Consider the following 72,089-nt stretch of genomic DNA (forward strand, 5'->3'; position numbering starts at 1 on the left):
GCTATCTGAGCAAACTGACCTTTCTGCTCATTAGGTTGGTCTTCAAACACAAGCAGATCTGCCAACCTTGAAAGATTAGATGCCCCAAAGCTGTTGGACATTTATTCCTTATTGAGTTTGTTTCTGTCTGCAAAAAAGGTAAGATTTCCTAAAGAAGACATTCTACCTTAAGGGACATAATTGGGCTACTGAGAATTTACATTCGATTTCCTTCTGTAATAAACAATTACATACAAATTTTTTTTAAGTGCATAGAAAAAGAATAGTCTCCCTTTATCATAATCTCTTCCATACTCAGTGACTACCATCTCCAGTTCACAGTAAGTCTTAAAAAAAATAATACCCTTGTTTACTTGGAAACCCTGGTGGCGTAGTGGTTAAGTGCTACGGCTGCTAACCAAAAGGTTGGCAGTTCAAATCCACCAGGAGCTCCTTGGAAACTCTATGGGGCAGCTCTACTCTGTCCTATAGGGTCACTGTGAGTCGGAATCAACTTGACGGCAACGGGTTTTTGGCTTTCTTGTTTACTTCCACTCAACAAGTGGGAAGAAGAAGTAAAGGTATTTAGCCAGTGAGAAAGGTCCCTTTACCATTTTAAGCTCTAGGAAAAGAAAGCCTTCAATGGCTTTACCTTCGGCCTGGTTATTTTGGTAGTTCCTCTGCTAAAAAATTTTGATTACTAATAAAAATTAAAGCTAACAGTGATAGTGAGGTCAGTAAGTTGTATGGGCCTGGGATTTGCAGGGGACCCAGATAACCTTAGAAAGGTTATTCTATTCTTAAGTCACCATTCTGTAGGAAAAATATGTAAGATTTTTCTGGCCAAATTTTTCATTTTATAAATATTGAGGAGAATATCGGCTTTTTCTTATACTATGAGCATACTTTTATATGTATCATGTACCATTCAAAAACTATCCTTTGGTTGATTTTGAAGTCAGTCACATGTTCATTTTTTATCTCTGATGAAAATGTAGATTACCTTTTTTTTTTTCTCTTTGGGAAAACCCACCCTTTGGCAAGGGAAAATTGGCCTCAACTGCTTTGATACTTTGATCCCTGACAACCTCAGGGCATCTGCCTTTTCCTGTCATGACACTCACTTATCAGCAGCCAGGGGAGGTCTCAGCCCTGTCATACTCCTGTCAAAGCCCTGGCCCTCTGCTCAGATGTGTGGCCATGCTTTGATAACCCTTTCGCCTTTTTTATTCCATGTGTCCCACGCCAGAGATAATTATTTCCAGTCCCAGAATGTCAGGAAGAGGTGTGAGGTTGGCAAGACTTGCCTTGATGTACTGTGGGGCAGAATCACCACTGTCCAGGCAATCTGTTCCCCTGGGAACAAGGAGTTGATTTAATTGGAAATTTCTCACAAACAGAATCGGGTATAACTAAATAGCAGTCTGGGAACAACAGTGGTCAAATTTTCACATATTCGCCTCCATGCTAGTATTAATGGTAAGAATTTTATTTCGCAAGAGTACAGGACATTTCACAGTTGTTTATTTCTCTAATTCCAGTGAATTCTATTTCAACCTCCCATTCAGCAACATCGATCAGAGGACCAATACCAGCTGCTGTTACGTTGATTCTGACTCACGGTGACCCATGTGCATTGAAGTAGAACTGGGCTGCACAGAGTTTTCAATGGGTGATTTTTCAGAAGTAGATCACCAGGCCTTTCTTCTGAGGTGCCTCTGGGTGGACTCAAACCTCCAACCTTTTGGTTAGCAGCCAAGCGCATTAACCGATATACCACCCAGAGACTCCTCAGAGGACCAATATGAATCTTTTTTATTCAAAGATCTCTCCTTCTGAATTAGATTGTCGACAAACCACAAGAAAAAGAGTGCTGAGCCTAAGCCTGTTGAGGCTACTGCAGAAATCTGCATGCTCCATTCAGACATGGGTGGTCAAACAGGCCAACTGGTCACTCATTTTTACTAGGGCTTCCAAGGCCAGGGAGCTTAGTGCTTAATTACTTTCCAGAATCTTTAGAAATACAGTGCTGGTCTTTTTCCTGGGGTGGAGGAGGAAGATGTTTTCTGCATTCTCAGTGAGTCTACGGCAACAAATAAACAAAACCAAACAAGATTCCAATTATATTTCAATAAATCACATATATTCCCACTTTTTTTGTTGTTGTTGTTATCTTATCAGGATGACAGCTAATTGGCCATGTGGCAAGTGATCATTCACTTTCCCTGAGGACTTCAAACAACTGCCTTGGAGCCTCCTTGGACCCCTGCTGGGGCTGGAGAGACAAGGGACTGGGAAGTCTGTGGGTATCAAGAACCACAGGAAATACTTTTTTTTCTGGAGAAATTTCCAGAATGTATGTCTGTGAGCAGTTGCTATTTGGTAGACTTCATGATTCCAGTTGTATTAACATATTTGTCTGGACTGCAGGAAAGGTTATTCTTTCCATTCCCAACATACCTACCCATACCATATGATTATTTATGGTAATACTTAAAAATGATTTTTACTTGGCAGCTTGAGCTTTTTATTTTTTGTGTGAGCCACTGATGCATGGAAAATAACTTTACTGCTAAATAAATGCTCTTTAAAAATGACAAGTCACTAAAGTACTCAGAACAACAGAGCACTACAGCAGGAATGAGGACTGCTGTGATTATTACAGCATCTTATATTACACCTAATATTTCTTTTAACTTTCCAGTTGACAGCTCAGAAAAAGAGGGAAGAACGAATGATATGTTTTGGATCTCGGTCAGACATCGTACAGTCTCAAGATTGAAAATTGGCTCTAATGATGGTTGTACAGTACAACAGTCCCGTATCTCAGTTTCTCCCTCCTGGGAATGATTCAAGGCCTGGCATTTCGGAAATGGCATGTGGACAAGTTTGAAATACCTGGAGCCTCCTCCTCTTAATATGTCTTCTCCCACTTCCGTCTAGTTTCTGTTCCATAATCACCAAGTAAGGGCCCTAAAGGGATAAAGGATAAAGTTGGGGGAGGGGGGGACATTGTTTTCCCACCTTTCACACTCCCATTTCTTCTTTGCCCTTGCATTTTCTTCCATCTGCTAGTCTCACCTTCTCCGTTTCCTTTCTGTATCTCAAAATTACCCCACATATTTCATATCAGTATCACACAAACGTTCTTCTGATGGTCTCCTACTTTTTTCACTAGAAAGCTTCCAGTGGCCATTTTATTGTACTTTTATATAAGAGGGCTTGGAACATGGTAGTTTAAACAAGGATAGAGGAAGGCAACTGGCTTTTACTGGAATTTCCTCAGTGATGCAAACATTTAACATGTTCTGCTGCTAACTGAAAGGTTGGAGGTCCAAGTATACTCAGAGGTGGCTGGGAATAAAGGCCTGGTGATCTATTCCTAAAAAGTCAGCCATTGAAAATCTATGGATCACTCTTCTACTCTGACACACATGAAGTCATCGTGAGTCAAAGTTGACTCAAGGGCTTTTTTAGTAAGAATGTGTATCAGTTTCCTGTGGCTGCTATAACAAATTACCACAAACTGGATGGCTTAAAGTAACAGAAATGTATTTTCTTACTGTTTCAAAATCTAGAAGTCTGAAATCAAGGTGTCAGCACAATCGTGTTCCCTCAGAAGACTCTAGGGGAGAATCCTCCCTTGTGTCTTCTGGCTTCTGGTAGCTCCCAGTAAGCCTGGCCACATCACTCCAATCTCTGCCTCCGTCTTCACATGGTCTTCTCTCTCCCTCTCCTCTGTGTGTCTCCTATAATAACACTTGTCATTGGATTTAGGGCCCACCCAGAATCCAGGATGGACTCATCTCAAGACTCTTAGCTTATTCCATCTGCAAAGACCTTTTATTCAAATAAGATCACTTTTACAGTTTGTAGGATACAGATATATCTTTCTGAGGAACACCATTTAGCCCATGGCGGTGTGTATTTAACATTCACGAAACTTGGTAGGTACGTAATAGAAACTCCAATTTACAGATGAGAAAACTAAGGTCCAGAGCAGTTAAGCAAATCTGTTGGATGGTGGACCTAGAGTTCAAGTTTTGGTTAGCATGACATTAAACCCTTCCCTTTTGCCATTCAGAGGTAGACACAAAACCAGCTCAGTAAAAAGGAGGCATTAATATACCTAACAAATAAAAAAAATAAAAAAGCGTCTTCTAATCTAATACATTTTCCTTTAGCTTCTGGATTCTCAGATGCAGTTTAGTATATTAAAAGGAAAAGTCCAGGTTTTTAATTTACCAAAAAGTCCCTCTTAGAAGTAAAAATGGCATGAAGGTAAAAATTGAATTTATGACATAGAGCTAGGTAGGATTAGTTTTAGTTTTACTTAGGTTTTATATATATATATGATTTTTTTATGGTATTTTGTTCTAAAATTTGAATCCATGACCTCAAATGTATTCTCTACCAAATGGAATTTGGAAATCAAAGGACTCCAGGCAACCACCTCAGTTTTCTATATTAAAGGACACACTGACGGTTTTCTCAGCATATAACCCCGTATTTCCAATGACCTTCTGAACACTTCCACAGGGACATCCCAGCAGCACTTCAAATTCAACTCCAGTATCGTTTTCCTTCCAACATTGCTATTTCCACTTACTTTCAATGCCTGTCCTCATGCTTCCATTAACCAAGCTAAGACGGCTTTCACTCACAGAGTTCTGTTGCTATTTTCTTCACAGTGTGTCTCACAGGCATTTGTTTTTTCCCCAAGGGTTTTTTGAGTATTGCCTCTGGGCCAGCCACCACACAGGGCACTGGTGAAACACAGCACTACAAAGAAGACACAGAGGCAGAGCCAAGATGGCAGAATAGACAGTGCTTCTGGCGAGCCCTCTTTACAACAAAGACCCCAAAAAACAAGTGAAACAAGTATATTTATGACAAGCTAGGAGCCCTGAACATCAAAGGCAAGCCTAGAAAACGAACTGAGGGGCAGGGAGAGGAACAGACGGTTCAGAAGCAGAGAGGAGTTACTGGACCTGAATCACAGGGAGCCCTCAGGCGCCATTCCCAGAGCAGTGGTGGCGGGCTGATACTAGCCTTCAGCCACAGTTTCCTCAGGGAGAAGCAGCCAGCCGCAAGCCCACTCACACCTCCGGAACCTGAGAACAACAGCGCTCTCGGCAAAAGCTAAGTACTTCCATATATTTTACCACACCCCTCCCACCAAGCCAGCTTCAGCAGCTGAATTCCCTGGGCCTAAGATAGACCCTGTTGAGCACCTAGAGCCATCCTCCTGGCCTTGGAAAAGGAAAAAACTTGCAATTGGGGGAAAAGATAATTTGCCAGCTCCGCTAACGGGGGAGCTCAGGACAGAAGCGGCTCCTGTCCAGGCATAAACGGTCTGTGGACTTTGAGTACCTTTCCCTTCTGCATGGACCTGTGTGGGCCTATTTCAGGAGAATAGGCCATTGTTGGCAGACTACAGCCATTTCAGCTGTGCAGTTGAGAGGTGGGTGTTTGATGTTTGACATTGCTTTGCCTATTAAACAGGGTCCTCGCCTACCCACATCAGGGCCTAAGGACTGGTAGCTCCACTCAGGTCACCCAGTCACCCGCGACAGGGGTCCAAGGATAACTGCTACCTCCCAGTCCTTACAATCAAAAACACTGGGTACCCATGGTCCGTCTACAGAGCCCGCCCACCTGTACACTCTAGGGATCAAGGACAGCTTTCCTCAGAGACATGTGGGGGACAATTCTCAGCCCCCTGCCTTCTTCAGAGTGTGGCCCCTTGCTGCAACCAGATACCAGTACCTACACCAATCACCCCTGCCCCTCTAAGACTGTAGGGCAGAGCCTGTAGCACACACTTGATGATCAGCTACCTGGACACCTGAGCTGAATTCATACAAGAAAAGCGAATGGACTCCTGGACTGATATACCTGAAAACAGCTCTAGCCACCTGGGGACAGGACATCAGAGCTCCAAAGGCAAAAATAATCAAGCTACCTCACTCAAGCAACCCATCTGGGCAAATCAAAACAAAACAAAGCAAGAAGCTAGGACACAGTAAAAAAAAAAAAAAAAACAGTAAGCAAACATAAAATAAACCAATACAATAACTTCTAGATGGCTTGGAGACAACAGTCAATATCAAGTCACATAAAGAAACAGACCATGGATTAATCAGTAGATAAGAACTGCTTTGGGTGAAGGGAAAGACAACACTCAATACATGGAAGGTCAGCTCAATTGGACTGGACCAAAAGCAAAGAAGTTTCCAGGATAAAATGAATGTTTCAAAGGTCAGCGGAGCAGGGGCGGGGGTCTGGGGAACATGGTTTGAGGGGACTTCTAAGTCAATTGGCAAAATAATTCTATTATGAAAACATTCTGCATCCCACTTTGAAATGTGGCGTCTGGGGTCTTAAATGCTAACAAGCGGCCATCTAAGATGCATCAACTGGTCTCAACCCACCTGGAGCAAAGGAAAATGAAGAACACCAAGATCACACGACAACTAAGAGCCCAAGAGACAGAAAGGGCCACATGAACCAGAGACCTACATCATCCTGAGACCAGAAGAACTAGTTGGTGCCCGGCCACAATCGATGACTGCCCTGACAGGGAGCAAAACAGAGAACTCCTGAGGGAACAGGAGATCAGTGGGATGCAGACCCCAAATTCTCATAAAAAGACCATACTTAATGGTCTGACTGAGACTAGAGAAATCTCAGCGGCCATGCTCCCCAGACCTTCTGTCGGCACAGGACAGGAACCACCCCCGAAGACAACTCATCAGACATGAAAGGGACTGGTCAGCGGGTGGGAGAGAGATGCTGATGAAGAGTGAGCTAATTATATCAGGTGGACACTTGAGAGTGTGTTGGCAATTCTTGTCTCGAGGGGGGATGGGAGGATAGAGAGAGAGAGGGAAGCTGGCAAAATTGTCACGAAAGGAGAGACTGAAAGGGCTGACTCAATAGGGGAAGAGCAAGTGGGAGTGCAGAGAAAGATGTATGTAAACTTATATGTGACAGACTGATTGGATTTGTAAACGTCTACTTGAAGCTTAATAAAAGTTAATAAAAAAAAAAAAAAAAGAAACAGACCATGATCGCCTCAACAAGCTCTCAAAACAAAGAATCCAGGGATCTTCTAGATGAAAGTGCATTCCTGGAATTACCAGAGGCAGAATACAAAAGATTGATATACAGAGCCCTTCAAGACATCAGGAAGGAAACGAGGCAATACACAGAACAAGCCAAGGAACACACAGATAAATCAATTGAAGAAATTAAAAAGATTATTCAGGAACATAATGAAAAATTTAATAAGCTGGAAAAATCCATAGACAGACTGCAATCAGAAATTCAGAAGATTAACAATAAAATCACAGAAGTACACAACTCAATAGAAAGTCAGAGGAGCAGAATTGAGCAAGTGGAAGGCAGAATTTCTGAACCTGAAGATAAATCACTTGGCACTAATATATTTGAAGAAAAATCAGATACAAGAATTTAAAAAAAATGAAGAAACCTTAAAAATCATGTGGGACTCTATCAAGAGAAATAACCTACGAGTGATTGGACTACCAGAACAGGGAGGGATAACAGAAAATACAGAGATAATTGCTGAAGATTTGTTGGCAGAAAACTTCCCTGATATCATGAAAGATGAGAAGCTATCTATCAAAGATGCTCATCAAACTCCACGTAAGGTAGATGTTAAAAGAAAGTCACCAAGACATGTTATAATCAAACTTGCCAAAAGCAAATACAAAGAGAGAATTTTAAGAACAGCTAGGGATAAACGAAAAGTCACCTACAAAGGAAACACAACCACACCCTTTTGGAATGCTCATACTCTAGTAGGGAGCAGAGATGCCGAGCACATAATTACAAATGCTACTCTGACATGAAAGGGAAAGTGTGGGTTGCTATGAGTGTGCCACAGGAGGATAAATCCACCCCTTTCCTTCCACCCTCTCAGGGCTGCTTTGGTTACAGTTCTTATCCTACCGAGCTTCTCCAAGCAGCCTTTAGTCCCACCTGCTCTGATCCAACCTCTTGGCTACTGTCTGGTTAACCTTCCCATACGTCCACGTGTCATATGTCACTCCCCTTTCACGAGCTCTCAATAACACCTGGTGTTTACCCAACCAACTGGTTAACATCGAGTGGATTCTGACTCATGGGGACCCCATGTGTGTCAGAGTAGAACTGTAATCACCAATTCAACAGTTTCCACAGGCACAATTCAGTGATACTGATCACATGCTTCATGTTGCCCAACCCTTATCCCTGCCTTTTTCCTAATTATTCTATCACCATTAATGTAAATGCAGAGGCCTACAAGCATAAACTCCCCTTTCCCCTTCCTTCCCCCTCACCCCGTAACCACTAATAAGCTTTAGTTTCTATATATTTGCCTATTTCATATAAGCGAGGTCCTAACAGTATTTGTCCTTTTGTGACTGAATTATTTCACTCAGCACAATGTTTTCAAGGTCCATCCATGTTGTGGCATGTGGCATGTGTAGTACTTCATTTCTCTTTACGGCTGAATAGTATTCCATTGTGTGTATACACAACATTTTGTTTATCTGTTGATGGACATTTAGGTTGTTTCTAACTGTGATGATTAAGATTGTGTGTCAACACGACTGGGCCAGAATTTCTCAGTGTTTTAGCAGTCGTATAATGTTGTGATCACTCCTCTGTTGAGATTTGATTTGTGATCACCCCCCATGAGGGGATCTGCTGTGAGTAGCCAAACAGTTGAAAGGGAGTTTCCTTGGGGGTGTGGCCTGTGTTGAATATAAGTGGACATGCTGGCAAGGCTCGTGGGTTTTTGCATGCACTGGATCCTGCAGCTGACCCCTGTTTGTCTGACCTATGGTTCTTGGGACTTGAGCTACTAGCTTACCTGCGGTCTTGCTTGCCGATCTTGGGGTTCATCCATCTTCACAGCCTGTGAGGAAGAGCCCTATCCTCTGACTTGCTGATCTTAGGTTCACCAGCCCCTGCAGCTATATGAATCAGGAGACGCCTCTATTCTGACCCACAGACTTGGGACGTCCTAGTCTCTACAAGCGCATGAGCCATTTCCTTGACATAAATCCCTCTGTGCCTCTCTCTCTGTAAATGTATGGTTTACTGGTTTTGCTTCTCTAGAGAACTCAGTCTAAGACACTAATTTTAGGCCATTGTGAATTAGCTCTGCTTTTTGATGTGGCATTTTAAGGCTTTCCTTCATGTGAACCCAATCCATTCAATTCTGAATAGAGATCTTGGGGAAGCTGGCGGAGGAGGTTTGAGGCCTCTCTTAATGTTAGGAGCCTGGAGTTGCGGTATATCAACTCCTATTAGCCTCATGAAACTTTGGTAAAGGCCAACCTGCCCACTCATTATCTATCTTAAGATATCTGACTCATTCTAACCCCTGAACATTTGTTCAAACTGTTTTTCCACAGCATGCCCCTTTCCCTCTGTAGCTCTCAAAATGATCTCCCTGTCTCAAAAAACACCTCTCTGAAACCTCCTTGTCCCAAGGTCTTTCTAGCCTCTCCCTGAACATAGGCTGTTCTTTGGGTGAGGGAGTCTCACTGGCTTCTCTGTTGTTATTTACCTGTGTGCGTCTGTGCCTTGAGGGGAACACTGGTAGTTCAGTGGTAGAATTCTCACCTAAGTGGGAGATCCAGGTTCAATTCCCAGCAAATGTACCTCATGTGTAACCACCACCTGTCTGTCAGTGGAGGCTTGCATGTTGTTATGATGCTGAACAGGTTTTAGCAGATCTTCTAGACTAAGCAGACTAGGAAGAAAAGTGCAGTGATCTCCTTCTGATCATCAGCCAGTGAAACCCAAAGGATCACAACAGTCTGATCTGCAACCAACCACGGAGATGGTGCAGGGCTGGGCAGTCTTTCATTCCATTGTACATGGGGTCACTAAGAGTCAGGGGCCTACTGGATGACAGTTAACAATAACAAATATCTGTGCCTTATTTGCCAAAGGAGATCATAGACACCAACATCACAGTCAGTTGTTGTCTTGCACCTTCAGCTTAGTGGACAGCCAATATTTCACATAATTACAGAACTAAAGGTCTGAGTCCTGAGCATAATGAGGCCTAGAGAGGTAAAGTGCCCTACTCAAGGACACACAGCTAGTTAGTGACATGATTCAAATAAGAATCTAGGTCTCTTGTTATTGAATAATGTTTTGTTTTTTAACTTAGAAACAAATGAATGGACATAAAGAGATAGGAGCCCTGATAGTGTAGTGGTTAAGAGCTCAGCTGCTAACCAAAAGGTTGGCAGTTCAAATCCACTAGCTGATCCTTGGAAACCCTATGAGGCAGTTCTACTTTGTCCTATAGGGTCACTATGAGTTGGAATTGACTAGACGGCACCTAACAACAACAACATAGAGAGATAAGACAGCTTCATTCCTATTGAGTTGTCTCAGCCAGTGTTAAACCCTTTCCAGCAGAAGCTATTCTGTTGACCTGCAGATGCTGTGTGGTGTCTACAGACACACGGTTATAACCCTGTTGTTCAATTTGAACTCTCCTAATGGCCATCTTGACATCACCGCTGCAGCTGTTGACTCCTCCCACCTGCCTCCTCCCTCTCCTTCATACTCTGATTTATTCTTGTCTCTAATTAGGGGTGGACAGACTTTCAAAACTTGACTTCAAAGTTATCAGCTCAGTTTTACATACCTGAGATTTGTGGTGTAGCAAGTTGGGGAGACAAAAGCGCACTCTGTTTACATGTGTGGTAGGCTGCTGTGTGAGACGTGAAGGCAGCTTGAAGAGCACTCTGTGACATCGCTTGCATTGGAGACAGCTGGGGCTGGTTCCAACACTTTACCAGACTTCTGAGCTGTCAATCAGGAACCCAGAGGTGGGACAGGAGCACCCTAGGAAATCAAAGCAAACCCAATTATTATCTATCTGCTGACAATGACAAAACCATTTCTTTCCTCAGCTCTTCACAGAGTGGGGTGGGGATATGGGGGCTCTGAAGAAATTAAAAGTGTGAAAAATTTTAATGAGTGCAATTATTGACTCATCAGTCACACAGTACATCTGCTTCAGAGCATTCCAGTGACTAGAAAATTCTAAAACACTGCATTGCCTTTTTACATTCATGCAACCACATAAACATTCTTTAAGGAACAGCTAATGATATTCATACATCATGCCTATCCCGTCCATAACTCAGCATTCTCCTTTTGTCTGTTTCATTTTATTAGTCACTAATTTCGCATTCTGACACCAACTTGGTGGGGATTTGCTGGCAGCTGCATGGGTAAGGGGCAGCCCAGTGACATTAAATACTGAGTTGTGGAATATTCATTTGCAGAGATAAACTAATACAAAATTTATCTCAAAGGTCCTGTTTAGCCTGGAGTTTTGAGAGCAAAATCAACTCAGTGTCAGAGTGAAGGGAGAGAAGTAATTTTTAAAGACTTTTCCCAGCAATGATTCGTCTGCTCAGGAGAGAGATGGAGAAATGACATCTCATGCATGTCAGTGAGAAAATGGGCATTGCTGGGCTTGGCTCAAATGCCTTTGTAAATTGCAGAGATGGGGAGGGGAGGGAGGAAGATGGGATTCAGGGAAGATGGCTTAACCAAGGAATGACATGTGAGAGAACTGAATAACTGAGTGGTTCAGAAGTAAAAACATTTGATGTAATTTAGATGTCTACCTACTATGCAGTATTTACAAAGCACTTGCCTGTCTGTGGCAAATACTGGGCTCAGGACTGCAAAGCTGGTAAGGAGTCACGGTGCCTTAGCTTCTGCTCTAAAGCTGAAAGCTGATCAAGAACTGGTAGTACTGACACGACGGCAATGGGTTAGGATGGCTATTATCGGAAAAAGGAAGAACAAGTGTTGAGAAGGTTGTGGAGAAACTGGAAACCTCCTGCATCGCTGGTAGAAATGTAAATGGTGCAGCTGCTATGGAAAGCGGTTTGGTCATTCCTTAAAAAAAATTTAAACATTGAATTACCACATGACCCAGCAATTCCACTCTTAGGTATGTACCCAAAAGGCTTGAAAGCAGGGACCCAAACAGATGCTTGTGTACCAAGGTTGATTACAGCATTATTTACAGTAGGCAAAAGGTAGAAACAACTCAAGTGTCCGTCAACAGACGAATGGGTAAACAGAATGTGGTACGTACATACACTGGACTATCGTTTAGTTATGATGAGAAATGAAGTTCTGATACATGCTATAATATGAATGAATCTTGAAAATACTAAGTGGAATAAATCAGACTCAAAAGGACAAATACTCTGCGATTCGCCTTAATTGCAATATCTAAAAGAGGAACTGCATAGAGACAAAAGTTTATCAGTGGTTACCAGGGAACAGGGAGAGGAGGGAAATGGGGAGTTATTTCTTAAGGGGTACTGAGTATCTGTCTGGGATGATAAAAATTATTTCAGAAATGGATAACAGTGACAGCTGCACAGCATGGTGAACTGATTGATGTCGCTGAATTCTACACTTAAGACTGGTTAAAACGGCAAGTTTTTTTGTGTGATATATATTTTACCACATAAAAATATAAATATATATAGACATATAAACAAACCTACGCTAGATGAAAGGTTATGATTTGGAGAGGCAGACTCCTCACTCATCTGCTCCTCCATCCCTTCCTCATCCCCAATCTGGTATTCATTAAAGCATCTCTCAAAAGAATAGGGCTCCACTGGGAAAATTTAAGAAAAAGCAAAAAAGTCCTGTTCAACCAAACATACGTCCATTATACTTGCTTACCCGTAACCCGTCACCATCAAGTCTATTCTGACTCACAGCAACCCTACAGAACAGAAGAGAACTGTCCCACAGGGTTTCCAAGGAGCAGCTGGTAGATTTGAACCTTTTGGTTAGCAGCCATAGCTCTTAACCACTGTGTCACCAGGGTTCCATTATATTTGATTACGACCTAAAAATTTATACGGAATTTTTCAAATCCTCAACAACTCTTTAAACACTTGTTGCCTAAAAGAAATGATTCCCATTTACAGATGAGAACACCGGCATGGCTAAAGACTCATGGAAGGTAACAGAGCTAGCAAACGTGGGGGGAAAGACTCGAAGCTCGGCTTCCGGACTCCAGGTCCAGTTCTCTCTGCTACATCAGAATTGACGCTTGCTTGCACTGGGGGTCTGTTTGGATATCCAAATGGTCCCCAGTGTGCTCAGAAATGTGTGGATTTGTGTCAATCTTTGTTTCCTTGTTTGGCTTTAGTTCAATAGGCATTCAAAAAGCATTTATTTAGTGTCTATGGAGCCCTGGTGGTGCAGTTAAGAGCTCAGATGCTAACCAAAAAAGCAGTTCAAATCCACCAGGTGTTCCTTGGAAACCCTATGGGGCAGTTCTACTCTGTCCTATAGGGTCACTATGAATCCGAATCAACTCAATGGCAACAGATTCGTCTTGGTTTTATGTGCAAGATGGAATGGGATCCCTAGTGGGGCATGATACTCTCCGGGGTTATCAAGGCATCTGTAACTATAACCTGGACTATTGGGGTTTTCTTATACGTTAGTTTCTGAAATCTAGTCATGTCAGTTACTGGTGAAAAGCATTCCAATTTCAGCACTACATTTCAATTCCTCTGAGGGTGTTAGGGATTCCCATTTTTTCTATTAAATGATGGAACAATGGTGTTACCCGCTTCCCATCCTACCTGACCCATCTCCTAATCTTAAAACATAATGTGGGATAATTTAGGATAGATTTAGGGATAGATTAGGGATCATCTGTCTTTTTCAGATTGGTAGCTCAATAGACAGACAGGCAGACAGGTAGATAGATTAGATAGGTAGATAGATGATAGATAGATAGATGACAGGTAGATAAGTAGATAGATAGATAGACAGACAGACAGACAGACAGACAGACAGACAGATAGATAGATAGATAGATAGATAGATAGATAGATAGATAGATAGACAGAAAAAATCTTCCTATCCTTTCTGGATCATGGCCCAGACAAGCCTCTGTGCAGGCCATGGAGATCAGAGGATGAAGGTTCAGGATGAATCACAAATTCTTTTGTCTCTGCTCATAATGAGAACTGGCACTTAGTTACAATCTTTTGTTCACTGCTGAGATAATTATTTGTGACATTTTCAAATGCCCTAATTTTGTAAAAAGAACACACACCAGAAGCTCTGCCAAGACCATCAGTGTCCCACGTAAAAATATCTGGCTCCCAATTGGTGGTCAACGCTTACTTGGGCTTCCTTTTTGCCCCAGCACTTGTGGTGTTTTTCTCCCCCTGTGGCTGTGGCATCTGTAATGAGCTAACGCCCTCCAAACACCTGCAGGCTTTCATGAACACAATCTGAGGTCAGATTTCTGGATGGATAAGAATCCATCTGGGGCTCTTCTCTTTCCTCCCTGGCTTTGCAATGAGACTCTCAGGACGTGGCTCAGAGTAGGGAGGATTTGCGCATAAGTTCATTAAAAAGTTTTCTGGCTTTAAAAAGAACAGGAAAAAAAGACTAATAAATGTGGAGAAGAGAATGTGACAGTCCCCTGGGTCATGGATGGCAATAGTACCAGTGCTGCAAATGAGCCCTGAAATCTAAATTGGTTTAGAAATACTAGAAGAAACAGCAGTATTCAGAGCAATTTTACAATAAGTGCCACACTTAGTGCTCTAGTTTGGCTTTTTATGTATTTATGTGAGTACATTGGGTGTCCATCTGGATCTTTTAATCTACCCAGTTATATGCTTGGGCGTGTTCTCTGCATAATATCCTTCCTCCTTGGCCTCTGGAAATGCATGAACAAATACTGACTCCTGGAAAAAGAATTTCTGCTGATTAGAGAACAAAGCGAGAATGTTAAACCCAGCAGGGGTTCTCTTTTTGCCTGCTCTGGAAGGACTGAGCAGACACTTTTGCAAGATGTGGGCCCTACCTGGTGCTGGATGTTGCCTACTGAACTCCCACGAAAGGAATCACAAAGGCCTGGATGGCCAAGCACTCTCCATCAATTGGGAAGGCTTGCAATGCCTTAAAGACCAATGCCTTCAGATGTGGGTGTCACATTCTCACCTGGATCTGTGCAGGAATGCATCCAAAAATAAATGTTATCACTTAAGAAAATTTCAGGGAAATGTTATACAGAGAGAAGCAAAAGCAGCTTCCAACAATGGCTCCATTTTTAGTTCACCCAAGAAACTTCTAGGAATGAGTAACAGGAAGAGCACAGACTAGTTGAGAAAATGGGCTCTGAAGCTAGTCTGCTTGGATTCATATCCTGCCTCTGCTGCTAACTACGTATGAAATCTCTAGACTTCATGATGGTAAAACTATTTGAAAAAGGATATCAAAAAAGGTGGCCCAACTTGATGAATGTAACCAATGCCATTGAATGGTATATGTAGAAATTGTTGAATTGATGTACATTTTGCTGTATATATCTTCATCAAAAATAAAATCAAATAAACCTCTAGACAGAAGTGAGTCACTTAATCCCTCAGTGTCTTAATTTCTTCACCTATAAAACGGTCATGATAACAATGTATACTGTATATACAGTATAAAACGGTCATGATAACAATGTATACTGTATATAACTGTAGCAAATATTAAATAACATATGTGAAGCACATAGTAAACTCAATAAGTTTTAGGTACACTTATTATCTTTATGGAAGGAAGCATTTATGCCGAAAATTCTTGAGGATCCATTAGTGCCTCTTTTCTCTCCAATTAAAAGAAAAAGCGATGAAAAAATGTCTTCTGCTTTTTTCCCAGCATGCTAGATACACTGTAGACCTCACTTGTATTGGTGGAATCCACCTGGAAGTAAATAAAGCAATTACTTCATAGTAACAGCCTTTTCTTCATCATAAATACAGCCTATTCATGTAATGAAAGAAACAGCCAAGAACGACTATTTCATTCCCAAAGTCTAATTATGCTTTTTCTGATACTGGTATCTTCCACGACTTTTTTTCTTTTAATATACTGTATCCATGGAAAAATTTTACTACCTGCTGTGAAGGCAGGGATTCCATCTGTCTTACTCATCTCTCTGCCCTAAAAATGAGCACAGCATGTAGGAGCAACTTCATAAATATTTTTCATTAAATAAACAAATTGCTTCTGATTAAATTGTGTTCCTCCAAAATATGTGTTGGAATCTTAACCTCTATACTTGTGGATATAATCCTGTTTGGAATACGGTTGGGTGGGTTCTAAATCTAATCTCTTCCAAATTATAAAAAAAAGCAGAATAGATACAGAGATAGGAACACACAGGGGAAGACAGATGACATGTTAGGATCCTCTAAGAGCCAACAAACCAAGGAATGCCCAAGACTACCAACAAGGAAGCAATCAACATGGCCAAGACCTTGATTTGGACTTTTAGCCTCCAGAGCTGAGAAAATATTATATTTCTCTCCTTTAAAGCTACCCACTGGTGGTATTTGTATTACAATAGCACTAGCTAAGACAGTAATGAATATTTCTTTCAAGCCTTTCCCACTTAAAAAGTCTCACCCTATTCATTCATTCATACACTCACACTCACTACGTAAAAAAACCACACACCCCACATAACACATGCCCATACCTGGCTCCCCCTCTACCCTATGATCTCAGGTACAACGCTTATTTATGCCTCAAAGCTTAACTCAAAAATGTTGTGGTTGTTGTTAGGTACCACTGAGTCATTTCTGACTCATAGTGACCCAATGCACCACAGAATGCAACACTGCCCAGTCCTGCACCATCCTAACAATCATTGCTGTATGGACAGGTGCACAGGTTTCAGCAGAGCTTCCAGGCTAAGACAGACTAAGAAGAAGGACCTGGTGATCTACTTCTGAAAAAACTGGCCAGTAAAAACCTTATGAATAGCAGCAGAACCCACCAGGCATCTGTCAGTTTGTGGTAGCTTATGTGTCACTGTGATGCTGGAAGCTATGCCACCAGTATTTCAAATACCAGCAGGGTCAAAACTCAAAAATAGTTCTTCCAAAATGCCTTTCCTCATTTCCCCAACTAAATGTACTATATCCTTGAAATCCCTTATGCTTTTTCTGTGCCACCGACTTCACTTATAATTTCCCACCTTTAATACAATTATGAATGGAAAAAGACAAATCCCATAATGGGCCTGAGATAATATACTGCTTTCTTTCTTACACAGTAGCTACCACTCAAAATATATTTATTAAAAGACTAAGCAAATGAATGTGTTTATGTGTACCTTTGAGACCACTTCAAGCTACAATCTTAACTAAACAGGTTTATAGTTAAAATCGTAAAATTCAACCTGTCCCCAATACCCAGTTCTTCAATTTGGCCAACGGCAGAACTGACTCCATCTGAACTCACTCTGAAGAGTAAGTAGCTTGTTAAACTGCCAGCTTAAACGTTTAGTTTTCCAAGCCTTGTGAATACTTGGTTATTACTAAACTTAACAGTAGGAGTCGTTTGTTATATATTTTGAAAATACATTTCCTGAGGTGGGTCGGGCAGTTTTACTATGTATTGGTTATTGCCATTCTTCCAACTATTGTCCAACTATTGCTCCTGTTTTGAACTTATCCGTGTTGTAAGAACAGGTAGTCTTCCTCAGCAGAGTTGTGCTACCATATTCTCCAACAGCAAACAGCACACATGTTGGATGATGAAGCCGGAGAATCTAAGAATCCGCCCCTGAATTGTGTGGCCGCGCCTACCTGGCAGCAGCTTCTGTCTCTGCAGTGTTCCATCAGATAACAAACAGGCCTGCTGTGTCCATTTCCAGGATGGTGGTCCTGCTGGCAGCACTGCTGAAGAGTCTGACAAAGGTCCCTTCTGCAGGCATTAAATTTGATCAAGTCACCTCCAATTCTTGTTGGAAGTAGGCAGAGTATAAATTATAAATAAATTGATTAATGCAATCAGATTGGTTTAGCAAGTTACTGATTACAGTCATGCATTATTTTAAAGTCATTTAAGGCAACAACTAGATTTAATGGAAGGAGTCTATAACAGGTTTTCAAAAACTGATTGAGGCCTGACTCTGTTGCCAACTAGTTGAGTAACTTGGTCAAGTTATTTGCCTCTTTGACCTCAGACTCCTCATCTGTAAAATGTACATAGAATAACTCTCATTTAGAGCTGCCTACTGAATGGAAGACACCTTCAGAGTTGGTGGCTCATCTAATCCTCACAGGAAGGTCATTCTATCATCATTATCTTACTGATGAAGGAACTGCAGCTCAGAGAGGTTACATAGCATGTCCAACAGTACTCAGCTAAAAAGGAGTGGAAAAAATTTGAACCCAGATGTATTGACCCCAAAGCTCCATTGTACCTCTCACTGTTCCACAGTATATCAAACACTACCTATGTTGGTGGCGTAGAGCCATGAGGATGAAATGTAGTAGAAGAGAGAATACTTTGTACACTTCAATGCTTATTATTATGACTGAGGTCTGACAATCAGTTCTATTCAGAAATAATAAATTCCTTATCGGGACAAAAACCCAGTGGACAAGAATTAGATTTGTTTGTTAATCTCTCCATCATATTCCTGTCTTACATACCATGAAGTGGTGGTGGTTAGTCTGTAAGCAGGAGGCAAAGTCTCTGCACCCTGTATTAGTTTCCTATTGCTGCTGTAACAAATTGCCACTTGTTGTTGTTCTTGTTAGGTGCCAAAGAGTGGGCTCTGACTCGTAGCAACCGCATGAAGAACAGAACGAAATGCTCCTTGACCTGTGCCATCCTCACAATCTTTGCTATGTTTGAGCCCACTGTTGCAGCCATTGTGTTAATCCGTATTGTTGAGATTCTTCCTCATTTTTCTGGCCCTCTACCATACCCAGCATCATGTGCTTCTCCAAAGACTGCTCCCGCCTCATAACATGTCCAAAGTACATGCTTCTAAGGGACATTCTGGTTGTACTTCTAAGACAGATTTGTTCATTCTGTGGCAGTCCATGCTATATTCAATAATCTTCACTAACACCATAATTCAAAGGCGTACGTTCTCCTTCGGTCTTCCTCATTAATTGTCCAGATTTCACATGCATGAGAGAGGATTGAAAATACCATGGCTCGGGTGGGTGCACCTTAGTCATCAAAGTGACATCTTTGCTTTATACCACTTTAAAGAGGTTTTTGAAGCAGGCTTGCCCAGTGCAATACATTGCTTAATTCTTGACTGTTGCTTCCATGGGCATTGATTGTGGATCCAAGTAAAATGAAATCCTTGACAACTTCCATCTTTTCCCCATTTATCATGATGTTACTTATTGGTCCAGTTGTGAGAACTTCTGTTTTCTTTATGTTGAGGTGTAATCCATTCTGAAAGCTGTAGTCTTTTATCTTCATCAGTAAGTGCTTCAAGTCCTCTTCACTTTCAACAAGCAAGGTTCTGTTATCTGCATAACACAGGTTGTTAATGAGCCTTCCAATCCTGATGCTGCATTCGTCTTCATATAGACCAGTTTCTCAGATTATTTGCTCATGATACAGATTAAATGAGTATGATGAAAGGATACAACCCTGAGCATATTTATCCCGATTTTAAACCACACAGCAACCCCCTGTTGTGTTCGAACAACTGCCTCTTAGTCTATGCACAGGTTCTTCATGAGTACAATTAAATGTTCTGGAATTCCCATTCTTTGCAACGTTATCCATAATTTGTTATGATCCACACAGTCAAATGCCTTTGCATTGTCAATAATTAACACAGGTAAACATCTTTCTGGTATTCTCTGCTACCAACCGAAATCCACCTGACATCAGCAATTATATCCCTTGTTTCGTGTCCTCTTCTGAACCTGGCTTGAATTTCTGGTAGTTCCCTGTTGATGTGCTGATGCAAACATTTTCAAATTATCTTCATCAAAATTTTACTTGTATGTGATATTAATGGTATTATTTGATAATTTCTGCATTCTGTTGGATCAGTTTTCTTTGGAATGGGTAAAAATATGGATCTCTTCCAGCTGGTTGACCAAGCAGTTGTCTTTCAAATTTCTGGGCATAGATGAGTAAGTACCTCCAGTGCTGCAATAGCTTGTTGAAGCACCTCAATTGATATTACGTCAATTCCTGGAGGCTTGTTTTTCGCCAATGCCTTCAGTGTAGCTTGGACTTCTTACTTCAGTATCATCAGTTCTTGATCATATGCATCCTCCTGCAGTGGTTGAAAGTTGACCAGTTCTTTTTGGTATAGTGATTGTGTATTCTTTCCATCTTCTTTTGATGCTTCCTGTGTCATTCAATATTTTGCCCATAGAATCACTGAATATTGCAACTCAAGGCATGAATTCTTTCTTCGGCTCTTTCAGCTTCAGAAATGTTGAGCATGTTCTTCCCTTTTGGTGGTCTGACTCCAGGATTTCATTATAATACTTTACTTTGTCTTCTCAAACTGCCCTTTGAAATGTTCTGTTCAGCTGTCTTATTTCATCTTTCTTCTATTTTCTTTAGCTACTCTACTGCCAAGTGCAAGTCTCAGAGGCTCTTCCAACATCCATTTTGTTCTTTCCTGTCTTTTTAATGACTTTTTTTTTCTCCTTCATGTATGATGTCCTTAGTGTCATCCCACAACCTGTCTTGTCATTAGTGTTCAATGTGTCAAATCTATTCTTCAGATGGCCTCTAAATTCAGCTGGGATATACTCAAGGTCATACTTTAGCTCTCATGGACTTGTTTTAACTTTCTTCAGCTTCACCTTGAACTTGCAAATGAGCAATTGATGGTCTGTTCAACAGTCAGCCCCTGCCCTTGTTCTGACTGATGATATTGAGCTTCTCTAGTCTTTTTCCACAGATGCACTCAATTTGATTCCTGTGTATTCCATCTGGCAAGGTCCACATGTATAGTTGCCATTTATGTTGTTGAAAGAAGTATTTCCAATGAATACATCATTGGTCTTGCACAAATCTATCATGCAATCTCTGGCATCATTTCTATCACCAATGCCATGTTTTTCAACTACTAATCCTTCTTTGTTTCCAACTTTTACAATCCAATGACCAGTAATTATCAATGCATCTTGACTGCATTTCTGATCAATTTCAGACTGCAGAAGCTGGTGAAAATCTTTAATTTCTTCATCTTTGGCATTAGTGGTTGGTGCATAAATTTGAATAATAGTCATATTAACTAGTCTTCCTTGTAGGCATATGTATATTCTGCTATCACTGACAACATTGTACTTCAGGATAGATTTTGAAATATTATTTTTGACAATGAATGTGACATTGTTCCTCTTCTATTTTTCATTCTAGGCATAGTGGACCATATAATTGTCTGATTCAAAATGGCCAATACCAGTTACTTCGGTTCACTAATGCCTAGGGTATCCATCTTCAAGTGTTCCCTTTCATTCTTGACAATTTCCAATTTTCTTAGATTCATAGTTCATACACTCCACATTCTGATTATTAATAGATGTTTGCAGCTGTTTCTTCTCATTTTGAGTTGTGCTACATCACAAATGAAGGTACTGAAAGCTTTACTCCATCCACATCATTAAGGTCTAGTTTATTTTGAGGAGGCAGCTCTTCCCCAAGGGGTGCCTTCCAACCTGAGGGGTTCATCTTCCGGCAATATATCAAACAATGGTTCACCGCTATTCATAAGGTTTTCACTGGCCAATTTTTTCAGAAGTAGTCTGCTATGTCCTTCTTCCTAGTCTGTCTTAGTCTGGAAGCTCCTCTGAAACCTGTCCACCATGGGTGACCCTGCTGGTATTTGAAATACTGGTGGCATAACTTCCAGCATCACAGCAACATGCAAGCCACCACAGTATGACAAACTGCCACAACTTAGTGGCTTAAAAAAACACAAATTTATTATCCTACAGTTCTTGAGTAGGAAATAAGTCTTACTAGGCTAAAATCAAGATATCAACAGGGCTGTACTTGTTTCTGGAGTCTCTAAAGGAGAATACATTTTCTTACTTTTCCTAGCTTCTAGAGGCCACCCACACTCCTTAGCTTGTGGCCTCTTCTTCCATCTTGAAGGCTGGTATTGTCTATTTGAGTCCTTCTCCCTCTGATACTTACTCATCTATTTCCCTCATCCACATTTAAGGATCTTTGTTATTACACTGGTCCACTCTGCTAACACAGGATAATCTATTTTAAAGTCAGCTGATTAACAACTGTAATTCCTTCTTGGTATGTAATATAACATATTCATGGGTTCCAAGGATTAAAACATGGACATCTTGGGGGAAAACATCTCATTTTGCCTACCATATCTCTCTATGAGAAGAGCCTGAGTGTTAGGCTTTGTTGATCAACTCTAGGATTTTCTCCACATCACCGGATATTGAGATAGCATGGGAACTGCAGAACAGCATTCTGGTTAACAGGGTGGTTCCTACAGCCATATGCCTGGGTTCAAATCAAAGACCTGGTACTTATTTGCAATGTGACTTTTAGCTAATTACTTCTGTATGCCTCTGTTTCCTTATCTGTAAAGGATGACAGTAAGAGAAATAAGATCAAACACTTACATAGCATCTACTATGTTCTAAGTCTTTTTACATATATTTACTTATTTATTGCTCAAAACAACTCTCTGACGTAGGTTCTATTATTATCCACATTTTACAGATGTGGAAATCAAGAAACTGAGACACCCAGTGGTTTGTCCAAGGCCATATAGCTAACAAGAAACTCACCCAAGCAATATTGTTTCACAGTCTTAGTCATGACCACCACACTAAACGGCATTGTGGAATTGTTGTGAGGATTAAATAAGTTAATATTTATATTGTGTTTTGAATTGCACCTGGGATATTTGAAGAGCTTAATGTTAGTTATTATAGGCAGTATTCAATTTTTAAATACCTGTTGGCTTGATACGCTCAGTAAGAGAAATTCAGTGTTAGATCATCTTGTGTTCATCCCTTTACCATACTCACATCACTACACTCATGTCTGACTTTTCCACCTCAATCCTTGGCCAAGTCTCCAAGGCATTTCCTCACTGTCCGACTCTACCAACTCACAACTAATTTCATAAAATCTCCCCTAAGTCACAAAATTCTTCAGGATTCTACTAATGCTAACGAGCTATTTTCCCTATCTCTATCTTGGTGAGTCTTCAGCTCTACATGAATTCTCAGCTCCAAGCCAAGGTCCTCCTCATTCCACATAAGCCTGCTCACAAGCATAAACATTCCACACACTCCTAATGGCATCTTCATAATACAGACCCCTTCCCTGACCAGGTAGCCGTTACTTTCTTCTGACCTCATCTTGGTAAGAAACCTTGTCAAAACTCATAAATGGAGCATTGAACTCATAGTCCCAAGATCCTGGTTCAAGTTTTGGCAGAGCTATTGACTGGCTACAGATCTCAAATAATTTTAGCATTCTCATCTGTAAAATGGGGATAGAAATTCTTGATAAAGTATTTTTTAAGGATCAAATTAGACAATATACGTGAAACTAATTTGTAAAAGTCAAATGCTTTTAAAATGTGGAAGCATTTGTATCCTCTTCCCTTCTATACACACACACACAGTCAACAGATACCATGATTAGGCCTAAACAAGGTAAACTATAATTTTTGATATAATCTAAAAAAATATTACTGTATAAAACGGGCAACTATGCCTTTCTGATCACACTCTTCTCCCATGCTCCAGTATAGAGAGACAAAAATGGAGTCTAAATTGGGACCCAGGAATAAATCTCTTTGAGCTTCCTTTTTTGGCCCTGAACAATTATAACTTATAGAGTAGTAATGAGGATTAAGTGAGATAATATATATAAAAGTGGCCAGCTGCCAAGTCTAGAACTTATTTAAGTGCTAACAATGTCGACTGTCACAATCATTATTATTATCACCATCATCATTTGTATCATGAAGATGCAAGGATAAATGTTTCTTGGAATAGAGCCACATTCCATTGCACTTGCAAATCTCTTGTCATGGGCCACTCTCATTTTCAGGTCATCCTGGTTCTTCGTTTTTTATATTTTATTGGGGCTCTGAGCCTATGGATGAAACTAACAGAGACGAAATTTGCATTGTTTTCATGATTCAGAATTCTACATGTAAGAAAAAACTATTCAATATGTTTCCCCTAATTTGACTGCTTATTCAAACCTCAGCCAGTCTCCCCTTATCTTGAAGTCAACTTTTGTTCAGGAACAACTCTTTAAGATATGCGCGAGAGAGAATACAAGGAAATGAGAAGCTTAACAAATTAATGTTGAAAAGACCTTAGAGATCTCTACTGCTTAAGATATAAAGCAAAATTTATAATTGGACCCTGACTTCTTGAGTTTATTGTTTAGGGTTTCCATTCATTCATTCGTTTTTCTCTCATATGAATTTAGTTAGCGTTTGGCACTTAGTGAGGCCCCTGGGGGAAAAAACAAAAATATTTAGGACAGAGTCCCTGCCCACTAACAGCTCAGGGTCTAGTTGCTACATAATCTGGTTTTGATGCAACCAAACTGAACTGAGTAACACATGTATATTTATGGAATAGGATAGTATGTTAAGAAGATACAGCCCCATCAATGCTCTTTGTTCATTTCTCTACAACAGAATTCATTCGTCTATTTTTTCATTTGATAATTAAACAAATATTTATTGGACACCTACTATATGCTGGGACTGTACTTCTCATCTTTGGACATATAAGGTGGACCAAAACAGGCCAGGTTTCTCCTTGCTCTTATGGAGCAAACATTCTAATGGGAGGAGATCAATATTAACCAAATACTACAAAGCTACAACTGAGATGTGAAGGATGAATAAGAAGAGGGGAAGGGAGAGAATTAAAGACAGGGGGAATAGAATGTGCAAAAAAAAAAAAAAAAAGAATGTGCAAAGATATAAGATAAAGAGGGAGATATGAGGCTGTAGGGAAATGGAGGTGGAAGCCCATTCAGGGACCTGTTTGCCATATTAGGAGCTCTGTTTTTATCTTAAGAGCAATGGGACACACTGAAGGGTATAAAGCAGTGGGGAACCATGATTGGTTTGGGGTTTTGAAAACATCACGTCGACTGCAGTGTAGAGATGAAATTGGAGTAGGGCCAGATTGGAATCCAGGGACGGCTGAGAACTACTGGAGTAGTCTAGAAGAAGGATGGTGATAATTTGGACCAGTGGAGATGAAAATGAGTTGGTGGGGTTGAGAGATACCAGAGTGAAAGTCAATAGGATTTGGTGATGGGTTAGGTAGTGGGGATGAGGAAAGGTAAGTGGCAAGCAATTTTTACAGACCAGCTCAATTGAGACAGGGAACTAAGAAAAATCTGGAGAGAAAATATTTGTTTTCAGTGTCCTCAGTCATTTCTGTTCCTTGTTCCTTATCGCGGCACTTTTTTCTTTAGTGTTTCTAACTTCCAGAATTCTACAACCTCCCCAACCACACGCACATGCACGCACACACACAGACACACACAACACACTCAAATATTTTCTTAATATTTGATACTCTTTTATGTTCACTTGTAAAAGACTGATAAGTAATGCTTTGCTCCTCCAAAAGCTATTTGCCCTTCATAGAGGACCGACTCTGTTGATGTGAGTGCATATTATGAGGTACTCAAGGAAGTCTCATCCCCTAGATCAGTAGTTCTCAACCAGTACGTTCCCCCTCTCCTGCCAGGGAACATTTGGCAATATCTAGGGCATTGCTGACTGCCACAACCTGAGAGGGTAGAGGCTACTGGTACACCATGGATAAAGGCCAAAGATGCTGCAAAACATCATACAATGTACTAGATGGCTCCCTTCTCCCCAGTAAAGAATTATATAGCCCAAAACGTCAACAGTCGAGAGGTTTGGAAACCCTGCCCTAGATGTCAACTCCTCATAAAGCTGGCCAATGTATAAAAATACCGTGAGGGCTATCCTGACCACTTATATATTCTTAATGGATTTTAGAATAAAGAAAGAAGAAGAAAAAATCCAGAATAAGAAATTTGGCATGCCAAGATACTTTACTTTTCAAAGCTAATCAAAATGGAGAAAGGGTGGTGAGAGAAAGAGTCCGTAATTACAGCATTTCTGAATTGGAATTGAGAGCAAAATCAGCCAGGGAAGAGTGTAATTTAGTGCCTAATCAATTAGCTGAGTGGATTTTCCATGAGATTAGCTTGAAGGCCCAAATGGATTACAGGGGTGATCTTGGGCACAGGCTTGAGCAATCCTCAGTCATATATGAGGCTGGGGCTGAGGGATGTCAAATATTTAACAGCTTCTGTAATTAATGAATTATAACAATAGGGGGAAGGTATAGAACTCCTAACACAAGGGAACGCCAAAGAAAACCGGGCAGATAATTCCCATGTCATCCTGTTGGGCTTGTGGATGGCAGCACATATGGTCCTGCACCAGGGGTTGCAGAACAGTGAAAGATTCTAGCACCATATGGGTAGAAATCCTGTACCTTACAGTGAGTGAAGAAACAGGGAAAGCTTGTCCTTGAATCCTGGGCCTTTGTGGCCATTTCCTTCCTGGCTCCATATCAGATTTTGTCTGCTCCATATGGTATTTTTAACTTATTGTATTTTTGTCTTTAATGCAATTTTCTTGGGGATTTTAATTGCTTATTTCCAATACTAATTTCCATTCCTGTGAATACAGAGGAAGTAGGTTTGCTTTTCTTTCAATAATACAAAAAAGAAAACAATTATGAAAACTACTCAGCCTGAGCAGTATTTAGTTTTCCAATGAAAGGTCTGCACTGTGTCAAATATATGCACCTGTGTGCATATGCATATCTTTAAAATGCTATATTCAGACTGCTGGGGTTTGTTGGAAGAAAATCTACCATTTAAAGCTAAGCTACTGTTGTGATTTATCTACCAGTTTGAGATCTGTGAATTTGGAGGTAACCATTAGGGAAAGCCAATTATTCTGCCTTTTCACGTTAAGCTGAAGTAGTCAAGGATAGTGAAAGATTAAGAGGAACAGGTAGTGGAATTTTTAGTGGAAAAAGCTTAGAGATATTTTTAGACATTTGTGTATAACACCATTCAAAGGTAAAAAGGAAAGAGAACTGAAGAATTAAACTGTTTCCCTTCTAAAGTATTTCTACACCCAACGCTCTTAACTCTATTGGCCCTTCCCTTTTGGCCATATCAGCCCAGCCAGCTAAACATCGCACAACATTATTGATGCACTGTAGATTCATGGACTATAATCTGACTTGGGCCCCTTGGCAGTTTCTTCTCTCATTCCCTTTACTTGCCACTTGAAAACCTTCAGCATTTCCCTTAAACCACCAACTTCTTTCTCGTTTGCATTCTGATAATAATCTGAGCTCTTACTTTTTTGAAGAAGCTGAGGCCATCAACATAAACTTTTTCAGTATTTGCCTTCCCCATCTATATAGGCATTTATTTTTGAATCAATAACTATTTGCCAGGTAAATGTGATGGCTAAATTTATGTGTCAACTTGGCTAGGTCGTGATTCTCAGTGGTTTGGCAGATATTATGTCATCATCCTCCATTTTGTGATCTAATGTGAGCTGCCAATCATTTGGAAGGGGAGTTTCCTTAAGGGTGTGGCCTGCCTCCAATAGATATGGATGTTCTGGCTTCTCTCTCTCTCAATCCTACATCCGTCTTTTCATCCTCTGACCTCCTGTTCTTGGGATGTAAGCCAGCAGCCTGCCAACCTGACCTGCTGATTTTGAGATTTGCCAGCTTCCACAACAACATGAGTCAGGAGTAGCCTCCATCCTGATACCTGACCCACAGATTTGGAACTTTTCAGCCTCCACAACTGTGTGAGCCATTTCCTTGAAATAAATCTCTCTCTATTTTTTTATATATATATATATATATTATATATATTTAAATACATTTTTCACTGATTTTGCTCCTTTGAAGCAGAACTTAATGACTGGGTGTGTACGGAGGAAGGGGAGAATCTACATTGTCTTCCAGTACCTGAGTGGACCTAAACTTCATTATTCGAGATCAGCATACAGGAAGAGAAGCAAATTTGCTGAAGATTCAGGGTGAGGAGATTTGATGCACACGGTGAATTCAAGCTTGAATATGCTGAGTTTGAAGTGCTGATGGGACTTCAAGTGGAGATGTGCAACAGGCAATACGAGTCTAAGTAGTGTTATGCAAGAGCTTTATTCCTACAACCAACACCATAGTTTGCATCTAAATCATGGCTCTTGGGTACTAATCTAACAGCTCTACAAATGGTTTCTCTTCTCCCATTTTTCCCTCCATAAATCATTTTCCACACTATAGCCAAAATAATCTATGTAATAAGCAAATCTAACTAGGTGGTCTTCAGTGACTCCCTACTATGTGTAGAATGAAGTTTAAGCTTCTGAGCATGAGACACAAGACCCTGCATGACTTGGTCCCCATGGATCTCCTCAGAATTTCTTTCTCCCATTGGATTATAAGCTCCGTAAAGCCAGAACCTGTTCTGTCTTGTGGCTTGCTGTATTTCAGGACATTGAAAACATATTTTGAATGAATACACTAAGGGTTTATGTGTTCATAATTCTAGAAGGCTGGTGGGGAGGGATTATAAAGACACAATTCTTTCTATTGGACATCTTGCAACCTTCTTGGGGCGTTGTGGTTAACAATGATGAAATTGTCAAGAAATAAGGTTGTGTGATACTGCCCAGGGCTAGGGGTTTCATTGGAAAAGCAAGGTCTAAGAGGGTTAGAGTCATCAAGGCAGGTAGCAGGACCTTGTCTTGGCCTTGTTGAATGGGAAGAATTTAGATGAACATAAAAGAGAGTGAATGAAGACAGGGAGACTAACATGAAGGATAAATTAACACAAGACTGAAAAGCTAATAATCTTGACTATAGAGGTCAGTAGCAATCCAAAAAGCAGCAAGAAAATTAGCCTGACTAGGAAAGGTGAAGCAGGTGATGAAAGGCCAAATGTAATTTAGTAGCAAAGTGGGAGCCATTGGAGATTTTTGAGAAGAGAGACCTAATAAACCAAATTCAGTTCAAGAAAAATGAGTCCAATAGTGCTAGGCAGCATGGGTTAAATGGTTAGAACCCAAAGTAAGGAAGACTTAGTTTATCTCCCTTGTGATCTGTCCTTTCATTAGTCATTTGTTTTTACTGTCTTAGGCTGGGTTCTCTAGTAGAGCACAATCAGTGAAGTGTATAAATATATATATATCTATATATCTAAAAAAAAAGAGAGAGATTATTTCAAGGAAATGGCTCATGCAGTTGTGGAAGCTGGCAAATCTCAAATCCATGGGTCAGTCATCAGCCTGGAGGCTTCTCCTGACTCATGTGATTGTGGGGGCTGAAGAATCCAAAATTGGCAGGTCTGGCAAAAGGCTGCTGGCTCACTTCCCAAGAACTGGAGGTCAGACGATAACAAGCTGATGCAAGGTCAAGAGAGAGAGTGAGTGAGAGAGAGAGAGCTTTGCCTGAATATCCATATATATTAGGTGCAGATCACACTCCCAAGGAAACTCCCCTTTCAACTGACTTGCTGCTCACATCAGATCACAAAATGGAGGATGATTACATAATATCTGCCAAGCCACTGAGAATCACGGCCTGGCCAAGTTGACATATAACCTTAACCCTTACAGCTACCTACTTTCTCACCATCCAGGGCATTGCTGGGACCCTCCCCACAGTCCTCGTTTACCCATACAAGAAACTCAGTAATCCTGTCAGTTGAATGAAGTATGGCTGGGCAACTTCACTTCCTTTTTTTTTTTTTTTTGGTGTTTCTTTCTTCAGTCCAGTTATCAGGGGCCTCAGTTGAATTGGAGTCCAATCCCAAGTCTCTCACCACTTACTTGCTATACAATGTTCTAAGTATTAGGAATTGTTAAGCTTCCTATTGCCAAATCTGACATCAACTTACAATTAAGTTCACTTGACCTTAGCTCAGTGTTTTGTGTTGTTCCTCTTTCAGAGAACAAGCAATCCTTTATTTAGGTGATTTGGGGAATCCTATTAAAATAATCAATCAGTTTAGCCTAAAGTCAGGCTTTTTGCCAGAGTAACTGTGACTTTCAGGCCCAATTTTTGTAATCTGGTTTCTGCCTTCTTTCCCATGGTATCCTGTGTCTGGCAGCATGTATCTGTTCATAAGTAGCTTAAAATATTTAATATAATTAGAACCAGACTGCGCAATTTGAATTGGCAAGACATTATTGGACCTGTTATGAGCTATTTTGAAATGACTGGAGTACATATAGCATTCCAGGTAAAACTGAATAATCAAAATACTTAAGAATAATTTGAAATCAGAACTACCTTTCAATAGCATAATTAAGCTGTAATCCAAAGGAACTATCTAGAAATCTTTGCTCTAGTTAAAACAGGTTGACACTGGCCTGCTGACTTAAAATACTTTGCTCCAGCCAGTTTACAACTGATCATATTTGGCCTAGTTTGATTTAGTTGAACTCAGTTTGAATAGGAAGGAACTAGTCTAATCCAGTTAAAACTTCCCTGGGATATAAAATTACATTTTTTATAGACACATTTGAATCCTCAATATTTAATTCAGAGCCCCAAATGGAGTAAGAATTACATACATGTAGGTGAAACCATGGGGTCCCTGGGTGGTACAAACAGTTAACACACTCGGCTGCTAACAAAAAGGCTGGTAGTTCAAGTCCACCTAGAAGCACCTCAGAAGGAAGGCCTGGTGATCTACTTCTGAAAAACCAGTGACTGAAACCCCCATGGAGCACAGTTCTACTCCGACACACATGGAGTTGCCATGAGTTAGAATCTACTCAGCAGCAAATGGTTTAGTTAAAACCATGGATGACCAGAATGGACCCACTGAACATCAATCAGGTCACAAGGGTATAATGCACTCCACGACTGGGGCTAATGACAAGGATCCTTCCCACTGAAGGTACAAAACTGTTCTGCCCAATACAGTCGTCAAAAGTCACATGCGTGTCTATTAAGCACTTTAAACATGGCGGGTCTGAAGTAAAGATGTGCTGTAAGTATAAAATACAAACCAGATTTCAAAGATTTAGCAAAATCACGTAAATACCTCTATTTTTATATTGATTACACATTGAAATAATATTTTGGATATATTATTCAAATAAAATAATTATTAAAGTTGACTATTTTTCCTTCTTCTAAATATGACTGTTAGAAAATTTAAAATTATGTTTGTGACTCTCATTACACTGCTGTTGGGGCAGTATTGGTATAGAATCCAAGGCCAGATATTTGCAATGTCCTACCACTGCTTACTCATTAGAAGTGTCCATCACCATCTAATCAACACCTGTGCTCACAACAGGCCCAGGACATATTTCCATGAACATCAGGGATGTGTACTTGAGCAAATGCCATTCTTGGATCCAAGGACTATCTTACCTGTTCGTCTAAAAAACTCAACTCTCTGCATCTGTCAACATATTCTCATGCTCTTTCTTTATAAGTAGTTTCTGAATCTATTCTTTTTTCTTTCTTCCACTGGATTAACGCACTCTGCATCACCAAACTCTCCACTTCTAGTGTTTATTTATCTTAGACTTCCATATTATGAATATGCCCCTTAAAATGGAAGAATAAAAACATACTAAAGTTAAGATCACAGGTAATTTGTGAGCTTCTTGGAACCAAGTCCCTGCCTGGACATCAATTTTTTTTTCATATCTCATTTAACCAACATGGGTGATTACTACATGCCAGACACCATTCTAAACACTTTACTAGTATTAACTCATTCAGTTTTCATAGGTACCTTATAAGAATTGTTTTACTATGGTACACATTTCACTGATGGGAGAACTGAGCACAGAGAGGTGGCTACTTGTCCACCATCACATAGATAGTGGGTGGCAGAGCCAAGATTTGGAGCAGGAAATCTGGTTCCAGGGCCCACACATTTAATCACTTACTTTTATGATTCATTTGCCCTACACCTCATTGTGCCAGGGCCCTTCCTTTCCAAGATTCTGATAATCTAATGTAGAATAATCTAAACTATGGTACTAGTAATGCTTATACATAAGGTTGCTATGAGTTGGTGCTGACTTGACGGCAACTGAAAACAATGCTTAAAATTTGTAAAGAGTTTTCATTTTACCAAGTACTTGAAGGTACAATAATAAATTACTAATGTGTTAGTGGGAGAAAATACGTTCATTTTAACCATGATTTTTGGAGACACTGCCCCATCTCAAAGAAGTTTCTCTAATGGTGGGATTTCAGGTGCTGGAGTAGATCACTGAGTGAGTGAGTACTGGTATCACTGGGACATTCTTACTCTCCCTGCAGCGTTTTTATTCTGTTCTATATGCTTTCATTCATGCACACATATCCTGTTTTGTTCACAAAGGGATTTGAGGCAGCTTTCAAAGATGAATATAATCTAATGCGATTGGATAAATAGTGAGAAAATTGTGACAGTTATTCACGTCCCCTGTGGCAAGGATCCAAGTTCCTGTTCCAGCTGCCTAGCTCAGCCACGAGTGCCTGGGGAACGGATGCACAAGGGACATCCCAGCTGCACCAACCCAAAACCAAACCTGTTGCTGTCCAGTCGATTCGATTTCGACTCATAGTGACTCTACAGGACAGATTAGAACTGCCCTGTAGGGCTCCCAAGGCTGTAATCTTTATGGAAGCAGACTGCCACATCTTTCTCCCACAGAGCCACTGGTGGGTTCAAACTGCCAAACTTTCGGTTAGCAGCTGACCAACCACTTAACCACTGTGCCAGCAGGGCTCCTTCCCAGCCACACGTATACTTTTTATTTAGGGCTTTGCTCCAGCCAACCTGGTGACCAAAACTGGAGCCACGGTGGGTCCTTGATAACCCTGAGTCCTATTAAAGATGAGTCCAGGGACCAGCTCGTTCATGTTTCGTTTCCTCTGAACCCTATTCAGATTCCTACTTGGTCTTCCATGGCAGAGGCATCTCCTAAGCAGAAGGCATTTCCAGTCCTTGACTCATTACACTCATTTTTTTGAGACAAGACAGAGTAAAGAGAACACGAGGAAATAAAAATGATGAAGGAGAAATGTCTCCCATTCTGCTTTGTCTATAATTTGATTAGTCCTCTCACTGAAATCTCCACCCTCCTCCCCAATATGGTAGCCTAATTTAGTTAAGCTAGGGATTTCATTTTGACTTTAACTCTTGCCTTAGATTTCCTTCCTTAAAAAATGGCAGGTGAGCCTAGGAAACACCGCCTTGATGACGGCAGGGACGAGGAGGCAGGGAACTGGGGCAAACCAGTAACTGGATGACTGAGATGACTGGCGAGGGCACATAGGAGTCTGAACATAACACTGCTAAATTTATTCACTTCTAAAAAGGAAAATAAAGCTCTTTGAAATGAAATCTTTAAGAAGACCTCATGCACTGTAGGAGACAATACCCCAAGAACCTGAAGAAGGAAATTTGATACCCAGCTCTCCAGGAAGTGGGATGCCAAACATTAACCTGAGCTCCTTGCAGATCAAGGTGGCAGTTTGCTACAATAGAAGGCCCAGGGAAATCAATACTGCAACAATACCTCTACAGTGAGAAAACGAGAAAACACCGGCCACCACAGTGCCTTTAAGATCACATTTTTCACCAAATGCAGGCAGCTCCATTTCCTAAGGGATGAGCATTTCAGCTCCTGCTGCTTAGATCCCCAAAATGCTAGCATCCTTTCAAGAGAACCTGCAAGGCCCTCCTTGATATCATGCTAGATGGCTATGAAACAGTCTGCTCTGGGATAAAGTCTCTGGCCAGAGTGAACACTGACTATCAGGAAGCACTGTCTGAGTTGGCCAGGACATTCAAGTCACAGCCAAAGATGCTGCCTGGTCTCACCAACCATCATCCATCTAAGGGTCATATCTCTACTCCCAGCAAGGCACTAAAGCCTACCATTCAAACTGGTGAGCTTTAAGGTCAGCTGCAATGCACTGGAGAGGGCCTTGTGACTCCACTGAAGGATCCTCGCTGCCAGGCTGATCTGAACCCAGAGCACCCAAGTCACCTGGCTCAGCAGACAAAAGCACCAAAGGCACTCCACTATGCACAAGACTCTCAGAGCACGTGTCTGGAGGATCATTTCCTGAGCCTTTCGAATTGGCATTTTTGGAATTTCAGTAAGGCCACTAGCATATTTGTGGCATTGAAATGTGATTCCTAACGCTTTCCTTAGATTCCTCCTGGTTTTGATCTTGGTTAGTTCACCCAGCTAGTTAGGGTTGGGGTGAAGGAGGATGGTAGTCACAGCTATCCCTTTATATGAATAGAGACTGCTTTGGTAACTCCCAGTGTGGGTAGAGAAGGTGTTTGTAGGGCTGTTGGGGGGTAAGAGAGGCACAATGGATCTACCGAAAACTTTACATAAATTACCCAATGAGCAAACCCACTCTCGCTCTATACTCTGCCATGAAAAAATTTTAATGAGAAGTATTTAGAGAGGAAGGGGCCTGGGTGGCACAAGCAGTTTATGATCAGCTGTTAACCAAAAGGTTGGCAGTTCAAATCTACTCAGTGGCTCCATGAAATAAAAGCCTGGTGATCTACAGCCAAGAAAACCCTACTGAGCAGTTCTACTCTGTAACATATGGGGTCACCATGAATCAGGGGCCAACCCAACAGCAACATTTAGAAAGGACTGTTCTGACATCTGACACCAACCTCTGACTCCCTCATTTATTGGACATACTGTGGGGTAGTGATGCTGAAAGCTATGCCACTTGTATTTCAAATACCATCAAGGCCACCCATGGTGGATAGGTTTCAGTGGAGCTTCCAGACTAAGAGAGGCTAGGAAAAAACATTTGGTGATCTGATCTACTTCCAAAAATTAGCGAATGAAAACCCTACGGATCACAACAGAATACTGTCTGATAGAATTTTGGAAGATCAACCCCCTAGGCTGGAAGCACTCAAAATACGTGGTGGCTTCCATAATAGACTCAAGCATACCAATGATGGTGAAGATGGCACAGGATTTGGCAACTCTGCATTCTGTTGTACATGGGGTTGCCATGAATTGTGGCTAATTCAACGGCACCTAACAACAGCAGTGGGGCAGTGAAGGAACACTTTCCCTTAACAAGTCAATGAACTGGTCTGACATCAATGATTAATTACTTAATAAAATGAAGGGCAGTTTTTTTTCAAAAGAGGGAGCTACTTACAGGAAGGACAATAAAGCAGATGTTCAGAGAGAAGCAGAGAAGAGAGTGTTCATGCAGCCCATGAGAAAGACAGAGCGTGAGAGAAGCTATCTGTTGGCGACTTCCCAATTCCAATTCCTAGAAGGTCTGCTGTGTCCTTAAAATGGCTCCCTTTTTATTTAAACTAATTATAGTGGGGTTTTTGAACTGACACCAAGAAGCCCCAACTATGGCAGGAGTAATAAAATGGACAAATAGTTGGAAAGCCAGAAGGAAAAAAGAAGGTTTGGAAAATTTGCCAAGAGGATACTCTGGCCCTCAATAAAGGAAGACTGAGGAATTATCCACATTACCGGAATGGAGTGAAGCATTAACTGAGCTACAAAGCACATTACTCTTTTAAGACAAAAGCATATGTGTTGTGGGGAAAGGTAATTTAATTCAGGTGATAAAGGATGCAGGCTCTTAAGCCAGTCAGGATCTTCAAACTAAGATTCCAAAAGACTTGCTTTGATTTGGGTAAAACTGTAGCAATAAAATTACCTCAAAGGAAGCTGAGTCTTCATGGAATCAAAACTTAAATAAGGAAATTACTGAAGAGACGTGTCATTTGAGACAGGTAGTCACAATGCGTTCTACTGCAGTTCTACTACTGAACCGCACTGGTGGTTCAGTGCTAGAATCCTTGCCTTCGAGGAGGGAGATCCAGATTCAATTTCCAACCAATGCACTTCATGTAGAGTCAGTGGAGGCCCACCTATTGCTGTGATGTTAACCAAGTTTCAGCATAGCTTCTAAGATAAGACAGACCAGAAAGGCCTGGTGATCTACTTCTGAAAAACCCTATAAATCAAACGGCCTGATCCCCAACCAATCGTGGGGATGACACAGGACCAGACAGCATTTTGTTGCATTGTGCATGGGGTCATCATAAGTCAGGGGCCAAATCCATGGCAGCTAACAGCAAAGCCAATCTGTAGTTCTGTAAGATACACCAGCAGTCCTTTGATAAAATCACAACCAAACGTAAGGAAAAAAATCAGACCTTTCTTCAAATAAATTACAGGGAGAAACAATGTCAAAAGAAAGTAAACTCAATCCTCTCATTTGAGTCAGAGAGGAAGAGTGATATTGAGAAGAAAGCCAACCTTGTGGAGCTAGTCCTGCATTTGACTCTCACCCTTACCACTGCCTAGCCAGCTGACCTGGAGCAAGTTCCTCAGATCCATTGCTAGGCTCCATATTCATAAATAAGGATAACAATATATTCTATACAGGGTTGCTATATAGGTTAAATAAAATCAAGGATATAAAAGTTTCTAGTTTGTAAAAGGCATTCAGTACATGTTTATTTCCCTAGCTTGATATTGGTTTGATGATGTTGAGATGCATGAAACATCACAGATTCTAGAATCAAAACGAATATTCAAGACTTTACTAAAAGATCCAAGTGTTGGTTCCCTATTAATCAATTCTTTCCCACATTCCCTTTGAGAGGACAAGTTCCTTCCACGAACACTGAGAGGGGTGAGCCTTTTCATGTGTGGAGCTACACAGCGTCTCATCTTTCCCCATTCTCACTTACTGAAACTTCCTGAAATAACTGTGTGTATGTTCAGCTGACTTAATTCAAGACATACCTATTTTCCGTAATACCTCTGGGATTCTCATCTTCCTGACCCTGGTTGTGTCTCCCAGTAGAACACTTGAGTTAAAGATGTTCACACTCACAGCTGACAGTCTTTAGGATCCTGCAAAATCCTCTTATGAATCCTTATAATAAACTTCTTATGAATTCTTCTTGGTAAGCTTCTAGAAGATAGCCTTTCCCTTTCTTTCAAATCCATTCTCCATGATCAAACCACTGCTAGATCCATGGGTTGGGGACAAGGTTTGCTCAGTCTTCCCACGGTCTCTCAAACTGACATGCTTTATTTTCCCTAACTGAATTCCCAGAAGGTCACAGTAATTCAGACTTCCAGGGTGCCTTACTGGAAGCCTCATGGACTGGCAGAGTCAAGTGCACAGTAAGTATGGATACACACTAGTTTTCCCTGTTCTTCTCCTATTCCTAAGCATCAAAAATTAAAAACATATTCCAAATTGTAAGGCTTCACTTGAGCTGATTTCCTTCTTCAGCTGTGGGACAAGAAGCTGTGGCCTTGAACTTATTTCAATTAAGCAAATGACCTGAAATTCCAAAAATTCCTAATTCTAGCAGATGGAGATCCTGACTGCACACTTTCCTTCCTTCGTTTTCCTCTTCATCCTGAGAGCAACACGGAGTTTCAAGACGTGTCATTCCAGCTGCCATTACGCTGAGATTACTTCATCTTCAGAACTCACGTTCCAGCCCAATGTAGCATGATAATATGAATGATATTTAAACGGTAATATATCAAGCAAGCTCCCAATATTTCAGTCACACTGGCCAGAAAACCATATTATTTCCCCTTAAGTATTTATGGGCTTTCCTTGCTCTTTCTCATCTGCTATATACATACCTATAGCTTTGACTATCATGTTCCCGTTTTCTTCCTAATTCTCCTACTGACTGTTTGTGTGCTTACTATCTACATGTATGAACGTGGTATTGCAAGTATTTATTTCCATGTTCACCTCTCCCACAGGCCTGTGTGCACATATAGGAAGAACCGTATTATGTTTATCTTTGTATCCTCACTACCTACCGTAAAAAATGACACTACCCATTGCCATCGAGTCGATTCCAACTTGTAGAGATACTATAGGACAGAGTAGAACTGCTCCATAGGGTTTCCAAGCAGCGGCTAGTGGATGTGAACTGCCATCATTTTTGGTTAGCAGTCAAACACTTAACCACTGTGCCACCAGGGCCCGGAGCACTACACTAAACCAAAACCAAGCCCGTTGCTGTCAAGTCAATTCCCACTCAGAGCAACCTCATAAGCGTGACACTAGTAATGGCTAAATGAATGCTAGGTGAATGGATGGATGAATGACCCTTGGGTGGTTCTGTGGTACAATTCTTGCCTTCCATGTACCTTCCTGGCCAATGCACCTCATGCGCAGCCACCACCTGTCTGTTGGTGGAAGCTTGCATGTGGCTATGATACTGAACAAGTTTCAGCAGAGCTCCCAGACTAAGATGGACTAGGAAGAAAAGCCTGGAGATCTACTTCTGAAAATCAGTAAATGAAAACCCTATGGATCACAATGGTCTCAGCAGCATTTCATTCAGTTGTTCATGGGGCTGCTGTGAGCTGGGGCCAACTCAACTCCAAGGCAGGTAACAACAACACTGATGTTCTTTACTTCTGCTGCCCAAAGCACTAGGGTTATGAAAATACATTAGTTTGTCTTCCTGCCTCAAAAATATCACCGTTTTTCTTCATGCTATTATGTTGACATAGATTCTCAAGTAATGGACAATTTGCTTTTTTTCCACTGGTTTACCTAATTTGGCCCTCTGTGGCCCTTTACAACATGCTACCAGCCGTCTTTCCTTTGCTTTCTGATTTGTGTTTAGCAAATGAATAAAGCAAGGAACCGTTAGGGCTGGTTCAAAGGAGTTCAAATGCTAATGCATTGCTCATGGTGCTGCTAGAAATTACAGGTTGTGCCTCACTGTATTCCTCTGCAAATAAGCATTTAAATACTACAGCAGTCCATGCTTATGTAATTTTAAGGCTTTAAACCAGAACAAGGAAAGGACATTGTCTTTTATCTATTCAGCTCCCAACAAACAGTCCAAGGTTGAATCATTTGGCTCAACATCCAAGTTCTGACTCCGGGCCTGGGTAGATAAATAGACAGCATTCAGAAAGCAGCCCTACCTGCTGGATTTGCCACCCGACAATATATTTTGGTGACGAAGTGCTTTGTGCTTTGTGGTGTGTGTTTGCATGCAGCCATGGTGTGCGTGTGTGTATGCGTGCACACGCACACGTGTGCACATGCTTAGTTGAAATACGGATATTTTCTTTCATTCAGCTTGCATGTAAAAGCAGCTCTCTGAATTGCCTTGGGATACTTTTCAATTCTCTGTGATAACACCAGTTGGAATTACGTGCACTCATTTTCCAAATTCTGCAAAGAAAATTGTTGAATTCCCTGTGACATTTACCGCAACTCTGTAAATTTATGCTGTTTTCTTTTTTCCCTTCTTTCATCCCATCCCCTTTTCAAAAGCCTACTTCTTCTCCTGAATCCACCTTCTTGAAAGTTGAATGCTCTTTGAAATTGTTCATTTGTATTATCAGCCATCTTGCTGTGTTTCCTTTGCCATACAGTTAGTCCATTAAAAAAAAAAAAAGAGTCCAGGCTTATTCTTATCTGTAAAAAGAGAATCTGTTATTTGAGCTAGGGTTCTGTCTCATGCCTTTTAAGTTCAGCTCAACAATGTCAAAATCCTACCCATTCCTCATGTCCTAAAGCAAAAGAACCTCCCCCCCATACATAGAACCCTCATCTCTCCTTTCCTTATGATTACCTCCTATTACTATCCCACTTAAAAACCTGTTACATCAGTAGGGATTCTCACACTGTTAGGTGCTTTAAAATCCCCCAGGGATACTCTAAAAAACTGCTAATTGGCCACACCCCATTCTCAGAGATTGTGATTCTGGAAGTCTGAATGGGGCCTGGAATTGCCAAGCAGGTCTGATGCTGGAGACACATAGATCATATTTTGAAAAGCGCTGACTACTGGGTAATTTCCATCTAGTTAAGATTTTGATATTATCTCTCATAGCACCTATTTACTGAGTTTCTTTATCATTTTATTCATGACTCATTGTGACCCTAATTATATTACACTGTGCTTAAAAAGTTCTTTTCTTTTTTTATTACAAGTACCTTACAACTTTTCTTACCCACTAGATGGTGTCCTTTTCAAGGCAAGGGGCCAGGCTCCCTGCCCAGTGGCTAGACTCATAGCAACCCTATAGGACAGAGTAGAACTGCCCCATAGGGTTTCCAAGGAGTACCTGGTGGATTCAATCTGCTGACTTTTTGGTTAGCAGCCACAACACTTAGCCACTACACCACCAGGGTTTCCCTAGACCCAGTAGACATGCATTATATTAGTTGACTAACTGAATGAATGATGAGATAATTGTGTCTATGTTCAGCTGACTTAATTCAAGACATACCTATTTTCCCTAATGTCTCTGGGATTCTCATCTTCCTCACCTTGGTTGTATCTCCCAGTAGAACACTTGAGTTGAAGATGTTCACACTCAGAGCACTTAGTGTGGTAGATGTTTGTCACTTTGGAAAGAAGTGGTTTGGAGACCAGTACACATTCCATTTTATAACAGCACCCTGATTTACTTCTACAATACTACCTTTCCTCCATTGTGCCTAATCTTGTGGGAGTATAATTCTAGGCAATTCCCTTCCACAAAAAAAAAAAAAAAAAGGAAGGGGGACTCTTAAGTTGGTAAATCAAGGAATGGAGAAAGCTTGAAAGTTGATTCAATTTAGCAATGACACCAGTGGAGTCCTGACCAGGCTCTTCAGGTTGTGAGACAGCTGCAAGTCTCCCTGCCTTCTATTTTCTGGTCCCCAATTGTCCTTAAACCCCACCCCTCAGCATCCCAGAGTCCCTGTGAAATTCCCCACCACCACCACCACCACTGCTCATAGGCAATAAATCCCCCTTTATTAGACAGAGAAAGTTTCTGTTGCTCGCAGTCAATCATCATAACTGATATGCCTATTATTCAGAGAAGCCATTTGAGCTTTCCTTTCTGCAGAGTACGATTTTTATAAGCAATGGAACTCACGGAATAGAACAAAATAAGTAAAATCTGTGTGCAACTCTTAGGACTTGAGCTGTGAAAAGCAACCTTTAACAACAAAATGCTTTTAAAGGCTTGTTTTGAGTTGATTATTCATGCTGACCCTTCTTACAGGAGAGGAAGCAGAGTCCTTACTAACGTTTTATGAGACAGGCCATTTATGATGTCCAGAGGCAATGTAAATTTGTGATTCATACTTATAAATGGCAACAGTGGCCACTGCGTTTGACATCATTTACCCAGAGGGAATAATAAGATTTTATGAGTTTTTGCCAATATTTGCTGACTTGCAGATATGATTAGACAAGGGCAAGTACTTTCTCGGTACAGAGACTCTGCTGGGGAAAACAAAGCATTGGAGTTCATGGCATATTAATAAAAATAATAATAAAAGTTTATGGAGATTAATGTACCTTGAAAGGGAGTATTTAAATGTCCAGGTGAAAAGCTCGGATTTGAAAGGTGTTTTGTTGGTGCGCAGAGAAAGAGATGAAACTATTTTCAATAAACCTAGTGGCTAATAAAAGCTCTCAAAGCAATGCAGAGTCATTCATTCATTCTTCCTCTCAATGGCCATTTATTGAACATTCTTTATGTAGTAGGTACTGGGAATGAAAAGATGAACAAAGGACTGTCCTTCAGAGGAGGTAAGTTTGATCTGAGTCTACATACATGAGCAGGATTGTGACAATCCTCATAGTTTAGTACAGTAGAACCATTAATCCCTATTTTTTTCAGCCAATAATTCATCAAAAGTATTTAGTTAGCTTCTTCTCTGAGCACATTACTGTGTTAAGTTCTTTGACGTATGGTGATAGGCACATCAAAGAAGGCCAGATCATAGTTCTTGCTCTAGAGAAGCTTATGATCCATTTAAACAGCTAATATTGAAACATTATAAAGCAAAAGGAATGATTTAAGAGAGACTACAGGCTATATAACAAAAGAAGGGAGCTCAGATGGCACAGTGGTTAAGCACTTGGCTGCTAACCAAAAGACTGTCGGTTTGAACCCACCAGCCACTCCACAGGAGAAAGATGTGACAACGTGTTTCTGTAAAGACTGCAGCCTTGGAAACCCTAGGGGACAGTTCTACTCCATCCCATAGGGTCTGTATGTGTCAGAATCAACTCGACAGCAACAGGTTGTATCTGAAAGGTTGGCCATTCGAACCCACCAGTGGCTCCATGGGACAAAAGACCTGACAATCTGCTTGTGTAAAGATTTTGGCCTAGGAAACCCTATAAGGCATTTCTATTCCATCCCAGTGGGTTGCTGTGAGTCAGAATTGACTTGATAGCACACAAAAACAATATATCTCAGAACCCAACTGTGTAGTATAGACCGCAAATGCTGTAAGAATTCAGAAAAGTTAAGGTGATGCATTTTAGGGGTTGGGAAGGCATCATGAAGGATATGGAACATAGACTTGAACAAGTAAAATCTCAGAACTGGAAAGGAACTTAGAGATAGCTCCTGTGCCTCCCACTACAGGCCTAACATCCTGTCTTTCAAGTTTATAGATTCAGAATCCAAGCCTCAGACATATTAAGTGATTTGTCCAAATGTAAACAGCCAGTAAGTTGCAAAGCCAAGATTGGACTTCTAATTTTAAAAATTTTGATAGGAAGACAGGAGAGGGAAGAGAGTGTTGCAGTTGTGCTGGGGAGTAGTGGGAACTAAGAATGGATAGGTGGGGTGAGGTTACTAAGGAGAGCTGCAAAACTAGGCAGAAGAGCTATGATTTGAAATTGTAGGAAGGGAGATACAATTGGAAATTTCTGAGCAAACAGTAGTGCTACCTACTTGGAAAGGGTAGTTATGCTGGGAAGATGAAAAGCTAGAAGAGGAGATTAATTTTAGATGTAATTGCTTAAACATTATGAAAATATCCAACAAGCAAATATCTAGCTCTATTTTCTCATATATTTTATTAACATCAAAAGTTGACAACAATATCAGATTACTATGAAAAACTATACTCAAACAAATTTGAAAAACTAGAAGAAATGGATGAATTCCTAGAAACACACTACCTACCTAAACTAACACAAACAGAGGTAGAACAACTAAGTAAACCCATAGTAAAAGAAGAGATTGAAAAGGTAATCAAAAAACTCCCAACAAAAAGAAGCCCTGGTCCGGATGGCTTCACTGCAGAGTTCTACCAAACTTTCAGAGAAGAGTTAACACCACTCCTGCTAAACGTATTTCAGAGCATAGAAAAGGAAAGAATACTACCAAACTCATTCTGTGAAGCCACCATATCCCTGATACCAAAACCAGGTAAAGACACCACAAGAAAAGAAAATTATACACCTATATCCCTCATGAATGTAGATGTAAAAATCCTCAACAAAATTCTAGCCAATAGAATTCAACAACATACCAAAAAAATAATTCGCCATGACCAAGTGGGATTCATACCAGGTATGCAGGGATGGTTCAACATTAGAAAAACAATTAATGTAATCCACCACATAAATAAAACAAAAGACAAGAATCACATGATTTTATCAACTGATGCAGAAAAGGCATTTGACAAAGTTCAACACTCATTCATGATAAAAACTCTCAGCAAAACAGGAATAGAAGGAAAATTCCTCAGCATAATAAAGGGCATTTATACAAAGCCAACAGCCAACATCACCCTGAATGGAGAGAGCCTGAAAGCATTCCCATTGAGGTAGGGAACCAGACAAGGATGCCCTTTATCACCGCTCCTATTCAACATTGTGCTGGAAGTCTTAGCCAGAGCAATTAGGCTAGATAAAGAAATAAAGGGCATCCAGACTGGTAAGAAAGAAGTCCAAGTATCTCTATTTGCAGACGACATGATCTTATACACAGAAAACACTAAGGAATCCTCCAGAAAACTACTGAAACTAATAGAAGAATTCAGCAGATTATCGGGATACAAGATAAGCATACAAAAATCAGTTGGATGCCTCTACACCAACAAAAAGAAGATCGAAGAGGAAATCACCAAATCAATGCCATTTACAGTAGCCACCGAGAAGATAAAATACTTAGGAATAAATCTTACCAGATATGTAAAACACTTATACAAAGAAAACTACAGTACACTCCTGCAAGAAACCAAACATAAGTGGAAGAACATACCTTGCTCGTGGATAGGAAGACTTAACATTATAAAAATGTCTATTCTACCAAAAGCGATCTATACATCAATTGGTCTCAACCCACCTGGATCAAAGAAGAATGAAGAACACCAAGGACACAAGGCGATTAGGAGCCCAAGAGACAGAAAGGGCCACAAGAACCAGAGACTACATCATCCTGAGACCAGAAGAACTAGATGGTGCCCAGCTACAACCGATGACTACCCTGACAGGGAACACAACAGAGAACCCCTGAAGGAGCAGGAGAGCAGTGGGATGCAGACCCCAAATTCTCATAAGACCAGACTTAATGGTCTGACTGAGACTAGAAGGACCCCGGTGGTCATGGCCCCCAGACCTTCTGTTGGCCCAGGACAGGAACCATTCCCGAAGCCAACTCTTCAGACATGGATTGGACTGGACAATGGGTTGGAGAGGGATGCTGATGAGGAGTGAGCTTCTTGGGTCAGGTAGACACTTGAGGCTATGTTGGCATCTCCTGCCTGGAAGGGAGATAAGAGGGTGGAGGGGGTTAGAAGCTGACGAAATGGACATGAAAAGAGAGAGTGGAGGGAGAGAGCGGGCTGTCTCATTAGAGGGAGAGTAATTGGGACTGTGTAGCAACGTGTATATGGGTTTTTATGTGAGAGACTGACTTGATTTGTAAACTTTCACTTAAAGCACAATAAAAATTATATAAAAAAAGTTGACAACATTCAAGAGGCCTGCCAAATATAATTTAATGTTTAAGTCTAAAATTTAATATTAAAAGCCTCCTCTTTCAGAATTCCAACCACAACAAGGAACCAAACCCCAAAAACCTATTGCTGTCGAGTTGATTCTGACTCATAGTGACCCTATAGGATAGGGTAGGACTGGCCCATACAGTTTCCAAGGAGCACCTGGTAGATTTGAACTTCCAGCCTTTTGGTTAGCAGCTGTAGCACTTAACCACTACACCACCAGGATTTCCACAATAAGGAAATAAAAGAAGACTCTGGCAGGACGAATGGAGAGGCAGGAGGAGTTGCAAAGACAAATGTCTTCGAAAAGCAAGTCTTGGTGTAAACTCTAGTAAAATTAATGAGTTTAAAAGAGGAAGGGAGAAGTAACACACTTTAGCTACAAACAATTGCATTATAGTCAGTATATATGTATTTCCGTATTTCACTGAATCCAAGATGCCATTTATTGTAAGAGTCCCCATTACTTCATGTACCATCAAAGAAAGAAAAATCACTACCACTTAAAACTGATAGAAAACTAAGATGTTATTGATTGAAATATTCATGCTAATTTTAGAAATGTGGGAAAGTAAACATTTTAGCATCAGTAAGATGCCATAAGCACTTGGTAGTAATTAAACCACAGCCACTGAGTGCATGTTTCTCCTGTTGTTGTTAGGTGGCGTCAAGTCAGTTCCAACTCATAGCAACCCCATGTACAACAGAAACGAACCACTGCCCCGTCCTGTGCCATTCCCATAATCGTTGCTCTGCCTGAGCCCATTGTTGCAGCCACAGTGTCATTCCATCTCATTAAGGGTCTTCCTCTCTTTCGCTGACCCTCTACCTCACCAAACATGATGTCCTTCTCCAGGGACTAGTCCCTTCTGATAACATGTCCAGAGTATGTGAGATGAAGTCCCGTCATCCTCGCTTCTAAGGAGCATTCTGGCTGTACATCTTCCAAGACAGATTTGTTCGTTCTTTTGGCAGTCCATGGTATATTCAATATGGTGACATGTTTCTCTTAGTGACCCCTATAAATTGTATTATGGAAACAGCCTCATGTAAGTGAGGTAGATGTAAGAATATATCCCAGAAATATCTTTTAAGAAGCCAACGACTTTGGGTCATATTCAGTTGATTTCTCTGAGCCTCATTTTCCATATAAGGAAAAAGGGGTTGATAACTGCCACTTCACAATCTACTGGAAGGATAGAAATAACATATGTAAATGTCTAGCATGAAACTGGCACATCAAATAGTGCTCAAAATTATCAGCTTAAAAATTATTAAAATTATCAGCTTAACAAAAACTAGTTCCCACATTCTATAATTATCCATGAACCAGAAAAAAAAAAAGAAAAAAGAAAAATCTAAGGTCAGTTCATCTTTAAATTAGAGATTTCAAACATAATATGGCCGACACGAGTATACTGCAGTTTTAGAAAACTGAGACTTTGAAACTTGAGGATGAAATAAAAGATAAATGATGATCATGCACATCACCAAATGAATTCTTGCTTTTTCACAGGCATAATTTTAGCACTCCTTTAAATAGCATCTCTTCCATCAACCCAAAGGAAAAAAAAAGTGTATTTAAAATATTATGAGTTTACTGATATTTAATTTAAGCAAAACTTTTCCAAAACACACTCTTTTAAATAAAGAGAGGTGCATCTTGACTTAAGGCATATGGCCATAGAGTTTCAAAACAGGCAAGACAATAGAATGGAAAAGAAAGGGCTCTTCATTCAGACAGACGAAGGTTTGAAAATGGGGTATGAAACTTGCTAATGTGTCATCTTAGGGTAGTTATGTAACCACTCAAGCCTCAGCTGACTCGTCTGTAGGATGGAAATATTAGTAGTCCTTACAATGATGGAATACCAGTTGAGATGTTTCAACAAACACGTACAACACTGGAGGTACTCACTCGTCTATTGTAAGAAATTTGGAAGACTAGTTGGCTACCTGGCCAACCAACTGGAAGAGGTCCATATTTGTGCCCATTCCAAAGAAAGACAATTCAACAAAATGCAGAAATTATCAAATGGTATCATTGATATCACATGCAAGTAAAATTTTGCGGAAGATCATTCAAAAACCGTTGCAGCAGTACATCGATAGGGAACTGCTAGAAACTCAAGCCGGATTCAGAACAGGACTTGGAACGAGTCATTCTTTATTTAATCTGTATGCTGAGCAAATAATTTGAGAATGCAACATCAGGATTGGAGGAAGACTCGTTAACAACCTACAATATGCAGATGATACAACCTTGCTTGCTGAAATAGAAGAGAACTTGAAGCACTTACTGATGAAGATCAAAGGCTACAGCCTTCAGTATGGATTACACCTCAACATAAAGAAAACAAAAATTCTCACAATTGGACCAATAAGCAGCATCATGATAAATGGAGAAAAGTTTCAAGTTGTCAAGGATTTCATTTTACCTGGGTCCACAATCAATACCCATGAGCAGCAGTCAAGAAATCAAATGACATACCGCATTGGGCAAATCTGCTGCAAAACACCTCTCTAAAGTGTTAAAAAGTAAAGATGTCGCCATGAAGACTAAGGTGCACCTGACTCAAGCCATGGTATTTTCAACCGCTTCATATGCATGGGAAAGCTGGACAATGAATAAGACTGAAGAAAAATTGTTTCCTTTGAATTATGGTGTTGGTGAAGGATATTGAATGTATCATGGACTGCCAGAAGAACAAACAAATCTATCTTGGAAGAAGTACAACCAGAATGCACCTTAGAAGTTAGGATGGCAAGGCTTTGTCTCACGTACTTTGGACGTGCTATCAGGAGGAACCAGTTCCTGGAGAAAAACAGCATCCTTGGTAAAGTGAGGGTCAGCAAAAAAGACGAATGCTCTTGATGAGATGGGGTGACACAGTGGCTGCAACAATGGGTTCAAATACAGTAACAACTGTGAGGATAGCTCAGGACTGGGCAGTTTTTCATTCTCTTGTACATAGGTTCACTGAGTTGAAACTGACTCGGCGGCACCTAACAACAAAAATGTATGGTTTTTGTATGAATTCAAATTTATGTAAAATATAGAACGCAGACACAGAGCCAGACATATACTATAGGCTCAGTAAAAGACTAAATGGCAACTCATTAACATTTTATCTTCTGAATCTTAGAAGAGGTTAAGTTTAGGAGTGTATTTGCTCATATTTATTATTTTGTGTTTGGTTGTTTTCGTTAGAAAAAAAATTTTTAATGTTAGATGCATAATAAATCTATAACATTCCTCCATTTACAGCATTCTATGGTCATCAGTCCATGCTAGGCCTCTCTTTTAATTCTATATCCTGTGCTTGTCTAGGGGAGACCATGCTCCATTATAATTGCCTGGGGAAGAAGGTTGAAGAAGCACTACCCTGATGATACTCATTGCCTCAGGTTGGAACCATTGCTTTTTTTTTTTTTTTTTTTTTGCACCAGAGGGATGAACAAATAACAATCAAGGAAACTAGATTTCATTGTGGTAGGTACACTGTGAGTCCATTTTTGAGCAGGTCCTTGAGTTCCATCAATACACCTATCCTAGCATCAACATAGTTGGGTTTCCTGGAAAGAAGCTAACAGACCAAATTCACTCACAATCTTCTTCACAACTGGTTATGATGGTTTGTTGTATAAATAGGCTTTGGTTAGACGAGTAGATGGACAGGTGGGTGGATGGATGGATGGACAGATGAATGGATGGATAAATGGGTTGAAGGGTGAACATGAATGAAAAGTTACAGGGGAAAATTAAAGTAATTCCTTAAACACTGCCTTGCTCTAAGTGATAAATTTTGTGTTTGCCCTCAAAAGTTAGAAATCGTCTCTAAAATGTATTTACTCTTCTAATGGATATCCTGGGGAACAGGAAGAATGACTTTTATTTGGATTTTGTCGGTGTTTCCTTGACGACACTTTTCTATTAAAAAGTAAGAGAAGAAGGATAAATCAGTTGGCCACACAGTTCAATAACATAAACTTTGAAGTAGACGTGCGTGTTTCAAAGGAACGTTTTAGCCAGAGTAAGAGAAGGACCCTTGCTACATAATAATTTACTATTGATTGAATTTGAGAATATCGACAGGCATAGCACAAAGGGTACCCAAGGATACATGCAGTTTCTCTTGTAAATACTTCGATGTTCCACAAAGTTAATTGAGAGTTAACTGAGAGAAAAAAGAGAGAGAGGGACAGAGAGGGAAGAAGGGAGGAACGGAAGGAAAAAAGGAAGGGATGGATGGAGGGAGGGAGGGAGGCAGGGAGGGAGGGAGGGAGGAAGGAAGGAAAGAAAAAAGCCTTAGGAAAACTTAAAAATTTAGTGGCTGCTTGGCAAAATAAATATATGATAAGAATAGGAGCTGAGAAACCAGTGTTGATGTCTTACCGTAATATTTAACTTGTTCACTGTAAATATTTATCTTGTTTAGTCACATTTAATAACCATAAAATGTAATTACACAGTAGTTACTAATGTCATTTTGCATTTATTTCACATCAGCCAGATTTACTCTACACTGCATAGATTCTAAATCACAATAGAGCTTTTATAATAATCAATATTTAATTAAGTTATAATTACTCATAGTAACTGCCTTTTAAACGTAAATTAAACGGTACTGTGTGACATTTTAAGAGATTATCATTTTTCCTATTAGGTCACTGTATAATACGTTTATTGCCATAATTTATCCTTATTGCTGGTGAGAGTATTTGTAGTCTCAGAAGATGTACAAACTCGAAAAACGTTAAGAAAAACAAGGCACTAACAATTGTGTTGTATTATCTTCTCGAGCCATAATTTAGAGGGGGAATAAATGGCATTTTTTGTTTTGTTTTGTTTGTTAATTTGGCAATTCTGGTCTTGCTCGCAGGGACATGCTCACCGCTTGCTGCTCAACCTTTCCAAGAGCTCCAAGGGCTCCTCCTGTTACAACAAGAGCCTCAGTTACCCTGCAGAGAACAGTCAAGGGCCAGGTGTGACTAGATTACCTGATTCAGTTCAGATACTCTCTGCCTGCAGCTTCTACCCCTTTGAGAGCTCTAAAGATTCTTCTAGGCTTCAGGGTGCCATTGAAGAGGTAGCCGCTTCAGGGCCCTAAATGGTACTCTCCTGGCTAGAAAGCATTCATCAAGTGTCCAGAGTGGCAGGACTCATAAGTAAAACGTAGCTTCAGCTAGCAAATTCAAAATAAAAAAATTAAAATTAAATTTTTTTTTTTTTTTTTAAATAGCTTGGATTTATTTACATTGTTAAGCTCTATGAGGAGAAGCCCTGGTGGCATAGTGGTTAAGCACTGGGCTTTGAACCAAAAGGTCGGCAGTTTGAATCCACCAACCACTCCTTGGAAACTCTATGGGGCATTTCTACTCTGTCCTATAAGGTTGCTATGAACTGGGATCCACTCAATGGCAATACGTTTGGGTGTTTTTTTGTTTTTGATTTTTTTTTTTTTTTTTTCTGGTAAGGGCTGGTAATCAGTCTTATATCCTTGAAATCCTCCACGGTATCTGCATCTGTGCCTGATCTATTACAAATGCTGACCTATTACTTAATTTTTTACACCGTTGGGAAACCATAGTAATTTACATTCTTAACATCTAACTGGAGGGGTAGGTCCAAACTGCACTGAAAGCACTGACACAAAACAAGGCTCAGGAATTAACAGAATACCAGGTGAGATGTTTCAACAGATGGATGTAGCGCTGAAAGTGCTCACTTGTCTATTGCAAGAAATTTAGAAGACAGCTACCTGGCCTACCAACTGGAGGAGATCCATATTTGTACGCATTCCAAAGAACAATGACCCAACAGAATGCAGAAATTATCATATGATATCATTAAAAAAAAAAAAATTTTTTTTTTTTTTTTTTTTTATCATTAGTACCACACACAAGTAAAATTTTGCTGAAAATCATTCAAAGGTGGTTGCAGCAGTACATCAACAGGGAACTGCCAGAAATTCAAGCCAGATTCAGAGTAGGACATGGAACAAGAGATATCATCGCTGAAGTCAGATGGATCATAGCTGAAAGCAGAGGAGACCAGAAAGATATTCACCTGTGTTTTATAGACTATGCAAAAGCATTAGACCATGTGGATCATAACAATTATGGATAACATTGCCAAGAATGGGAATTCCAGATCATTTAATTGTGCTCATAAGGAACCTGTACTTAGACCAAGAGTTAGTCATTCAAAAAGAACAAGGAGACACTGCGTGGTTTAAAGTTAAGAAAGGTGTGCGTCAGGGTTGTATCCTTTCACCGTACTTATTCAATTTGTATGTTGAACAAATAATCCGAGAAGCTGGACTATATGAAGAACAGGGCATCAGGATTGGAGGAAGACTCATCGACAACTTGGATTATACAGATGACATGATCTTGCTTGCTTAAGTGAAGAAGACTTGAAGCACTTACTGATGTAGATCAAAGACCACAGCCTTCAGTAGGGATTACACCTCAATGTAAAGAAAACAAAAATCCTCACAACTGAACCAATAAGCAACATCATGATAAACAAAGATTGAAGTTGTCAAGGATTTCATTTTATTTGGATCCACAATCAACACCCATGGAAGCAGCAGTCAAGAAATCAAACAATACACTACATTGAGCAAATCTACTCCAAAAGACCTCTTTAAAGTGTTAAAAAGCAAAGATGCCACTTTAAGGACTAAGGTGTACCTGATCCAAGCCGTGGTATTTTCAATCGCCCCATATGCATGTGAAAGCTAGACAAAGAATAAGGAAGAATATTGAATGCACCATAGACTGCCAAAAGAATGAACAAACCTGTCTTGGAAGAAGTACAGGCAGAATGTTTATCAGAAGCAAGGATGGCAAGACTTCATCTCACACACTTTGGACACGCTATCAGGAAGGACAAGTTCCTAAAGAAGGACATCATGCTTTGAAAAGTAGAGGGTCGGCAAAAAGGAGGAAGACCTTCAATGAGATGGATTGACACAGTGACTGCAACAATGGGCTCAAGTGTAACAATGATTGTGAGAATGGCACAGACCAGGCAGTGTTTCGTTCTGTTTTAAATAGGGTCGCTAATAGTCAGAACAGACTCGACAGCAGTCAAAGACAACATCTAACATTGAACTACTTCACCATGAGGGTCAAACCACCACTAAGAAAATTGAATTAAAAGTTTTTTTTTTTTTTTTTTAATCAGGAGATCTAAGGAAATGCCAGGGTTTACTCAAGTGAATTCCAGTGTGGGCAGCAACTGGCTGTAAGTTCAGGAGAGGCTCTGTTTGTAGAAATGCCCTTGGGTGACATATCAAATGGTGTATGGCTACTGACACTACGCTGCTGTGTTGCAGACACAAGACGGAGAACTGGGGACTATGGTGGCCTGGAGAATGCACATCTCCTAAAAACGGACAACTATTACTTGCTCCAGCCAACTGTTTGCATGCAGGAGCATGAGGCCAGGATCGAAGTCTTCTAATTCTTCAAAAAATTATCTAGATTTTTAGATGAAATGTGATTCTTATGTGTAATCTGATCACATGACACCTAATTTTGGAAGCATCATATGAGTTAATGCTGTGCAAGTAAAACAAGATACAACTCTGAATTTTATCTGGCTTGTGAGTGGCCAACTAGCAACCTCTGCTCTGTTGTGTCTAACATATCCTCTTTGCTCCAACCCAGTAGTCTCCTAACAGATGGCCAAGCCCCCTTCCACGTGATACCTGTCATTTTTCTACACTACTTGTAGATCCAATGACATAAGTCACTGGCTTAAATTTCAGTGCTTCCCTGCTGTCCAAAATAAAGTCAAATTCTTTGGTGAACCCCACTAGGTACAATCTACAGCCTTAACCCTTACCATCCAAAGACCCAAGGACCTATACTCAAGAAACTCCAAATGACTCCCAGCTTCCCAAGTATGCCACACATTTTATACACATATAAGATTGCACATGTTATTCTTTCTAAGTGACATATCTCCTCCACCTGGCAAAATCCCCCTCAAAGTCTAAGTTCCAAGCAAAGGACACTTCCTCCATGAAGATTTCCCTATCTGTTCCATTAGTTTCCTCTTCCTCTATGTTCCCATAGTTTCTTTAGCATTTATTACATCAGATTGTAAGTATGCGCTTATGTCTCTCTCCTGTAACTTTTTTTTTTTTTACCTGTAACACTGTGAATTCTGTAGAGCAGAGAATAATTATCTTCATCTTTGTATTCTCCATGCCCAACAGAGTGCCTGGTTCTCATTAATATTTTATAAATAAATGGATAAATCTAATATTGACAGCTTGATATTTCATTGGCAAAGCACAGATTTTGCAAAATATGAGCTGTATTTAGGGAGTATGCATTAAATATATATGATTGGGTTGGTGTTCATGGAGAAATGAGCTAACAAGTACTGTGGGAAGAAATGTATCCTCCAAAAAGATAACAGATGGGCTGCAAGAAGAACGTGCCACGTACTGGACATTCCAGAGATATACTGAAATGGCTTTGAAGTATAGCTGAAGAAAACTGTGAAGTAACCCTGACTTAAAGGCAGAAATGAACAGCCTCAAGGTAAGCTCAGATATAAAAGTTTAAGAGAGTGAAAAATTGCCTCTGGAAGAGTAAAATGCTGAATGATATTCAAGCTTTGATTAACCTAAGCATTCCACATCCTGCAATTGAGCAGCAGAACTGTTTCTGGAATTTGGAACCCAACCCTGAGACCCAATCATGAGAAAAGAAAATAGGGATGGGGTTGTAGAACTCCCAGGTACACCAGAAAAGGCTAGATAAAGGATGATGGCTGTGCTATGATCTAAATGCTGAAAAGGAATTTAGGGCTTTGCTCTACACCAACTTGGTACAGACTTTGGATGAATCACTTTGTCTTTTATTTATCTATTTGTAAAATAGATAATTTTGATCGAATGTTCCATAAGCTTCATTCCAACTCACTTGTCTCTGATTCTAGCTAGTCTATGAATGTCTAAAACACATCTAAAGGAAAAACTCCCTCAAGCCTGGAATCGCTCAAACCTAGGGGCCAAAGATAACAAGTGTGCTGCAATGACACCTGAAGGACAGAGATATTTGTCTGTTAGGTTCACTCCTATAAGGTCTGAATCTAAAGTAGTGCTTAGCTCATGGTAGACTCTTAGTAAATATTTGCTGACCGAATGAACTGGGAAAACATCTTAGAGAGACCCCCCTGAAACCTTGTTGTAAACATGGAGATACTGTCTACTTGTCAGTCTCATCAAAAAGCCAGTGTGTTTGTGAGTGTGTGTGTGTGCATGTATGAACCTGTACTCACCTGAAAATCTACGTAATTCTTCCCATCTCTACCAACTTTTGACAAAAGTACTGATCCTATTCTGAAACAATTCTTTGCAGTGGATGGTTGTGTTACATAACTACTGCATGAGTCCTAGGTCCCCCCAAATGTCAAGAGTAACCCAGGCATTATAGGTTATATTCTTGGAATCAGTGAGACCCAAACAAATATATGATAGCACCTTCCTCACCTGTACGTAAGGTCTGAACAATTCTGGATCAATAGATTTCAAACTGTAGTCTTCATAGCCCTTGGATAAAGACTTCTATCAAGTCTTATGGAGGGCTGATGGGCAAGTTCTTGATTCTCCATCAACTGGAGAAGTACCATTCTTCTCTATGATTTGTGTTTAATTTCTCATGAAATTTTAAATTTGTATAAAGAGTTTACAGCTTAAAAAATGTTTGAAAACCATAGGTCCAGCCCTTGAATGTTCTACTCAAAAGGTCCAAGTGCCTACAAGTGAATAATAGTAATACTTAACACTAATGAGTACTTACTATGTCCTAAGAATATGTATTCACTCATTTAATCCTCATAACAACTCTATGACATAGGTATTAACATTACTCTCAACTTTTCAGATGGAGAAACTTGGGCACAGATAGGTTAGCAAATTGGTCACAGCCACCCATACCTAGTAATTGGCAAAACTGAGATTCAGGGCAAGGTAGATTAATGCCAGAACTTATGCTTTTAACAACTCCATTATACTACTACATGTTGTTGTTGTTGTTAGGTGTCATTGAATCAGTTCCAACTCAAAATGACCCTATGTACAAGAGAACAAAACATTATCTGGTCCTGCACCATCCTCACAATCATTGTTATACTTGATCCCTTTGTTGCAGCCACTGTGTCAATCGATCTCCTTGAGGGTCTTCCTCTTTCTCACTGACCCTGTACTTTATAAGCATGTTGTCCTTCTCCAGAGACTGATCCGTCCTGATAACATGTCCAAAGTATGTGAGACAAAGTCTTACCATCCTTGCTTCTAAGGAGCATTCTGGCTGCACTTCTTCCAAAACAGATTTGTTCATTCTTTTGGCAGTCCATGGGATATCAATATTCTTATATTACATAGACAGTATCAAAGGTACCTGCTGGCTTCAGAGTAGATTTTTCTTCTGGAACTCTCTCCAGTAACTTTTGTATGGACAACAAGACTTTCAAATAAAAACAAGAACTGTAACAACCCAGAAATTTCAAAACTGCATTTTGCTCAACTTCCCTTGGATCGAATCCCTAGGAACTGACAAGTTAGTATGGAATTTGAATTTGTCCCAACAATTTTGGACTTGAAAGTTGAACCTAAGATGGGATGGCACCTCTGCTGTACATATGGCTGGCTTCTAGCCCTCTAAGGCAACCCAAATACTCACATGCCACATGCTTACTAATGGATAGGGATGACTTAGAGATGCCCTAAGTTACTCATTTAATATTTAAAAATATATATATATTAAATGAGCAACCTCAAGTTGCAATATTGAAAGATTCTTTGGGGAAAATATTAAATGATGCAGGAAGCAACAAAAGAAGGTGAAACAGATACACCAGAGTCACTACACCAAAAAGAATTGCTTGAAGTTCAACCATTTTACGAGGTAGCATATGATCAGGAACCAATGGTACTAAAGGAAGAAGTCCAAGTTGCACTGAGGGCACTGGTGAAAAACAATGCTTCAGGGATTAATGGTATACCATTTGACATGTTTCAACAAACAGATGAAGTGCTGGAGGTGCTCGCTCGTCTACGCCAAGAAATTCGGAAGAGAGCTACCTGGCCAACCAACTGGAAGAGATCCATATTTATGCCTATTCCCTAGAAAGGTGATCCAATTGAATGTGGAAATTATTGAACATTAATATCACATGCAAGTAAAATTTTGCTGAAGATCATTCAAAAGCAGTTGCAGCAGTATATTGACAGGGAACTGCCAGAAATTCAAGCCGGATTCAGAAAAGGATGTGGAACTAGGGATATCACTGCTGATGTCAGATGGATCCTGGCTGAAAGCAGAGAATACCAGGAAGATGTTTACCTGTGTTTTATTGACTACTTAAAAGCATTCGACTATGTGGATCATAACAAATGATGGATAATATTGTGATGAATGGGAGTTCCAGAACACTTAATTGTGCTCATGGGGAACCTGTTCTTAGACCAAGAGGCAGTCATTAGAACAGAACAAAGGGATACTATGTAGTTTAAAGTCAGGAAAGGTGTGCATCAGGATTGTATCCTTTCACCATACCTATTTGAACTGTAAGCTAAGCAAATAATTTGAAGGCTGAACTATAAGAAGAAGAACGGGGCATCAGGATTAGAGGAAGACTCATTAAAAATCTGCGTTATGCAGATGACACAACTTTGCTTGCTGAAAGTGAAGAGAACCTGAAGCACGTATTGATGAAGATCAAAGACTACAGTCTTCAGTATGGATTACACCTCAACATAAAGAAAACAAAATCCTCACAACTGAACCAATAAGCAACATCATGATAAATGGAGAAAAGATTGAAGTTGTCAAGGATTCCATTTTACTTGGGTCCACAATCAACAGCCATGAAAGCAGCTGTTGAGAAATCAAAAGATGCATTACACTGGGCAAATCTGCTGCAAAAGACTTCTTTGAAGTGTTAAAAAGCAAAGATGTCACCTTGGAGACTAAGGTGCACCTGACCCAAGCCATGGTTTTTTCAATCACCTCATATGCATGTGAAAGCTGGATGATGAATAAGGAAGACCGAAGAATTGATGCCTCTGAATTGTGGTGTTGGAGAAAAATAGTGACTATACCATGGACTGCCAAAAGAACGAACAAATCTGTCTTGGAAGAAGTACAACCAGAATACTCCTTGGAAGCAAAGATGGTGAGACTGCGTCTCACATACTTTGGACATGTTGTCAGGAGGGATCAGTGCCTGGAGAAGGACATCATGCTTGGTAAAGTAGAGGATCAGTGAAAAAGAGGAAGACCCTCAACAAGATGGACTGACACAGTGGCTGCAACAATGGGTTCAAGCATAACAATGATTGTGAGAATGGTGCAGGACAGGGCAGTGTTTTGTTCTGTTGTGCATAGGGTCACTATGAATCAGAACGAACTCAACGGCACCTAACAAGTCATTCATAGATTCTGCTTGCTCGTTCCTCACTGGCTGCCCCTCCAATTCCTATCTCCACTCTACTGTGAACTCTTGGGTCTGGAATCTCTACTTCATCCTTTCTCAGGCCTTACGGACTTGGTTTTTGTTCTTGGCTTGCCGGATCCTGATGGACTCAGATCTAGCTTTTGTCTGGCTCTCCTTAGTCAATTGTGTCTCCTATTGGAATATAGCTTTAGCCCTGGAATAAAATAGCCAACACTAGCCAGTGTCCTGGTCCAGGATATCCAAGCTCCTCTCTTTTATGGCTGTATTCAGATGTTGTGCTCCCTAGTCTAGCCCACACTCTAGCTTACTCTAGCTCATGGTCAGGAGCGTTTGCGGCAGTGAGAGCTAGATCATTTATAACATGATCAGGAGCATCTGAGAAATGACAAAGTGGGATTGGACACGTCTTTTAGAAACTCTAAAAATGAGTAAGAAGACTATAAAGAAAGCCATGGAAAAGTAACTAGATTGCCTCACTTACAATCTGATACAACTATAGAGAGACCTGAAAGGGGAGTTGCTAAACAAAGGCTCAGAAAGAACTGAAAACTAATGATGTTCAGTGGGAAAGCCTTTCAACTTGGGCGGGGGCACTGGAAAAAGCCAATCCCCAGATATTAACACAATTGTATTGGGTCTGATTGCTGCTATGTTATCCTGGGAATAAGATATTTTCCATTTGGAGAAAGGATCTCCAAAACTGTCATTCTTCCTAATGCTTTACTTTTAGTACAGTAGTAACTGCTATCGCTAATGAATACAGATAAGGAGTAACATCAGAGCCTTATTTATATGTCATTTTTCCCAACAGACAATGAATTAGAAAAGTGCTGTTGACAATATCCTCTTAATACTATTTCACATTTTATTATCTTGCACTTTATGTAATCTAAGGAATTTTATTCAGTTTTTTTTTTTTTAAGTCAGATATTTACAACTCACCTGCTGCTACTAATCCTTAACTCTTCAACTAGAAGAGAGAAAGAATGTTGGGAAATAACCTGGATGGATCTTTCTGTATGTGCAATTCCAAGAATTTATAACTGTATTTTCTAGCCTAAAAGTCTTTCAACCTAGTATACAACTATTTACTCCAGAGTGATGTGAAGGCAAATTGTGCATAGGCTGTATCAAAATTTCACTTCATTAGAATATGAGAGAGCCAAAGTGGCCAATACCCCCAGCTACTCTCTGCTAATTTTAGTCCAAGTGATTTTAAACCAATTGACAAAATCAGGATGCTTAGCAGTTATACATTAAAGGTAGCACCTCAATGGCATTTGCAATGAATGATTAACTGAGTAGCCTGCTCCCTCATGGGTCAGTAGAGTTTGTTTTCTTTATTAGTCTACAATATTTAGAATATTAAAAGACCAAAACCAAACCTGTTGCCAAAGAGTTGATTCTGACTCACAGTAACCCTATAGGATGGAGTAGAACTGCCCTATAGGGTTCCCAAGGGGCAGCTGGTGGATTGAAACTCCTGATCTTTTGGTTAGCAGCCTTAGCTCTTAACCACTGTACCACCAGGGCTCCCTGAAAGAGACCTAAAATACACCCATAATTAGAACAAAAATAGATGAAAGATTTTGAGGACCTTTGTTTTTCTTTCAGAACAATAGGTGGATGGAAGAGGTATGAGTCTTTACCAAACCCCTACTAATTCTAGACACTATGTAGGGTGACTATGAGTTAGAATCAACTCAAAGCAACAGGTTTTTTGTTTGTTTGTTTTGCCCTAGGCTTTGATCATAGTCATGAAAATGTGCCTCTAAGATTCTGACCTACAGTCTCAACCACTGTGCTCTGAAATCCATCACCACCTTCCCAAGGAGACCATGCTTCCATGGGCTGCTCCTAGCCAATAACTAAGCATGGCTAGATACTAAGGTGAGTCCATTCTTTGGAGATGGGGAACTTCTCTGATGAATGACTTTGGCTCAGGAACTCCCTACCAGCCTTGCTGAACTTTCTTAGAACTATGCTGCAGTTGAAGACTCTTCCACCCAATCTTCTTTCTCTTTCTCCCTCACAAGGGTCAGACCTGCATGATAGCCTGGTGGCTCTCCCAGCTTACCCCAATTCCTTCCCCATTTCCCTCACAGTCATTTCCTCTGATAAATCTCTTCTACTTCTAACCCAATCTTGATGTCTGCTTCTCTGAGGAGCTAAACTGACACAGCATTTTCACTCAAATTGATTCATTTTTAGTTCTTACAAAAATCCCATGAAGCAGTTTATTAATTAATCTTTTTTTTTTTTTGGTAAGTAACTGAAAACTGCACTTTAAATAAAAGAATATATTTAAGACAGAACAGGGCTGCATCTAAGAATTCAATGAATGTCATCAGGACTTAGTTTCCATTCATCCCTTGGCTCTGAACACCTCTGTTTAGGCTCCTTTCTAAGAGAGCCTAAATTTTTGTATTAATTTTTGGTTAACATCTTCCTCTTAGCAACCCCAATGGTACAGACCTTCTATCTTCCCAACAATTCCAGTGAAACTCCTGGACTTTCATTGGCCCGAATTAGATCTAATATTCATACCTGAAGTAATTAATCATTTTGGCCTGGAAGATGGGATTCATTGGCTGTCCTAGCCATAGAACATGAATCCACCTCCAAAGCTGGGGGTGGGATCGGCCCCATCCAACTATATAGTATGAGAAAAAGGAAGAGGTGGTTTCCCTAATGGGGAATTAGGGTGTTCTTTCCAAAAGAAGGAGAGCAGTTGCTAGTACCATATTTTGATCATAGGAATGAATTATTATGCCCACATCACAGATTGGAAAATACAAACTCTGAGAAGTTAAATCATTTGCTTAAGGCAGGAGTTCTTAAACTTTAGAGAGCATCAGAATTTCTTGGAGGACTTGTTAAAATGTTGATTCAGTAGATCTAGACTGAGTCATAAGAACTTGCATTTCTAACAAGTTCCCAGGTGGTGCTGATGCTGGTCCAGGGACCACACTTTGAGAATCACTGCTCTGTACAAATAAAGAGTTGAAGTTTCATGAGCAATTCCTAAGTCCCGGACACTGTTATGAGGTTTACATACATTATCTCAGTTAGTCTTCACAACACTATTATTATTATCATTAATACTATTATTATCTTCATTTTAAAGTTTTAAGAAAATCATGTTCAAAGAGCCTGAGTGACTTTACCAAGGACAAATATGAGAAAGTATCAAAGTTGGAATTCAAACTCAAATGCCTTCTAAAGCAAACTTCCCTAAAACAAATTGCCAGGAGAATGACATCTGCCCAGGAAAGATAGCAATCCACTGGTTCTTCACTATTGGGTTACCCATGGCCTGTATGATTTAAAAATCAATTAACTACTTCATAACCCAGACCAGAATCCAGACCATAGAACCACCTAGAAAGGACATGCTTCCCCCAGCGATTTCTTCTCTGTAAGCTCCTGCTGCACTGTGAAATTTTAACATCTCATTAGGTATACAGCAGTCATAAACCATTGTCCCTTTTTATCTAGTTTCTAATGCAGGAAGAAGCACATTCTTAATAATGACTTAAACCCAGCTCATGAAATAATGCTTGAGGATGATGAACTGTAAATTACGAGTGATTACTTTTAAATTCGCTGCAACTTTCTTAAGCATGTTTACTACCAGCTCAATTTCTCCAGAAAACCAGTCACTGTTACCCATAACATAAGCGGTCGATCTAGAGGAAGGAATTTCGTAGTTTCCTTAAAGGCTTATTGGATTCTAGAGAAGAAATTTTCAAGTCAGATCATGGCACATCCTTGCTGCCAAGCACAATCTTATGTACACAAAAATTGAATCATAAAAAATGATTAATTCCAGCTTTCAAACAGCCTGTAGTGGAGGACGAGAAACCACAAAGGGGAAAGAGAAGGAATGTATGACAACTAGGACTTCAAATTCTGAATGTTATGAACTATGATTTAACTTCTGGAACTGTATTTATTCAATTAGTAATTATTATACATTTCCCATGCACAGGACCCTGCATAAATATTGTGGAAGATGCAAAGATCATTAAACATGAACACTTTCCTTAAGCAAAGTGTATTTTGATAAGGGAATTGGCATGTGTGCAATGCCTGTGGTTTTTAACGTCTGTAACTAGCTGAATCTCAAACTAGATCTAGTTAGAGAAAAGACTATAGTGTGCTAACAGGATATTAAAAAATGAAATAACTTGAAAAAGAAAATGAAGTTTATTTCTCAAGCAAATGTCCACAGTAGGTGGCTTGTTTGGCTCAAAGAAATCCAATCACTTAATGGCTTAATGAGACCTCAGTTACATCACCTGCACAAGTACTAGTTGCTGTTGAGTCAGATTTGACTCATGGTGACCCCAAGTGTGTCAGAGTAGACCTGTGCTCCATAGGGTTTTTAATGGCTAATTTTTTGTAAGTAGATAGCCAGTCTTTTTTTCTAAGGCTGAGAACTAAAAAGACACATCTACTACCTTCTAAGCTTCTAGAGTCTAGGGCATTGCCATCTATATGGTCAAAACACAAGATACTGGAGGCAGAGCCAAGATGGCGGAATACACAGATGCTTCCGGCGAGTCCTCTTTAAAAAAAGACCCGGAAAACAAGAGAAACGAGTATATTTATGACAAGCTGGTAGCCCTGAATTTCAAAGGCAAGCTTAGGAAATGAACTGAGGGGCAGGGGAAGGAAGAGACCATTCAGAAGCAGAGGGGAGTTACCGGACCTGAATTGCGGGGAGCCCTCAGGCACCATTCCCAGAGTGGCGGCAGCAGGCTGGTACTAACATTCAGCCGCAGTTTCCTCAGGGAGAAGCAGCCAACCACACAGCCTACTCACACCTCTGGAACCTGAGAAGAATAGCGCTCTCAGCAAAAGCTAAGCACTTGCATATATTTTACAGTGCCCCCCAACCCCAAGCTGGCTTCAGCGGTTGAAATCCCTGGGCCTGAGGGAGGCACTGTTGAGCACCTAGACCCATCCTCCTGGCCTTGGAGAAGGAAAAAATTTGCAATTGGGGAAAAAGACAATTTGCTATCTCCACTAACCCGGGGAGCTCAGGACAGAAGCGGCTCCTATCCAGGCATAAACGGTCCGTAGACTTTGAGTACCTTTCCCTTCTGCATGGACCTGTGTGGGCCTATTTCGGGAGAATAGGCCCTTGTTGGCAGACTCCAGCTGTTTCAGCTGTGCGGTGGAGAGGTGGGTGTTTGACGTTTCACATTGCTTTGCCCATAAAACAAGGTCTTCGCCTATCCACATCATGGACCTAGGGTCTGGTAGCAACACTCAGGTCACCCAGCTAACCAAGACGTGGGTCCGAGGATAACTGCTACCTCCCAGTCCTTACAACCAAAAACACTGGGTGCCCACGGTCCAGCTGCAGAACCCACCCACCCGCAAGCTCTAGGGAACAGGGACGCGCTTTCCTCACAGACACTCAGGGGTCAGTTCTCAGCCTCCTGCACTGTTCAGAGTGTGACCCCCTGCTGCAATCAGATACCGGTATTTATGCCAATCACTCCTGCCCCTCTAAGACTGTAGGACAGAGCCTGTACCACACACTTGATGATCAGCTACCTGGAAACCTAAGCTGAACTCATACAAGAAAACTGAATGGACTCCTAGATTGATATATCTGATAACAGCTCTGCCCATCTGGGGACAGGATGTCAGAGCTCCAAAGGCGAAAATAATCAAGCTAGCTCACTCAAGCAGCCCATCTGGGTATATCAAAACAAAACAAAGCAAGAAGTTACAACACAGTAAGCAAGCATAAACTAATACAATAACTTATACATGGCTCGGAGACAACAGTCAATATCAAGTCACATAAAGAAACAGACCATGATCGCCTCAACAAGCTCTCAAAACAAAGAATCCAGGGATCTTCTAGATGAAAGTGCATTCCTGGAATTACGAGAGCCAGAATACAAAAGTTTAATATACAGAACCCTTGAAGACATCAGGAAGGAAATGAGGCAATACACAAAACAAGCCAAGGAACACACAGATAAAGCAACTGAAGAAATTAGAAAGATTATTCAGGAACACAATGAAAAGTTGAATAAGGTAGAAACATCCATAGACAGAGAGCAATTGGAAATTCAGAAGATTGACAATAAAATTACAGAATTAGATAACTGAATAGAAAGTCAGAGGAGCAGAATTGAGCAAGTAGAAGCCAGAATTCCTGAACTTGAAAAATAAGTCATTTGACACTAATATATCTGAAGAAAAATCAGATAAAAGAATTAAAAATAAAATGAAGAAACCTTAAGAATCATGTAGGACTGTATCAAGAGAAATAACCTACGAGTGATTGGAGTACCAGAACAGGGAGGGATAACACAAAATACAGAGAAAATTGTTGAAGATTTGTTGGCAGAAAATTTCCCTGATATAGTGAAAGATGAGGCGGTATCTATCCAAGATGCTCATTGAACTCCACATAAGGTAGAAGTTAAAAGAAAGTCACCACGACAGATTATAGTCAAACTTGCCAAAACCAAAGATAAAGAGAGAATTATAAGAGCAGTGAGGGATAAACGAAAAGCCACCTACAAAGCAGAGCCAAGAAGAATAAGCTCAGACAACTCAGCAGAAACCATGCAGGCAAGAAGGCAATGGGATGACATATTTAAAAGATTGAAGGAAAAAAACTGCCTGCCAAGAATCATGTATCCAGCAAAATTGTCTCTTAAACATGAAGGTGAAATTAAGACATTTCCAGATCAACACAAGTTTAGGGAAGTCATAAAAACCAAATCAAAACTACAAGAAATACTAAACGGAGTTTTTTGGTTAGAAAATCAGTAACATCAGGTATCAACCCAAGACTAGAACACTGGGCAGAGCAACCAGAAGTCAACCCAGACAGGGAAATCCAAAAAAACAAAGCAAGATTATTCAAAAAAAAAGCACAAAATAGGGTAACAGTGACGTTATTATATAAGAGACAACAACATTAAAATAATAAAGAAGGCCTAAGAAATGTAATCATACACCTTACATACGGAGAGGAAGATAAAGCGATACAAAGAAATAAAAGTTAGGTTTAAATTTAGAAAAACAGGGGTAAATAATAAGATAACAACAAGGGAGACAAACTATCCTACTCATCAAAATAAAATACGAGAAAAAAAGACACTCAGCAGAAACAAAATTAACAACAACAAATATGAGGAAAGGAAAATATATGAAGATAATCTACTCAGCACATAAAATTAAACGGGAAAAAGAAACTGTCAACAACACACAAAAAAAACATCAAAATGATAGCACTAAATTCACACCTATCTGTAATTATGCTGAATGTAAATGGACTAAATGCACTAATAAAGAAACACAGAGTGGCAGAATGGATTAAAAAACAAGATTCGTCTATATGCTGCCTACAAGAGACACACCATAGACTTAGAGACACAAACAAACTACAACTCAAAGGATGGAAAAAAATATATCAAGCAAACAACAATCAAAAAAGAGCAGGAGTAGCAAGATTAATTTCTGACAAAATAGACTTTAAAGTTAAATCCATCAGAAAGGATAAGGAAGGACACTATATAGTGATTAAAGGGACAATACACCAAGAAGATATAACCATATTAAATATTTATGCACCCAGTGACAGGGCTGCAAGATAAATAAAACAAACTCTATCAGCATTGAAAAGTGAAATAGACAGATCCACGATAATAGTAGGAGACTTTAACACACCACTTTCGGTGAAGGATAGGACATCCAGAAAGAAGCTCAAAAAAGACACAGAAGACGTAAATGCCACAATCAACCAACTTGTCCTCACAGACATACAGAACACTCCACCCAACAGCAACGAAGTATACTTTCTTTTTGAGTGCACATGGAACATTCTCTAGAATAGACCACATATTAGATCATAAAGCAAGTCTTAGCAGAATCCAAAATATTGAAATATTACAAAGCATCTTCTCTGACCATAAGGCCATAAAAGTGGAAATCAGTAACAGGAAAAGAAATCAAAAACTTGGAAACTGAACAATACCATGCTCAAAAAAGACTGGATTATAGAAGACATTAAGGATGGAATAAAGAAATTCAGAGAATCCAACAAGAACAAAAACACTTCCTATCAAATCCTTTGGGCCACAGCAAAAGCGGTGCTCAGAGGCCAATTCATATCAATAAATGCACACATACAAAAAGAAGATAAAGGGCCAAAATCAAAGAATTATCCCAACAACTTGAACAAATAGAAAGTGAGCAATGAAAGAACCCCACAGGCACCAGAAGAAAACATATAATAAAAATTACAGCAGAACTAAATGAAATAGAAAACAGAAAAATAATTGAAAGAATTAACAAGACCAAAAGCTGAAAAAATCAACAAAATTGGTAAACTGCTAGCCAAACTGACAAAAGAAAAACAGGAGAGGAAGCAAATAACCCGAATAAGAAATGAGAGGGGCGATATTACAATAGACCCAACTGAAATTAAAGAATCATATCAGATTACTGTGAAAAACTGTACTCAAACAAATTTGAAAACCTAGAAGAAATGGATGAATTCCTAGAAACACACTACCTAAACTAACACAAACAGAGGTAGAACAACTAAGTAGACCCACAGGAAAAGAAGAGATTGAAAAGGTAATCAAAAACCCCCAACACCAAAAAAAAAAAAAAGCCCTGGCCTGGATGGCTTCACTGCAGAGTTCTACCAAACTTTCAGAGAAGAGTTAACACCACTCCTGCTAAACGTATTTCAGAGCATAGAAAAGGAAAGAATACTACCAAACTCATTCTGTGAAGCCACCATATCCCTGATACCAAAACCAGGCAAAGACGCCACAAAAAAAGAAAATTTTAAACCTATAGCCCTCATGAACGTAAACACAAAAATCCTCAACAAAATTCTAGCCAATAGAATTCAACAACATATCAAAAAAATAATTCACCGTGACCAAGTGGGATTCATACCAGATATGCAGGGATGGTTCAACATTAGAAAAACAATTAATGTAATCCGTCACATAAATAAAACAAAAGACAAGAATCACATGATTTTATCAACTGATGCAGAAAAGGCATTTGACAAAGTTCAACACCCATTCATGATAAAAACTCTCAGCAAAATAGGAATAGAAGGGACATTCCTCAACATAATAAAGGGCATTTAGACAAAGCCAACAGCCAACATCACCCTAAATGGAGAGAGCCTGAAAGCATTCCCACGAGGTCAGGAACCAGACAAGGATGTCCTTTATCACCACTCTTATTCAACATTGTGCTGGAAGTCCTAGCCAGAGCAATTAGGCTAGATAAAGAAATAAAGGGCACCCTGATTGGCAAGGAAGAAGTAGAAGTACCTCTATTTGCAGACAACATGATCTTACAAACAGAAAACCCTAAGGAATCCTCCAGAAAACTACTGAAACTAATAGAAGAGTTCAGCAGAGTATCGGGATACAAGATAAACATACAAAAATCAGTTGGATGCCTCTACACCAACAAAAAGAACATTGAAGAGGAAATCACCAAATCAATGCCATTTACAGTAGCCACCGAGAAGATAAAATACTTAGGAATAAATCTTACCAGAGATGTAAAAGACTTATACAAAGAAAACTACAATACACATCTGCAAGAAACCAAAAGAGACTTACATAAGTGGAAAAACATACCTTGCTCACGGATAGGAATACCTAACGTTATAAAAATGTCTATTCTACCAAAAGCAATCTATACATTTAATGCAATTCTGATCCAAATTCCAACGACATTCTTTAATGAGATGGAGAAACAAATCACTAACTTCATATGGATGGGAAAGAGGCCCTGGATAAGTGACGCATTACTGAAAAAGAAGAACAAAGTGGGAGACCTTACTTTACCTGATTATAGAACGTAGTATAACGCTACAGTAGTCAAAACAGCCTGGTGCTGGTACAACAACAGATACATAGACCAATGGAACAGAATTGAGAATCCACACACAAATCCATCCACATATGAGCAGTTGATACTTCACAAAGGCCGCAGAACAGTTAAATGAGGAAAAGACAGTCTTTTTAACAAACTGTGCTGACATAACTGGATATCCATCTGCAAAAAAAGAAACAAGACCTATACCTCACTCCATGCATAAAAACGAGCCCAAATGGATCAAAGACCTAAATGTAAAATCTAAAATGATAAAAATCATGGAAGAAAAAATAGGGACAACATTAGGAGCCCTAATACATGGCATAAACAGTATACAAAACATTATTAAGAATGCAGAAGAAAAACTAGATAACTTGGAGCTCCTAAAAATCAAACACCTATGCTCATCCAAAGACTTTACCACAAGAGTAAAAAGACTACCTACAGACTGGGAAAAAGTTTTTAGCTATGACATTTCCGATCAGCACCTGATCTCTAAAATCTACATGATACTGCAAAACTCAACTACAAAAAGATAACCCAATTAAAAATGGGCAAAAGATATGAATAGACACTTCACTAAAGAAGACATTCGGGCAGCTAATAAATACATGAGGAAATGCTCACGATCATTTGCCATTAGAGAAATGCAAATCAAAACTACAATGAGATTTCATCTCACTCCAACAAGGTTGGCATTAATCCAAAAACACAAAATAATAAATGTTGGAGAGGCTGTGGAGAGATTGGAACACTTATACACTGTTGGTGGGAATGTCAAATGGTACAACCACTTTGGAAATCGATTTGGCACTTCCTTAAAAAGCTAGAAATAGAACTATCATTCGACCCAGCAATCCCCCTCCTCAGACTATATCCTAGAGAAATAAGAGCCTTTACAAGAACAGATATATGCACACCCATGTTTATTGCAACACTGTTTACAATACCAAAAACATGGAAGCAACCAAGGTGCCCATCAATGGATGAATGGATAAATAAACTATGGTATATTCACACAAAGGAATACTATGCATTGATAAAGAACAGTGAGGAATCTATGAAACATTTCATAACATGGAGGAACCTGGAAGGCATTATGCTCAGTGAAATTAGTCAGCTGCAAAAGGACAAATATTGTATAAGACCAGTATTATAAGAACTTCAGAAATAGTTTAAACTGAGAAGAAAACATTCTTTTGTGGTTACGAGAGGGGGGAGGAAGGGAGGGTAGGAGATGGGTGTTCATTAATTAGATAGTAGATAAGAACTACTTAGGTGAAGGGAAAGACAACACAAAATACAGGGGAGGTCAGCATAGCGGGACTAAACCAAAAGCAAAGAAGTTTTCTGAATAAACTGAATGCTTCGAAGGCCAGTGTAGCAAGGCAGTGGTTTGGGGACAATGGTTTCAGGGGACATGTAAGTCAACTGGCATAATGAAATCTATTAAGAAAACATTCTGCATCCCACTTTGAAGAGTGGCGTCTGGGGTCTTAAACGTTAGCAAGTGGCCATCTAAGATGCATCAATGAGTCTCAACCCTCCTGGATCAAAGGAGAATGAAGAACACCAAGGACACAAGGTAATCTCAAGCCCAAGAGACAGAAAGAGCCACATTAACCAGAGACTACATCATCCTGAGACCAGAAGAACCAGATGGTGCCTGGCTACAACCGATGACTGCCCTGACAGGGAACACAACAGAGAACCCCTAAGGGAGCAGGAGAGCAGTGGGATGCAGACCCCAAATTCTCATAAAAAGACCAGACTCAATGGTCTGACTGAGACTAGAAGGACCCCGGTGGTCATGGTCCCCAGACCTTCTGTTGGCCCAGGACAGGAACCATTCCCGAAGCCAACTCTTCAGACATAGATTGGACTGGACAATGGGTTGGACAGGGATGCTGGTGAGGAGTGAGTTTTTTGGATCAGGTGGACACTTGAGGCTATGTTGGTATCTCCTGCCTGGAGGGGAGATGAGAGGGTAGAGAGTGTTAGAAGCTGGTGAAATGGATACGAAAAGAGAGAGTGGAGGGAGGGAGCGGGCTGTATCATTAAAAAAAAAAAAATAGGGGAGAGTAATTGGGAGTATGTGCCAAGGTGTACGTAAGTTTTTGTGTGAGAGACTGACTTGATTTGTAAACTTTCACTTAAAGCACAATAAAAATTATTAAAAAAAAAACACACACACACACACACAAGATACCACTATGTTCTGGTTTCAGCTAGAAAGGACAGAAGAGAGAACTTGGAGGTGGCAGGCACCCTGCCTTAATGCCGATGCTCAGAAGTGACACACACCACTTCTGTTCTCAAACCATTGGAAAAAATTTAGCCACGTAGACACACCTAGCCACAGGGAAGCTAGAAAATGAGGTCTCGTATCAGGCCCAGGAGGAAGGGAAGAATGGATTTTGGTCAGCAACTCTCTGTCTCTTCTTTAATACTGTACGGGATTTATTTCACTTAATCCTCACAACTATCCAATAACATAGATATTTTCATTCGCACTTTATAGATGATATGGAGTCCCTCCGTGGTGCAAATGGTTAACACACTCGGCTACTAACTGAAAGACTGGAGATGTGAGTTCACCCAGAAGTGCCTCAGAAGAAAAGACTGGCCATCTACTGCTGAAAAATCAGCCATTAAAAACCTTACAGAGCACAGTTCTACGCTAACACACATGGGGTCGCCCTGAGTCAGAAGCGACTCAACAGCAACTGGTACTTGTACAGGTAATGTAACTGAGGCTTAGGGAGGCTAAGTAATGTGTCCAAGGTCACTTTAAGCCATTAAGTAATTCAATTACTTGAATTCAAATCACAACGTGCCTGACTTCAAGCCTGTGTGTATAATCACTATAACATGGAGCTACTATGACAGACTATATTCTCATCACTCCAAACACAGGAAGGACTATAATATTGGGTACAGTGTGAAAAAATTTCTTCTTTTTTTTTTTATGTGAAAGTCAAGGCAATGATGGATGTACGAGTTTATTTTGTTCTGTTGTACATGGGGTCACCATGAGTGGGAGCCATCTCAACAGTAGCTAACAACAACATATGAGTTTATAAAAGTTGTGAATCTTGACAAAAGGCCAAAAAAGTATAGTCTATGACCCACCCATCAGGAACAGAAGGTCCATTTATTTCACCACAGCTTCTCTGATAAATCCTTTCATCAGTTTTTCTATTTTATTGGGGGTAATCTGGGGCAATATTATTAAAATTCAGTTGTTTCTAAATAGAAGGTGTGTTATTGCCTGCACCAAGAGGTGTTGCAATCAGGGCAGAGCTGGCTGGAAACGCTAAGTTGAAAACTATAGCTGAGCTGCATGACATTTGAAAGATTAGAGAGTTGTTTTTATTGTCATTTTGTTTCACAAGTGCAATTTGATTTCTACAGCCTTTTTTATTCACCGTATTTCAAACGTCTGCCACCATGTACCAAAGCAGACAGCTACGTGCTGCCTGCAAAAGGAATCTTGGGCTGCCTGCCACTTGGAATGTGAAGACAAATAAAGTGGCTCTTTATCCCAGAAGGGCTGGGGCCCCCAATATTGGCCACTTTTGAGGGTAACTTGTGAATATCTGCAGGATTAGAAATACAAAAGGAAAAGGAAGGGATAGGAGACATGTGCTGGAGCAAAGAAGGCAGGAAAGCCTTACCAAATAGCAGTGTGGAAAAAAAAAAGTTAAAGTAATTATTAAAAACTAAAGAATATTTCACATATCTTCTTGTTAGCCGCCATCAAGTCAGACCGTTGTGATCCATACAGTTTTCACTGGCTGAATTTTGGAAGATCTCTAGGCTTTTCTTTTCAATGTTTCCTAGTCTGAAAGCTCTGCTGAAGCCCGTTTAGCACCATAGCAACACACAAGCCTGAACTGAAAGATGGGTGCTGGCTGTATATGAGGAATCAAACCCAGGTCTCCCACATGGAAGGCAAGAATTCTACCATTGAATGACCAATGATCTCTTCAAATTTCTTTGATACCTTTTTTTTTTTTTTTCCAGCTCTTTAAGATACGACCGGATTCAGAAACTGGTGATTTTTACCAGAAAGCTTGTCCCTTCCTTCTTTGGGAACGACATTCAGGACTGCAAGGAGTGATTAGCTGAGCTCACTGCACTGTCACATAACCTGCCCACGGCTGGCAAAGCACCTATCAATGAAACAGCGGTCACAACAACAGCCTTAGCCCCATCATCTTACTGAGATAGGAAGGATGGTGGTAGCCAATGAGTGACAGAGAACTTGACATGTGGCCATTTATCATTTGAAAAACCCCAACAAACAAAGGGAAATGCAGCAAATGTGCAATCTTACGACAATTCAGGTGAAATAAACCATGAAACCTCCACCCCTCCATATTCCACAAACACACCTAGAGCAAAGGGCCAGGCAGCACACTGCACTGTGGTCTGTCCCTCCACCTGGACTGTCCACGTGTCCTCGTGCCCATAGCTCAGCTTCACAGTGTCCTGGCAGGCGGATGCAGAGCCTCGCTCTTTCTTCCCCAGTGTCCTCCCTCAGTCCTTGGCTCTATGTGAGGAGGGAGGAAAACACTGGTTAGGAAGGAGCTTTCCTTGGAGAAGTCAAATGCCCTCAGTGCAAATAGATGAAGTTACTCAGAATAGTTACCATGTCTGCCTCACCACTTTTCTTCAATCGTGCAGATTATAAACACTTTTTCTTTTACTTAGATGGTGTTATTTGCCAGTTACGGTGGCATCTTTTGTTTCCATCATCTATCCTGTCTAGTCTCTGCCCCCACCCTGGAACGTTCTACATAACTGCTTACTCTGTTAATTTCAGATAGAAGACACTTTCTTCCTTGTCCTCTCCTGTGTGTACATCATTCATTCATTCATAGTGCTACGTGTACTTCTAAGCACACCTAGGGAAATGGCATTGAAACACACACACACACACACACACACACACACCCTGCCCTTATTTTAGTGGAAGGAGACAAAGA

This window comes from Loxodonta africana, chromosome 9 (genome assembly GCF_030014295.1).
Source record: "Loxodonta africana isolate mLoxAfr1 chromosome 9, mLoxAfr1.hap2, whole genome shotgun sequence".
NCBI classification, from domain to species: domain Eukaryota; kingdom Metazoa; phylum Chordata; class Mammalia; order Proboscidea; family Elephantidae; genus Loxodonta; species Loxodonta africana.